Source organism: Mobula birostris, chromosome 6, assembly GCF_030028105.1.
Source record: "Mobula birostris isolate sMobBir1 chromosome 6, sMobBir1.hap1, whole genome shotgun sequence".
Classification (NCBI taxonomy): domain Eukaryota; kingdom Metazoa; phylum Chordata; class Chondrichthyes; order Myliobatiformes; family Myliobatidae; genus Mobula; species Mobula birostris.
The window spans coordinates 28,744,654-28,816,742 of NC_092375.1; the positions used below are offsets into that span (position 1 = coordinate 28,744,654).

The window sequence follows — 72,089 nt, forward strand, 5'->3', positions numbered from 1 at the left end:
GATTCTAACAAACTTGTAGCAGGTGCAGGCGACTCCATGGAATGTGTCAAACTACTTGTTCCGGGCTTTTCAAAGAGGGGCACAAAGAACTTGCTCAACTTCTTGGCTTCCTCTGCCTCCAACTTTCATCTCTTCCGTCCTTCAGCTCCACTTTCCTTCTTCTTCGTGAAGAAACATTTCATGGTCTTCATAAACAATGCTCTGAAATAAGGCCATTCTTGTGCTTCTCACCCATGATAATCAAAGACAGATCATACATCTGAAGAAAATTGTTTTTTCACTATCCGAGGATGGCTTGTCTGACTTTAATAGAAACTGCTCAGTGGTGTCCCCCCTTCAAGTGGCACCCAGGGCACGTGCCGTTCCTGCCATACCTTAGATATGCCACTGCCTTTTTCTCCATAGATGCTGCCTGACCTGCTAAGTCTTTCAGCATTTTGTGTGTGATACAATTTTAAAGCAGGTATGGACTGAGGAGAGGCAAGGATTCTTTGACCACAGCAGAGGATGCTACTAAAAAAAAGCAGACAAGTTCCTTGGTTAATAAATAGTCATGTTGGTTGGTAGTTATTTGTCCTCTGTAAATTACCCCAAGTGTAGGGTGTTTAGTGTGAGAACCTTAGAATGTTAAAGGGTGTGCATGATTGAATACATCGTTGGCACAGTTGTGTAGCTTCAGATCCAATTATCAAGGTTTAATACTGAGCTCCAGTGCTCTCTGTGTGATGCTTGTAAATTCTTCCTTCAACTGCAAGATCTCCTATGGGTAGAACCTAGAACATAGAGCATTACAGAACGTAGAGCAATGCAGCCCATGATATTGTGCTAATATTTTAACATACTTGAGGATCAATCTGGCCCTTCCCTCCTACATAGTGTTCCATTTTTCTATCATCCACTGTCTATCTAAGAGTTTCTTAAATGCTTCTAATGTATCTTCCTCTACCAAGTTTCAAGCTCTCTGTTTTTTCACACATTCCAAAGGCATGACGGTTGTTAGGTTAATTAGCCACTGTAAATTACTCCTTAAGTGGTGGATACAGCCCAGTCAATCATGGGTGAAGCCCTCTCCACCACTGAGCAACCTGCAAGGAGTGCTCTCACAGGAAAGCAGCATCCATCATCAAGGACCCTCACCAACCAGGCCATGCTCTCTTCTCACTGCTACCATCAGGAAAAAGTTATAGGAGTCTCAGCACCCATACCACCAGGTTCAGGGATGGTTATTACCCCTCAACCATCAGGTTCTTGAACCAGACGGGTTAACCACTCAACTTCACTCAACCTATCACTGAACTGATCCAACAACCTAGAAACCTACTTTCAAGGACTCTTCATCTCATGTTCTTGATATTTATTGCATATTTATTTACTTTCATTCATTTTGTTCTTTTTGTATTTGCACAGTTTATTGCCTTTTGAACATTGGTTGGTTGTCTTTGATGTGTGTGGTTTTTTCTTCATTGATACTATTGTGTTTCGTTGTACAGGTTGAGTATCTGAAATGCTTGAGGCTGGAAGTGTTTTGGATTTAGGAATTTATTGGACTTTGGAATATAGAATGAGACAACTTGGGATCACGTTCATTTCTGACTCTGAATTTATTTGTTACCAGTAAGCAGCCATTATTTTACACTTGTTCATCCCACATATGTACATGGTGCAGCTGTTCAGTGTGTTGGATTTGGTTTACAACCTTCTTGGAAAGCTCAACAAAGAATTTCTCTGCTGCTTCATGATCAGCAGATGCTTTATCACCACAAATCTTTTAAAATTTAATGCCGTGTCTTTTCTTAAATTTCTGCAACCAGCCAGCCGAATATTCACAATTATCTTCAATTTTCAGTTCATCATGATAGATCTTTGCTTGGCTTATGATCAGCATACTGTTAAGCAGCATATGTACACTCAGGCGCTAATGAATCCACTCTTTCAATATGCAGTCAGGATCTTCATCTTTCACTTTATGCAATGCTTTTCTATTTTCCATTAACTTGTGTTCATTACATATGTGAGGTTATTTCTCAAAACTGCCTGTGGTGTGCAGAAACCTGTGCCCATTGCCTGATAACCTTCCCAGCGCCTTGAGAAATTTTCCATTTGTGATATCTGTTACATACCTCAAGGAGATCTTGTGATTTTCTTGTGAGAATAATGTAATGGTCTTTTGGAGGTCACCTGATGTAATTTTCCCGCCGATGTGAGGTCACGTGATGACATGTTCACTACGGGTATAAAAGGGCAGACCTCTGGTGTCGCAGTTAGTTTTCCAACTAGAACGTTTGTCAGTATCTCTGTTCCATTGCGTATTTGTTTTATGATGCAGTTTCATTTTTACAACAGAGTTTTACATTCTATTGTAAGGTACAATAGTGCTGGACTGGCAATTTCTGCCAGGTTTGTCAATGTACCTATTCAGTAGTTTTGGAGAGTGAAGACTTTATCGAAGTACAGGACCTGAGGGATTAAGAGAAATTGGTATCGTTCAGAAGTTTAACAAAGGATCATCCTTACTGAGTCTTCGTTGAAGAAGCAGCAACCTGCATCGAAGATAACTCCTGCCAAAAGAACAAGGTAGTTCATGCAGGATTTGCTTGCCAGAAGAAAGGTCAGTTGTTTTAAGCCGTTTATTTCCTTCATTGTGAATCCTTTGGACAGAACCAACAGGAAAGTCACGTCTATGAAGAAATCCTTCTCCAGAGAAGTCTCTCCCAATTGAATGTATAAATCTGTTGGACTTTCAAATTTACCATTTTAAGAACTGTATTTGACTTTACCGCTTTAAGAACTGTTTTTGCATTTATCGCTTTAAGAACCAGTACCGAGTGGTGATTTGTTGAACGGCCGCATAGCGGTTAAATTCCAGTTAAGATTTTCGATTTTTGAATTGTTTATCCGTGTTTAATAAATGTTTGGTTGTTTTTATATAACTTGACTCAATTGATATTCATTGTGGCCGGTTACATAACACATCATGTTAGCGCTCCAAAATATTTAGAATTTCAGATGTTTTCAGATTTTTGAATTTTAGATAAGGGGTAAACAACCTGCATTTACTGTGAATGCCCACAAGGAAATGAATCTCAGGATAACGTATGGTAACACATACTAACTATATACTTTGATAATAAATTGACTTTGAACTTTGAATATGTCCATGAATGGTAGAATCTGGGGAGAGCTGATTAGAATGTGGTGAGTGTAAATGGCTGCTTGATGGTTGGTTTGGACATGATGGCTCTTAGGGTCTGTTTCTGTGCCATCTACGACTATATGAACAAACTGCAGGGCAGTAAAAGAGAGAAAGGGATTGAATTGATTTTTCTAAGAGGCAGTATTGACATGAAGAGAGAATGGCTTCCTTCTATGTAATGAGAAAATATGTGGTGGTAACTGGGGTATTATGCTCTGTTCTGGATATATGTCGGGAAGCATGTCAAGGCTAGAATGGTAGAGTCATAGAATATTACAGCACTGATACAGGCTCTTTGGCCCATCTATTCTGGGCCAAAATATTATTCTGCCTCGTCCTATCAAGCTGCACTTGGACCATTGCCCTCCATACCTATCCACATTTCTCTCAACATTGAAATCAAACCCACATCCACAACTTAAGTTGGTAGCTTGTTCCATATTCTCAACAGCTCATATTCCCTTTAAACATTTCACCTTTCACAAGTCAGTTCTAATGATTTGAATATAACAAGCCAGTGTTGTACTTATCCGATGCAGATAATACCAATCTAAGTAAATTTCAAGCTGGTAGCTATTGGGAAAGGTTTGGTTACTGCCAAAAATGACCTTGTAACAAAAAAGACTGATTATTTGCTTTATAATCAGGTCTCTGCTGTAGTAACTTAGTGGTTATGATCCTAGACATGTAGACTTGTCGCAATGAGTTTAGATCCCACCACAGAAAGTTAGAAAATTACCAATAAATAAAGTAGTTTTGAAAATTGGGGTGGTGATGAGTCAGCACCTAGGCATGAGCTAGAACATCTGGTTGATTGTGCTGCAATAACAACCTTGTACTTAACATCAACAAGACTAAGGAGCTAATTATTGATCAGTTAATCATCCAGAAAAGAGAACTCCGGAGACCACAAACCTGCTTTGATTGAAGACACACCGGTGACTCTGTCTCCTGTGATCCATCAGTTGAACTGATAGAGTTTGCACTGTCATTGGACTAATCAGAGACGACACATCCAAGTACCACCAGGAACCAAACAAGCTAATGCCCTGGTTCAATCACAACAACTTGGAGCTGAACGCTCTCAAAACCATGAAGGTTCCATATTGAATTCAGGAGAAATCTGTCTCCTTTTCACAACTAACCTCAGTTAGCACTACTTCAACATTCAGGTTTTTGGGCATCAATATTTTGTAGAACCTCTTATGGGAGAACCATATCTCCTTCATTGACTGAAAAGTTTGGCAGAGGATATATAGTACTCATTGCAGCAGTTGCTAAAATTCCATCTTCCTCAGAACATTTTGTGCTTTGGGGCTTTTTTGTTTGGCTGCTGGTGACTAATCATATTCTGCATGGGTTGGTGTTGGGACTGCTTCTTTTCATGTTCTATATCAATGATTTGGTTGATGTAATTGATGGCTTTGTGGCCAAGTTTGTGGACAACGTGAAGACAGATGGAGTGGGCGGGTAGCATTGAGGAAGCAGGGAGCCTGCAAAAAGACTTAGACAGTTTAGAAGAATGGGCAAAGAAGTGAGAGATGGAATATAGTGTGGGGAAGTGTATGGCCATGCACTTTGGTAGAAGGAATAAAGGCATAGACTATTTTCTAAACGGGAGGCAAATTTATAAAGCAGAGACGCAAAGGGACTTGGGTGTCCTCATGAAGGATTCCCTAAAGGTTAACTTGCAGGTTGAGTCGGTGGGGAGGAAGGTCAGTGCAATGTTAGCATTCGTTTTGAGAGGACTAAAATATAAACGCAAGGATGTAAGCTGAGGCTTTATAAGACATTGGCCAGACTGCACGGTGTATTATGAGCAGTTTTGGGCCCCTTATCTAAGAAAAGATGTGGTGGCATTGGAGAAGGTCTAGTGGGTTAATATATAAGGAGCATTTGATGGCTCTGGGCCTGTTCTTGCTGAAGTTTAGAAGATTAGTGGGGGATCTCATTGAAATATTGAAAGGCCTAGAGAGGATATTTCCAATAATGGGGAAATCTAGGACCAGAGAGCATAGCCTCAAAATAGCGGGACGTCCCTTTAAAACAGGTATTTCTTTAGCTGGAGGTTGGTGAATCTATGGAATTCATTGATTAGTAATGGTGTCAAAGGTTAGAGGATAAAAGTAGGACAATGGGATTGAGAGGGGATAATTAATCCATCATGATGGATTTGTGTTGTAGACTCAATGGGCCAAATGACCTATTTCTGCTTCTATATCTTGTGGTCTAACATACTGGTGCAATTCTATGCTGCCAGCCATCCTAGAGAGCATCTTGACATCAGCCATTACAGTTTGGTTTAGTGCAGCATCCTCTCACAGTTTATGAAAACTACAACAAACTCTCAGGTCAGCAGAAAAAGGTTATTGGTAGCAGTCTACCAGTGTTGTAGGCTTTGTATATGTCAAGGACAAAGAATTGGACAGGAAAAATCATTACGGACCCAACCCACCCAGCAAACTGCTTTTCACAAAAGCTCCTTTCTTGATAGCGCTTTTGGGGCTTCTAAAATGAACACTTCACAACATCTTAAAGGTTTTTATCCGGGCAGTTAATCTAATCAACCATTCTAGTTAGCCCCGCCCCCTTCTATCTATTATCCTCATCACTGCACTGCTCTATAAACACTCCTATAATGCAATTTACAATGAAATTACAGACTGGTAGTTATGTACATCTTACTCCACGTCTGTACTTTAACCTCTAAATTTATATTTGATATATTTTTTATTATTTATAATTTTTGAATGTTGTTGTTTTTGTTGCATGTCGTGCCAATACTCCACCTCAAATTCCTAATACATGTAAGTGGTTAATCCAGTTGATCCCTGAACCGTGATCCTTGATTGGTAGGTCAGAGGTAGAGAGAATAAGCAGCTTCAAATTCCTGATTGCTAACATCTCGGATGATATGTCCTGGGCCCAGAGCATTGATGCAGAAGGCAGGCAAATGTCTCTATTTTCTTAGAAGCTTCAAGAGCTCTGGTGTGTCACCAAAAGCACTAACCTGTACAGATATACTTTTGTAAGTATCCTGGCTGATTGTATGATGGCCTGGTATGGCAATTTCAACACACAGGAACTCAAGAGGTTGAGTGTGGTGGACACAGCCACATCCCTCCCTTCTACTGACAGCATCTGCAGGAGACGCTGCATCCAGAAGAGGGCATGACCCCACCATCTGAGTCATGCTCCCTACTTGCTGCCATTGTCAGAGCTCTGAAGGTCCACTCCACCAGGTCCAGAAACAGTTATTTTCCCATATCCATCAGATTCTTGAACCTCCTAAATCAACCCTCACCCTACCTCAAAAATAAACACTACAGGCCACTCTTGCACTACCATGGATGTGGTTTGATTGTATCTCTGTTAATTTTTTTTTGAGCACTCGTACAGTCTTTTTTTCCATTGTAGGTATAATTTTATATATAATTTTCATTTTATGTGTGCCTTTGCTGCAAGCAATTTTTCATTGTACTGGAACTCACTTGTGCACAGGACAATAAACTCAACTCGGCTTGACTTGGAAGTAGTCCTAAAAACTTGTAAAATATGAAATAATTCATAAACGTTATTCATAATTGAGAATATTTGCCATAATAAACTTTCAATGCCTTTTCATTCTTTACATTAATATACAATGCTATCTGTTGCATTCATACACATCAATAGCTCTCATTTGGCACACTGGGTCAACACACTGCTACAATAATAATTAAGAGGCTTCCTCCCATAAGCCAGCCTCTCCCTTTCCAGTAGGAGAAGAGCTCTACACAGTGGTCCTTCCCCACCGAGCCCTTGCAGTGACTGTACCAAGCTTCAATGCCTCCCTCATCAATGCTCCTGTAGCCTGGAGTGTGCTAGTTGGCAGCATTCTTCCACAGACATCTCGATGTGCCAGCAGACCAACAAGTTTTGAGCAGACCAAAGAGTTGACACAACAGCACTTGATGTTTGTGTGTGTCTGTGTGTGTGTTTGTTTGTTTGTTTATTCCTGGGGACTGCCCATATATCAGTTTATGTACTGTATATGCCATTTAGAGTTTTCTCACAGAATTGTTTTGAGGTGAAAACCCGCAAATGGACTCAACTGATGGGACTTTGTTGTTATTCACTGTGGAAATGGTAATTCTAATTTCATGCTCTCACCTTTTTTAATAGGCATACAGTATATTTTGTTTTTCCACAACTCTATATACTTTGGAGACACAATTGACTGCAGCTACAGGAATCCCAAGCAAAAATAAACTGCTGGATGAACTTAGCAGGTCAAGCAACATCTGTAGAGGTAAAGGGATGGTTGACATTTCAGTTTGAGCCCCTACATGAGGATTGACTCAGGCAGAGTCTTGACTCAAAGTGTCTCTATACATGCTGTTTGACCCTCTGAGTTCTTTCAGCAGTTTACTTTTTGCTACATGTATCTCTGTTGGATACAATCATATTGTTAATTTGATCAGATTACAAGATTTAGGAAACAAAACGATACCCCGGGAGAATAAAGCAGATTGTTTTATTTTCTATCCAGTGTAAAAAGGATGTTGGAATCTGGAGGTCTCGGTAGCAGCTACATGTTCCTGAGACTTCTGTCAAAGTACTCTTCAGCTTCTAGCTATGAGATCCTGTTGTATGTATGTCTAAAAACTGGATAATGCAGTATTGCCACGCAATGCAAAACATAGATCAATTTCCACAAAATATAAAAGGAAGTCCTCCATGTCTGTGATACATAATACATGGAAGAGTCCCTATATGTCCTGTGTCTCCCAATGTTTAGCATGACCTCTGTGGATTTTCATTGACTTTTGAGTGGCTATGTGACATATGCCTAAACAGACTTCTTTTGTTTTTGAAGCCTGATCTGGTTCTAAGCATATCTCAGGCCAGTTCTGGGAACCCATCTCTAAGCTACTTACCTGGCTCTCCTTCAGCAGGGCAAAATTTTACAAAGATGGCATATATGTAAATATTCTTAAGCAGGAAGGTGGCATAAGATGAATCAAAGAGTACAAATCATATACACAGCAGTCCCAGAGAAGTTACATTGTGTTTTCTAAGTATAAACTTGAAAGTGTTAACCTCCTCCCTCATCTCCATTCAGGACCCCAAATACTCCTTCCAGGTGATGTAACTCTTCACCTGTGAACCTGTTGGGGTTTCCAATATGGCCTCCTCGACATTGGTAAGGCCCATTGTAAATTGAAGGACTGCCTTATCAAACACCTCTGTTCTACCTGCCTGAAGCAGAATTTCCTGGTGGTCAAACATTTTAATTCCAATTCACATTCTTGTTCCAACATGTCAGTCCATGAACACCTCTTGTGCCACAACGTCCCTCAAGGTGGAGGAGCAACACCTTATATTCCATCTAGGGAGCCTCCTACATGATGGCATGAATATCAATTGCTCTTTCCGGTAAAAAATTTCCCTCTCCTACCTCTCTTCTTCTATTCCCCACTCTGGTCTCTTACCACTTCTCACCTGCCTATCACCTCCCCTTGGTGCCACTCCTCCTTCCCTTTCTTCTATGGTCCACTCTCCTCTCCCAACAAATTCCTTCAACTCCTGCTCTGCACTTCTCCTACCGGCCTTGCTTCATCTGTCACTTTCAAGCTATTCTCTTCCCCTCCACCTACTTTTTTTATTCTGGTGTCTTTCCCCTTACTTTTCAGTCCTAAAGAAGGATCTCAGCCTGAAACATCAACTATCTATTTATTCTATAGATGCTACCTGACCTGCTGAGTTCTTCCGGCACCTTGTGTTTGTGTTGCTTTGGATTTCCAGCATCTGCAAAATTTCTCGTGTTTAAACAGTTTTTATTGTTTAATATATCAACACAAAATATCTGGAGCATGCAGTTTAAAAAAACAGTAAAAAGATAAAAGGCAGTACATTTGTATGTAAATGTTGCTCCATTTTAAATATAAACACAAATTGTTCTACACAGTTGAATACTTTAGTGTGCAAAATGCATTCATTTTCAGCATTGAAACTTTTCATATTATTAGCCATTTTTCATCAATGATTATAAATAACAGCTGTTGTGTTATACATTAATGTTGTGTCAGAGAACTGATTGGTAATTCTTTTTATGAAGCATCAGCATTCAAAAAGAGAAAAGTTATTTTTGTCAACTGAATGGACATCAAAATCTAGACACTTTAATTTAATTGATATATAAATAACATACCTTTCATTTAACAAAAAATACAAAATCAACAGTACTAAAGAAGGAAAATCACAGGAATAGTTTGTATGCCATGGGGTCTTTCCGACATCGGTTAATTTGATACTGGAAGTAAAATATTCAGGACGTTTACTTAATGTCAAAATTGGTCCGTTTCATTGAAATAATTCAATAAAATGTGAACTATCTCTAACTAACTTGTGTTTTAACAATAAAGGGTATCACCTTCAATTCTTGAATTATGTTGCGGTAGAAAACTTACAGGAATCAGAACATCGGTTAATAGATTTGTTCCTTGAAATTGGAGCCTTAGTACTTAACTATGTGGAAGCTTAGTATGTTTATATGAAATTCCTTTGTCATCATCATTGACTGTTTAAGTAACAGGATTAATTGCTTCAGTAATAAAGTAGTTGTGTGTCATCCCATCTCTAGGCCAACCAAGGACTTCTTGGATAGTGTGACTTGAAAAATCTGTTTGAAGGAATAATTGACTAAGGTAGAAATTGAAAGCTGGCATCACCATGATCAACGATCATGGTCCAATTTAACAAATTACTGCACAAGTTAAAATAACGATCAGTAAACCTAATTGATAGAAATGTGTCCTTGATTGTTTGAGCTAAATATGCTGAAATGTTTGTTATACGATCACTTTTAGAGAAATGGAAATGAACCTGGCAATGGAGTACAAACTGCAGCCACTACTACCGTGAATGTTTAAGGCTTAGAGACTGAAGATGTATTTTCACATTCCAGTTAATAATGGATTATAATAATGAAACTCATATGCCTTAAATACTGTACATGCAATGCAGAAACCTTCTGTTACTAAAAATAATCTTTGAAATATTTGAAAATAACATTCACTTAGGATTCTATATGTTAATCACAGATTTGGATTTAAGATTTGCTATTTTTTTCTAAATTCAATGTTTCAATGGTTCCATTTAATAATCAGAGAATGTACTGTATACAGTATACAACTTGAAATTCTTACTCTTCACAGACATCCATGAAAACAGAAGAGAACCCCAAAGAATGAATGGCAGAAAAACTTTAGAAGCTGAAATTCTATCAGTGACCTCCACAAAAGCAACGTTCCTCATCACTTTGTAAGATTAACTGATAAGGTTACTAACCAATTCCCTGCACATCTATTTTCATAGTGAAAATAGATGGGGAAAATATATTGTCCAATGCTAATTCCAAGCCTCCCAACTACAGAGGTAGGCAAATAAGACTGAATGCCCTTGTGTCTGCACTCAACTCAGACGTGTGCAAAGGCAGCCTTCAAAAACTCAAGAGATTCTGCAGATGCTGTAAATCCAGAGTAACACACACACACACAATGGTGGAGGAACTCAGCAGGTCAGGCAGCATCTGTGGAAAGGAATAAAGAGTTGACATTTTGGGCCGATACCTTTCATCAATGCGCATGCTGCCTGCTTAAATGGATGCAAAGTGGTAAACGTGCTAAATTTAACCCCAACCATATCAGGAGATGTTAATTTCAACAGAAGGAACCACCATTTAAACATTCTGCGAGGTCATCCACTTTGGAAGGAAAAATGAAAGAGCAGTTTATTATTTAAATGGTAAAAAAATTGCTGCATACTGCTGTACAGAGGGATTTGGGGGTGCTTGTGCATGAATCACAAAAGATTGGTTTGCAGGTGCAACAGGCTATCAAGAAGGCAAATAGAATTATGGCCTTCATTGCTTAGAGGGATTGAACTTAAGAGTGGGGAGGTGATGCTGTAACCATACAGCGTACTGGTGAGGCCACACCTGGAGTACTGCAAGCGGTTCTGGTCTCCTTACTTGAGAAAGGATATACTGGTTTTGGAGATGGTGTAGAAGGGGTTCACCAGGTTGATTCTAGAGATGAGGGCGTTAGACTATGAGGAGAGATTGAGTCGCCTGGGACTGTACTCACTGGAATTCAGAAGAATGAGAGGAGATCTTATAGAAACATATAAAATTATGAAAGGGATAGGTAAGATAGAGGCAGGAAAGCTGTTTCCTCTGGTAGGTGTGACTAAAACTGAGGGAGTAGATTTAGGACAGAGATGAGGAGGAACTGCTTTTCCCAGAGAGTGGTGAATCTGTGGAATTCTCTGCCCAATGAAGAAGTAGAGGCTACCTTAGTAAATATATTTAAGACAAGGTTGGATAGATTTTTGCATAGTAGGGGAGTTAAAGGTTATGGGGAAAAGGTAGGTAGGTCCATGGCCAGATTAGCCATGATCTTATTGAATGGCAGAGCAGGTGTGACAGGCCAGTTGGCCTACTCCTGCTCCTATTTCTTATGTTTTTAAGTTCTTATTCTCACAGGCAAATTCCTACTATCAACTGCTTAGTCATTTTAACCACTGAATTCCACTTACCGTTGACTCCATGGCAGAATTCAAATTGGATCTGACTGACTCAGTTTCTGTTCTAGGTGGATTTAGGACCAGATTAATTAACCCCAACTGAGTGCGGTTTGATCAGCACCACAAAGGACCAGTTAAAAATGGGTCCATTCAAACAGGCAGCACGTATTACTCTCACAAGCATGGACATTGCTTGTGCAAGTGCTAAAGAGAGTGTGATCTTTTTAGCAGCTGCCTTCATGGCTTACGATGTTGCACACTTGAAAAATATTTTTAATTATGTCTCCTGAGGCCGTGCTGGATCCATGGGAGAGTACAGTGAGGAATGCTGAGCTCACATTTTAGTAGCTTCCATGGCACAGGCCTATGTGAATAACCATAAGAAGATGGATAATAGGAGTGCAGATTTTGGAAGTTCCTTTGTGCACTTTTAAATAACATCAACAAATTCATCAATGACATTTCACAGTAGCTTTCTTCTCAAGTTTGATCCAAAGATGCTGCTTGACATGACTTTCCGTAATTAGCATATGCACCTACGTAAGTTGAATAAACAATCTCTGGAACATTGCTACTTGAGTTCTCATTCCTCTTCACACCTGAACTCTCTGTAATATAAAAAATAACTTTTGTTAAAAAAAAACCATTGCAATCATTCTATTCACAATCTGCACATCTAGGTTATGAAGTAGAAAGCAAGTCAGAATCAGAATCAGAATCAAGTTTATTTTCATCGGCATATGATGTGAAATTTGTTAACTTAGCAGCAGTAGTTCATTGCAATGTATAATCTAGCAGAGAGAAAAAATAATAATAAATAAAATAAAACATAATAAATAAGCAAGTAAATCAATTATGTATATTGAATTGATTATTAAAAATGTGCAAAAACAGAAATACTGTATATTAAAAAAAGTGAGGCAGTGTCCAAAACTTCAATGTCCATTTAGGAATCAGATGGCAGAGGGGAAGAAGCTGTTCCTGAATCGCTGAGTGTGTGCCTTCAGCCTTCTGTACCTCCTACCTGATGGTAACAGTGAGAAAAGGGCATGCCCTGGGTGCTGGACGTCCTTAATAATGGACACCACCTTTCTGAGACACCACACCCTAAAGATTTGTAGGCTAGTACCCAAGGTGGAGCTGACTAGATTTACAACCCTCTGTAGCTTCTTTCGGTCCTGTGCAGTCGCCCCTCCATACCAGACAGTGATGCAGTGATTCACTGTAGAAAATTGGTAATAAAAAGACGGTTTTATAGGAATGGTTATTATCCTTCAACCAGCAGGCTCCTGAACCAATGTGGATAACTTCACTTATCTCTACACTGAACACAACCTATAGACTCATTTGCAAGAACTCTACAACACATATGCTCAGTATTATTTATTTACTTATTAATTAATTATTATTATGTGCTATTTTGTATTTGTACAGTTTGTCTTCTTCTGCACATTGGTTGCTTGTCAGTCTTTGTGTGTGGTTCTTCTTTGATTCTATTGTATTTCTTTATTTGATTGAATGCTTTCAAGAAAATGAATCTCAGGATATACACATACTTTGAGCTTTGAGCATCCATTCTCTTTTTTCAAAATCACATTCGGTACTCTCTGCACAGTGCACTGCACAGGTCACTGTACAGGACTGGAAAAAGCTGCAAAGGGTTGTAAACTCAGCTGGCTGCACCATTGGACATTTTCAAAAGGCAATGCTTCAAAAAGGTAGCACCCATTATAGGGACTCCCACCGTCCAGGACATGACCTCTTTTTATTACCACCATCAGAGAGCAGATACAGGACCCTGAAGATACATACTTTACACTTTAGGAAGAGATTCTTCCCCTCTGTCATCAGAATTCTGAATGGACAATGAACACTATCTCGCTATTTTTGCTATTTTTTGCACTACTTGTATAATTTTTTTTATTTACAGTATATTTCTTATTATAATTTATATAGGATATTTTATGTATTGCACTGTGCTGTTGCTGCAAGACAACAAATTTCACAACGTACTGTACGTCAGTGACAATAAACCTGATTCTGAATTGGATTCTGTCTCCCCGCAACCAAGCAATTGTTCTTTCACCCTCTTTCCATTAACCTTTTCATTGTTTTTTTTGGTAACCTATTCCACGCACCCATTATTATTGACTGTGTTTTCTATGTGTGTAAAGCATTAAGTGAAGCCCCATGTTATTGATCAAGGAAGTATTGCAAAGGTTCATGCATTGCGGCACAGTTTCTAATGTAAATGTTCACTAGATTAATTCCTGAGAGGTAGGCTTTATAGTTTGAGGAGAGATTTACTGAAATGAATTGAATTGACTTTATTACTTACGTCCTTCATAACATGAGGAGCAAAAATCTTTATGTTATGTTTCTGTCTAAATGTGCATTGAGCAATTAATAGTAATATATAATAAATAGTATGTACAACAAGACAGTCAATATAACACAGAAATATAGTTGTGTCAGCATGAATTAATCAGTCTGATGGCCTGGTGGAGCCTTTTGGTCCTGGCTTTTATGCTGCGGACTGAGCCAATGATCTTTAGATTTTACAAGAATGAGAGCTATTCTTACTGAAATATACAACCTCCTTAAGAGGCATGGTAGAATAGACGCAAGGATGGTGTTTCCCCTGGCTGGGCTGTCCAGAACCAGGAGGCACACTTTCAAAATAATAGGCCAGTCATTAAGGACTGAGATGAGAAGACATTTCTTCAGTCGGAGCCTTGCATCATGGTCTGGGATTGAGCCACCAATGCACAGTATCGCAGGAGTCTGTAGAAACTTATAGACTCCGCCAGTTCTATCATGGGCACAACCCTCCCTGTCACCGAGGACATTTTCAAGAGGTGGCATACATCATTAAGGACCCTCACTATCTGGGACACGCCTTCTTCATCTTTTTACTATCAGGGAGGAGGTACAGGTACCTGAAGACCCACACTCATCCTTTCAAGAACAGCTTCTTCTCCCTCCAACATCAGATTTCTGAACAACTCATGAATCCATGAACACTATCTCAACATTCGTCTTTTTCGCTACTTACTTATTTTTGGAACTTATATCAATTTTATATCTTGCATTGTATTGCTGCAGCAAAACAACCAACATTTCACAACATAGGTCAGTGACAATAAACCTGATTCTGATTCTGTGCTGAATCTTCAGAAGTCACTATGCAAGATGGCATGGAATATTCAAGGCAGAGAATGATAGATATTTAGATATTAAAGGATGAAAAGATTACAGAATTAGTGGAAGAAAGTGGTGATCTAGTTAAATAAGAGACAGAATGGTCCGCTCCTTCTTCTATTTCTTGTGTTATGTTGAATTATTTAGTCATGAGAATAGATTTATCAAACATATTCATCAGCATTGCCAAAAACTTGGTCGACGGTAACTCACAGATGGTTCTTCTGAGGAATCTCTGTTATTGTTACATGAGGTAGCATGTGGTGAAGAAAATCCTCCTCTGAGAAAACAGAAAGGACTGGTAAAATGAAATGGTCTGTGGGAACGATGAAGGAGGATGCTCAGATCAACTTGATGGCCAAAGTCAGAATCAGAATCAGAATCCTTTATTATCACCAAGTATGTGGACACAGACAGGGAATTTGATGCCGGTTTTCCTGAGCTCTCGCTGTACACGATCAAAAAGCAAACAAAACAATAGTGCAAATAATCGTGAACTATATACAATGAGGTATACCTGTGTATGTACAGGTGACTTGGTTTATAATAGACTAACATTCAAGTGTTCATAAGACCGATGGCATACGGAAAGAAACTGTTCTTGTACCTATTTGTCCTGGCATACAGTGATCTAAAGCGCCTACCAGAAGGAAGGAGTTGGAACAGGTGATGTCCAGGGTGTGATGGGTCTACAGTAATGCTGCTTGCTCGCTTCCTGACTCTAGATGCATATAAATCCTGGATCGAGGGCAGCTTCACACCAATAATCCTTCCAGCAGCCCTGATGGTTTTTTTTAACTGCTGTTCTAAGTGTCTTCGGTAATAGAGTACTGTGCACATACTGTACTTGGGCATATATACATATATAGCTAGGGTGCCTAGGACAGTACTGTATTTGTCAACATGGAGTGGTGAGTGAGTTTGTAAATCTGACGGGAGCAAAGGATGTTGAGAATGGCAAAGGTGGAACGCTGCAGGAGGTGTGTGGGCCAGGTGGCAGAGAAGGAGTGTGAGGGGCAGGGGGTGGCTCAGGTACAGATTCACCCAGCTCTGAGACACAAAGCAAGGATATTTGATTCCAAGCAATTGGTTTATTAATCATTACAGAGTATCTCTGGTTCTTCCTGTTCCTACCTCTCTCCCATCCCGTTTTCCCAACCATGATTCCTTTCTTCCTGTCCCCTTCCCACTCTGAGACCCATATCAGAATAAGGTTTATCATCACTCGCATATGGCATGATTTTTTTTGTGGCAGCAGTACAGTACAGTGCAATACATAAAATGACTACAGTACTGTTCAAATGTCTTAGGCACCCTAGCTATATTATGTGCCTAAAACAGTTGGCAAAGGCATAAATGTAAAAAATTAATATTATTAGAAACAGTTAATAGACAAATACAACTCAACAGAATTATAAGACCATAAGATATAGGAGCAGAAGTAGGCCATTTGGCCCATTGAGTCTGCTCCAACATTCAATCATGGGCTGATCCAATTCTTCCAGTCATCCCCACTCCCCTGCCTTCTCCCCATACCCTTTGATGCCTTGGCTAATCAAGAACGTATCTATCTCTGCCTTACATACACCCAGTGACTTGGCCTCCACAGCCGCTCACGGCAACAAATTCCACAGATTTACCACCCTTTGACTAAAGTAATCTCTCCGTATCTCTGCTCTAAATGGATGTCCTTCAATCCTGAAGTCGCGCCCTCTTGTCCTAGGCTCCCTTACATTGGGAAATAACTTTGCCATATCTAATCTGTTCAGGCCTTTTAACATTCAGAATGTTTCTATGGGATTCCCCCCTCATTCTCCTAAACTCCAGGGAACATAGCCCAAGAGCTGCCAGACTTTCCTCATAGAGAAACCCTTTCATTCCTGGAATGATTCTTGTGAATCTTCTCTGAACCCTCTCCAATGTCATTATATCCTTTCTAAAATAAGGAGCCCAAAACTTCACACAAGACTCCGAGTGTGGTCTCACGAGGGCCTTATAGAGCCTCAATATCACATTCCTGCTCTTATATTCTATACCTCTAGAAATGAATGCCAAAATTGCATTTGCCTTCTTCACCACCAACTCGACCTGGAGGCTAACCTTTAGGGTATCCTGCACAAAGACTCCCAAGCCCCTTTGCATCTCTGCATTTTGAATTCTCTCCCCACCTAAGTAATAGTCTGCCCCGTTTATTTCTTCCACGAAAGTGCATGACCATACACTTCCCAACATTATATTTCATTTGCCACTTCTTTGCCCATTCCCCTAAACTAACCAAGTCTCTCTGTAGGCTCTCTGTTTCCTCAGCACTACCCGCTCCTCCATCTATCTTTGTATCAGAGACAAATTTAGCCACAAATCCATTAATCCCATAGTCCAAATCATTGACATACATCATAAAAAGCAGTGGTCCCGACACTTAGAAACAAGAATACTTAATTAAAATAAAAAAGAATTCCCAGCTGCGAAATGCAATATGAAATTAGGGACATGCTGTGGGTTAGCAGATACCATCACCTCCACCTCCTGCAACCTTCTACTCTGCCACCAGCCTCACCAAGGTTCAACATGCTTGGCTGAACTTCAAGCTCCATACATTGGAATAGAGTATGCAGCCTGGATGTAAAATTGAATGAGGATAAGGAGTTTTTTCTCTGAGGTAATTTTAATGCTTTTGATTTAAATGTGTATTTTAAAGAGGCTTATTGTTAATTTTTAAATTAAATTTTATATATTACTTGCTTTTATTTTGACTATTTTAAAATGCTTTTGATTTTTTCAGGCCATCGGCTGCAGAGGTCATCTCAAGACCGTCAGGGTAATCTAGTGACCTACAGTTCACTCTGCCTCAGGGGATGGTCGGATGGTCATGCAGGCAAGGTTGTTGACTCAGCTGTAGCTAGAGCTGAGGATCAAGGGTAAGCTTCTGATCTTCAGCGCATTCTGTACTGCCATAGCAGGCATATAAGTCAGGGATGACCTTTTAGTAATTTTATTGGTTATCTAGGAATTACTGGCAACTTCCAATTGCCCATAAATTGAGCAGCTTGCTAAGACACTTAATAATACACCAATTCCGCTTGCCTTGAGTCACGTAAGGTCTAGAGTGGGTGAAGATGCCATATTTTCGGTCACCAAAGGATACTAGTGAACCATGTTCTTTTTTATGAGAATCTAATAACTTTGTGGTCATTACAAAAAAAAAAAATTATTTTCTTTTTAATTTGTTAACCTGTGATGTTAAAATTTAGGTCATTGGATTACTTCGGTAATTGTACTGCTATTGTAAGCTGACACCATGAAAAGGAGGGAATTGACATCTCTCCCCTGAACTATCAGAAGCACAATCCAGACCCATGTTCTAATGCTCATAGAGAAAAATAAGGTCGTCTCTTCCTCTTCTTCTTCTTCTTTTTTGTTTTAAGGCGGTTGGCAACCAGTTTTCAGTGCACTACCGCCACCTGCTAGACTTCTTGTGTTCCAACCAAATATGTCCTGGAGTTCTCTACTTTAGACAATCTAGTTCAGCCTGCAGTTCTCTATCAGCATCAATCTGTAGTTGCAATTCCTCATGAATGCTTAATGAGCTCATTAGATAATGCCGCAAACTGCTATTCTTCCCTAATTTTGTCACATGTTTTCGTGTAGTTGCATTACATCAATTATATTGATTTCATCTACATCACTTGTAAGATTAAAATTGTCTTGTTAAAGAATAGTAATTATTGCACGTTATACTTTTAAAATTCCTGTTTTTCCAAGTCTATCTGCTTTTTCAGGTTTTCCTTTTCTTGGAATAAGGTTGTCTCATGTAACAAATGGTTTCTGTTCCTGCAGATGACGATAAACTGATTTTGCCCAAAAGTCATAAAATGCAAGAAGATCATTTGGTATAGTACACATACCTTGACAATTTTATAATGAAATGAATCAAAAGCACAAAAGACAGCTAAGAACGAACAATTGGGGGGAAAAAGTGAAGTGAGAGAGATAGAGAGAGAGGGGGGAAACTAGTTCTGCCATCTGTATATGTTGGACTTTTATGTTATATGGGTTTGGTTGTGTGCAGGGATTGTCCATATGCTAGGTGTTCATAACCCAGGGATATGCGGTATGAAGTTGGATGAATTTGGAAATGTATATTCCACAAGAGCTTTTTGTAACCGATATCTAATATCGTTTGTAATTCAAAGGCACTTCCAGATTTGAATTTTTTATTGTTTTATTTCATGATTTATTAATCAGGATTGTATCATATATTGGCCACTAAATATTAGATAAGATAACAAAAAGCAACATGACATTTAGTTTTGTGTTACGTTGCCGGAGAACTTGTTCACTGTTTTGTGATTTAATTTGTCTGAAGCTCTGACTCTATTTGCCCACTAGTCTTTACACAGAATTTTCTGCTCATGACTCTGGATAGTAAAAGGCATTAGGATATTAGAGCCAGCTGAATGCTGTTCTAGCCTGAATGCTCCATTTGAGATTGGAGAGCTGGGTGGTGTCTACACCCGCTGCCTCCCTATTCAGCCCTAGTGCAAAGTGACCCAAACAGCAGCTCAACCACAATTCTGGCTAAACTCTCAGTAAACTGTCAGTCAAGATTGAGGGCTCACCTAATCTTCCTACCTTAGATTAACGGCTGAACAGTGGAAACAAAAATTAACATTAGAAAAAGTGAAAAAGAAGTTATGATTCATAAAACATAAGAGATTCTGCAGATGCTGGAAATCCAGAGTAACACATATAAAATTCTAGAGGAACTTAGTAGGTGAGGCAACGTTTATAGAGAGGAATAGACAGTTGGTGCTGAGTTCTGAATAGAGAGTTGATGTTTCAGGCCGAGACTCTTCATCAGGACCGGAAGTGGGGGTGAACCAAGTTATGATTCCTTCCTACTTTCACAAGATTTATTGGAATATGCATATGATAATTAAATGCTTCTGCATCATAATCACAACAGACTCTACAGACACTGGAAATCCAGAGCGACAAATAGAAAATGTTTGAGGAACTTAGTAGGTCAGCCAACACCTGTGGAGAAGAATGGACCATTGGCGCTCAGTCCTGATGAGGGCCTCAGCCCGAGGTGTCGACTGCGGATTCCTCTCCATAGATGCTGCCTGACCTGCTGAGTTCCTCCAGCATTTTGTGTTTAATTTGTTCTCATAATATATGCATAAAATCTTACATAAAAATGAATTTTTAAAAGTTTCTTGCACCATTGATGTGAGTAAATATATTGCCTAAAGAGCACATTATTATGTAATTATGGAAAGACTCACCAGCCTCTGTATTTCGACGCATTCTTCTCCATATGAAGTATATGAGTATAACACAGATTACAGTTATTCCAAGCGTACTGGCACCAATGACAATGGCTATGGGGAGAAATAAAAAGCAAGGTCAATGCGAAGAAAACTAATAAGTTGCCTCAAAGTCATTTAGAGGTATGTTTTATTACTAAATCTGAAACTTCTGCAATGCTTTTCCAGCAAATGATACAAAATTTAAGTATTTCAAGTTTCAGGGGTCCTATCAAATAACATCTAAGGAACTGAGTGATCTAAAGTGGGGCAGTTTTAAAATAGCATCCAACTGTCAAAATGAGAGTTATGTGTGAAGAGGGTTAGGAAATGTTTCTTCTCATTTAAAGACAGCAATGCGTTTTTGTATTTTCTGTAACAATAATAGACAAACGCTGGTGTTTTTTTTGTCCTTGAGAAATGTTGTGGTAAAGAAAATAAATTAAAATAATTTCACTGAAGCAATACTAATAGTACCCATGAATTTGTGAACCCTGAAACCATATTTTTAGATGGTTTTCATTAATTTGATCATGCCAAGACTAGAAAACCATAAGATACAAGAAAAGGGGAAGACAATTCAGCCTATTAAATCTCTGTTACAATTTTAAAAAGATTATTAATGGTCTGACATTCCATAAGTTCTTTTTCCTATCCTTTCCATAATCCTTGATTTTTTTTTACTGATTAAAAGACAATTTATCTCAGCCATAAATATACAAAGGATTCTGCCCCCATAGTTCTCTACGGTTAGAATTTCCAAAGAGTCACAGTATGCTGAGAGGAGCAATTCTTCCTCATCGCTCTTCAACGGACATCACCTTTTTCTGAGACCATGCCCTTTTTCTATATATACCCATGAGAAAAAAACATCCTCTCAACACTTATGTTGCCTGGCTCACTAAGAATCTTATTTTTCAATGTGATTGCATCAAATTCTTCTAAATTGCATTGGAGTCAAACCTATCTAATTTATAGGATAATTCCTCCATATCCTCAATTATCCAAGTGAACCATCTCTGAATTGCCCCCATTTAATAAAAATTTCCCCAGGAAGGGGAACAAAAATATTGCAGTGCTCTAAATCTGGGTTCATGAGGACACTGTACAGTTGCAATAGGACTTCACTATTTTATTCTCCAAATCCTTTTGGAAATGAAGGGCTACATTCCATTAGCCTTTCAATTAGCTCATTCCATTAACATCCCATTCCATTACCTGCTGTCCTTGTGCGGTAAATTTATTTGTTTCTTGCCCAAAGACCCCAAATCCCTTTTATGCTATAGTTTTTTGCAGTTTTTCTCCATAACCTGTTCTTCTTTTCATTTTTTCGCGGATTATGCTTAATTTGTCAATTTTTTTCTCACTTACTTATCAATATCTGTCTGTAAATATTGTATGTTTCTTGTAAATTACCTTCATATCTATTTCAGTGTTGTGTCCAAATTTAACCACCATAACTCTCTTCCTTCCTGCAAGCCGTTAATATATAAATGGTTAAGGTCCTAAAATGTTTCACTTTGAATCCTTAGTCGACACAGGTTGGAAACTGAAAATGATTCCTTTATCCTTACTCAATTTATTTACTAAATACATAGTCCTCTATCCATATTAATGTGTTACCTCCAACATAATCCTCTGACAGAACCTTTAGTAAGTCTCACATCAAATGCTTTCTTGAAATCCGAATATAATTACAAGTTCACACAAGTCCAAATGCTGTTCCCTTCCATCCACCCTGTCAAGATTTCTTCAGAAAGCTCAAATAAATTTGTGACACAACTTCCCCCTCAAGAAATGATGCTGATTAATTTGATTGATTTAATTATGATTTTCTAAATGTGCTGCTCTCAGTTTCTTTGTAATTGATTCTAACAATTTCCCAGTCATAGGTATTATGCCACTCAGCCTATTGTTAGCCTCCTTTTGGAATAGGGTTGTCACATTAGCAGTTTTCTAGTCCTCTGGCACTTTTTCAGAATCTAAGGATTTTTGGAAACATAGAAACATAGAAAACCTACAGCACAATACAGGCCCTTCGGCCTACAAAGCTGTACCAAACATGTCCTTACCTTAGAACTACGTAGGCTTACTCATAGCCCTCTATTTTTCTAAGCTCCATGTAGCCATCCAGGAGTCTCTTAAAAGGCCGTATCATTTCAGCCTTCACCACCGCCACTGGCAGCCCATTCCACGCACTCACCACTCTCTGAATATAGCAAATATATCTACCAACTCAATAGCCACTACTGTTAAGGATATTAGGATGTATGGGACCTGGTCCAGTAGACTTATAAGCTTTTGGTTCTTTAGTTTGCCTAATACTATTTCTCTTGTGACTCTTGTAATTCTTCTCTAGCATTATTCAGTATTAATGAGATGTTCATGGCATCAGATATGCAAAGGAGTTGCCAGTAAGTTTACATTGATATAAATATTAACACAAAAATGATAGTCCATTGAACATAGTACAGTATGTATGGCCCAGTATGTTGTGCCGACCTTTTAAACTTACCTAAAATCAATCGAACCCTTTCCATGTACTTGTCTAAAAATCTCTTAAATCACCCAAATGTATCTGCCTCTACCACCAGCTCTAACAATGTGTTGCCACTCTCTGTGTAAAAAAAAACTTACCTCTGACATCCCCCCCCACCCCATACTTTCCTCTAATCACCTTAAAATTATATCTCCCCTTATGAGCCATTGCTGCCCTAGGAAAAAGATGTTGACTGGCCATTTCGTCTTTCACTCCAAAGAGAAAAACCCTAACTAATTCCGTCTTACCTATAAGTCATGCTCTCTAATCCAGAGAGGTAAAACTCCTCTGCACCCTCTCTAAAGCTTTCACATCCTTCCTATAACGAAGTGACCAGAATTGAACACAATACTCCAAGAATAGTCTAACCAGAGTTTTATAGAACTGCAACATTACCTCATGGCTCTTGAACACAATCTCTCAACTAATAGTCTAATTATCCTTGACAGTATGAAAGCCCTTGCTGCAATCATTTGGAAGAATATTTTCTGTAATTTTAATGAGATCGTCTGCATGAATGTTTTGACATAAAAGGACCCTGCTCTTTTATTTAAACTGTTCAAAATTTACAATTTATAATTGCCTTTTGAGGTGCCTTCCTAGCTATTGAAACCAATTGCCTTTCTATGGCTCGCCATATGTTTCATATAAAGATATATTATATCTATATAGTTTATAAATTTAATTTTGAATGATACTTTTCAGTCATTAATGGGTTAGAATATCAAAAAAATGTGAACAACCTTTCCAAAATATCAAAAGAGCTTCTCAAAACACTGATAATTATAGTTATATAATCTTACAGGTAGGTTCTAGTTTTGTTCTGACGAAGGGTCTCGGCCTGAAACATCGACTCTTTATTCCTCTCCATAGATGCTGCCTGACCTGCTGAATTCCTCCAGAATTTTGTGTGTTACTTTCTATATAATTATCCTTAATTTTCTGTACTATTGGGGAATTCCTCTGCTATACTTCACCTGTTTACCTCAACAAAATGCTAAGGCGAACAGAAATAGAACAGAACATACCATCCCAATATGGTTCCGTATTGAAGGAAAGAATGGAGCAGTGATAAAATCCATTTTTACTTTGGATAAAAATTACATTCAAAAATTGTTGGATCAGAAGATTATTTGAAGCTACCTTCTATTACTTTTAATGGGGTTTCTAAAAGGATAGTTACAAGAACTGTCTACATTTTGACATTTACTTTCAACAGAGGATGAACATTATTTTATTTGCATATCTCTGTTGATACTGTATACACATAGATACGCTAGGGACCCCCAGAAGGGAAAAGACGTTTTATCAAACGTTGGCCGAACATTGTAAAATTCAGAACAATATCAAGATGAATTTTAAAATTTTGTATTATTATTTGGCTTAAAATAAAGACTTTCATCCAAATTTCTCCTAATGGAAATTTATTTCTAAGCTTATATTTATCTTATTTTTTTTAAGAGAGACAGCACAGAATAAACCCTTCTGGTCCTTCAAACCATGCCACCCAGCAAACCCCAACAACTCTGATTTAAGCCTAACCTAATCAGGGGGCAATTTACAAAAACCTACTCAGTACATCTTTGGACAGTGGGAGAAAACCTGAGCACCTGGAGAAAATCCATATATTGCACGGGGAGGACTTAATGACTCCTTACAGAGGACACGCGATTGAACTCTAAACGATTGACACCTCGAGCTGTAGTAGTGTCACTCCAACTTCTACGCTACTGTGGTGCCCCATGAATCACTTCTTGTCTGACTATGTTGACTTACCTTAAAATAATATTTGGGAGTTATATGAAAGCCAAGAGGGTCTTGACAGAGGAGTTATAAAGACAAAAACTGTGTTTCTGTCAGTGAGAATTCAAAGATATAGATTGCCTGGGCAGTTGTGCAGAAAAGTGGCAAATTGGATTTAATCTGGGAAATGAGTTAACCATTGTTGGAGGCTTTATGACACAAGGAAATTGACAATAAATGGGAAGACATTGAGTAATGTGGAGGAATCATCCTATCTTGGAGAAGTACCAGAGGATTTTGGAGTATATGTTCACAGATCTTTATAGGTAACAGGTTGGTTGGGCAAATAGGATACTTTATAGGCAGGAAAGGTGAAGAAGGAATAGGGGAAAGCACAATGGGTAGTAGAAGGAGGCGGAACCAAGAGGGAGGTGATAGGCAGCTGGGGGGGGGGGCAGAGTGAAACTGGGATGGGGGATGGGAGGGGGAGGGAATTACCGGAAGTTGGAAAATTCAATGTTCATGCCCAGGGGCTGGAGACTACCCAGCCTATCCCTTCCCTGCTTCTCCTCCCCCACCCCTTGATCTTTCCCCTTACTGGTTTTTCACCTGGCACCTACCTGCCTTCTCCTTCCCTCCCTTCCCCCCACCTTCTTTATAGTGCTCCTGCCCCCTCCCTCTTCAGTCTTGATGAAGGGTCTTGGCCCGAAACGTTGACTGTTCGTTTCCACGGATGCTGCCCCAACTGCTGAGTTCCTCCAGAGTTTTGTGAGTGTTGCTTTGACCCCAGCATTTGCAGAGTATCTTGTGCTTGAGAAGGAAGACTTAACCGATGTGCATATGATTATGAGAGGTCTTGGTGTGTTAGATGGGAAGTGTTCTGATAAGGGTCTTGGCCCAAAATGTTGACAATTTATTCATTTCCATGTGTTCCGCCAGCCTTTTGTGCATGTTGCTGTGGATTTCCAGCATCTGCACAATCTCTTGGGAAGGCTTATCCCATTAGCAGAAAGTTGAAAAAGTAGATATAGATTTTTAAGTTACTTGATGAAAGACAGGGAGGAAATAAGAAGTGAAAATGCAAGCAAAGGTTGGGCCTCATTGCTGAAAAAGTAGTAGGGGCAGAAACCCTCTCTGGTTTTAAAAATACTGGGATTTGCTCCTGAAAAGGCATGACCTGCAGACCTACAGATCTGATGCTGAAAGGTGGGATTAGACGGCATAGGCAAGATGACTGAATCGTCTCATGTGTTTTACATTTTCTATCATCTCTATCTTTGTTGTCAAAAACAGTTATTATAGAGGTTTAGCCTTCTCTAAATTGTCCACTACTGTCAATTTGTTTGTGTCAATATACCATATATATTTTTCAGGGTATGTAGCTCAGCTAATGTAACCAACATCTGTTTTTTAAATTTTAGAAATATTTTTAAAGATATTTCTATATTTTTAGTGGAATAATTATCAATTAAAAAACAATAATCATTTCCATTGAACTAACAGTGCTAATGTCAAAGCAAAACTTGGAATCATAACTAGCACCTACCAAATGATTTGAATCTTACATAGAGAAATCTTGCTTGTTCAATAGTATTTATTCAATAACAAATGCCACAAAATGCTGGCACTTATTTTACTACTTTATACAGAAAAAGCACACTGATATTAGAAATCAAACATGTGGTTACCAAATCATGTGATTTCATATACTGAGTTGCTAAAACATGTTGCCTGAATCACCAAAGTGCTATTTTCCATCCATACAATGACTGAGTGCACTTTCAAAAATAAATTAGTAATATTTTCCCTTGATATAATATTTGCAGCCATCATCCCACTCATCTAAACTTAATAAATTCAGTATTTGACAGAATAACACACACAAAATGCTGGAAGAACTTAGCAGGTCAGACAACATATATGGGACAGGAATAAAATCAGTTGCATTTTGGCTGAGACTTTATCAGGACTGGAAAGGAAGGGGAAAGAATCTAGAAGTGTGGGAGAATTATTTTGAGTTTATAATACAGATTAATCACTTAGAAAATGTGTAGCTCCTGTGGTTGCTTGTTGGGTTGAGTTGTTCTCCGATCTTGGCACTGCAGTTGCAAACGTTCTGTCCCCAAACAAGGAGATATCATCAATGTGCTGTTAATTAGCAGTGCACTGATGATATTTCCACATATGGTGATGAAACATTTGCAAGTGGTATGCCAAGATCAAGAACAACTCAACCCAGCAGATGAATCAGGCTGAACAAAATGAGGGGGAAAAGCTCGAGGAACTGAATGGCCAACTCCCATTCCAGAGCTCCTGCATCAGCTGTGTGAAGTTATTGTTGCTTCGGCCACGATTCTGTGTCTGTTAATATAGCACAAGTCAGAGGTGTCTATTTTACATAAAGTCAACAACTTTTAACTTTTCTGACATCATTAGCAGGAAGTATTATGCTGAAAATAATAAAAGCAGAAAATCCTGGAAACCATCAACAGCTCAGGCTTTTTTTTATTTATTTATTTATCTATCTATCTATCTATCTATCTATCTATCTATTTATTTATTTATTTATCTACCTACCTATTTATTTATTTATTTATTTATTTATGGAGATACAATGTGGAATAGGCCCTTCTGGTCCTTCAAGCTGCTTCAGCCAGCAATCACCCAATCACCCAATTTAATCCATCATGGGACAAGTTACAATGACCAATAAACCTACCAACTATTCTTTGGAATGTGGGAGGAAACTGGAGCACCTGGAGAAAACACACCTAGTCACGGGAAGAACGTACAAACTCTCTACAGACAGTGGCGGGAATTGAAGCTGGGTTGCCTGTACTGTAAAGTGTTGTGCTAACCTTTGTGTTACCATGCCACCCCGCTCATTTTACTTCATATTAGCAACATGTACAATTTTTTTGATTATCACAAAAGGTGTGTCACTTCAAACGTATCAGAAAGTCAATCTTACCACGGTGCCCCAAACTTTCTAGAAGCTAGCTGGTGGAAGTAAAATTAGTAGTTGATGTACTTTGAATTTATAACCTGACATGACAGGGAAGTTCATTAATAAAATATACATTGTTCAGATAAACACTTAAAATCTTAAACAGGCTTTCCTCATGAAATATTCATCTTTGTTTGTAGCTATTTAAGATTAATTGCTTTGTTTATTTATTTTTTGATGTTATTGCCACATTCTGTTTATTGATCTGAAATCTGATGTAAATTATAGGAAAGGCATTGATGTGTTGCTGTGAGAAAATTGTCTCACAATGGTGTTGACTCACAATGGCTGTAGCAGGAAAGCAGGTACAATAGAACTTTGTCCAAACAAATTTAACTGATTTTGTTAATCAGTACATTATCAATGAAAAAAATATATAAACATGTTATATACAATGTCTCATTTTATGTAATTTTTCTCATAGCTCCACAAATATTTCTTCAACTATATATTGAAATTCTTTTGAAAATTGCTTTAGGTTATGTTTCCACCATTCTTTCATGCTATGAATGCAATATCGACAATTATTAATGAAATGTATTAATATAAATATTGATATTAACAATAGTGATAATCTGGAATGCATAGAGTGAAATAAAAGCAGAAGCAGAACCTCAAGCAACTTTCAAAGGATTTTGATATGTACTTGAAAAAGAATTGTTCATAGTACTGTAAGAAAAGGGCAGATCAAAGGGGTGTCAATTAGCACAGGTATGTTGATATGAAGGCCCTTTTTTACATTATTTTCATTAAAACTGCACACCGCCAATACTGATTTCACTCTTCTTTGACCTAACTCTAACTGTAAAATTGTACACTCTTGTTGCTTTATCCTAACAAATAATATTTTCATAATTCTAAACCTTAATTAAACCATCTCTTAAATATATAAAACCTAAAAACCATAAGATAGAGGAGCAGAATTTGGCCATTTGGCCCATCGAGTCTGCTCTGCCATTTCATCATGGCCGTTTCATTTTCCCTCTGAGCCCCAAATCTCCTGCCTTCTCCCAGTATCCCTTTATGCCCTGACTGAGCAAGAATCTATCACCCCCTGCCTTAAATATACCCAATGACTTAGCCTGCACAGCCGCCTGTGGCAATGAATTCCACAAATTCACCAATCTCTGGCTAAAGAAATTCTTCCTCATCTTCATTCTAAAAGGTTGCCCCTCTATTCTGAGGCTGTGTCCTCTGGTCTTAGACTCTCCCACCATAGGAAACATCCTCGCCACATCCACTCTATAAAAGCCTTTCAACATTTGATAGGTTTCAATGAGGTCACCCGTCATTCTTACAAATTCCAGTGAGTAGAGGCCCGCAGCCGTCAAATGCTCTGCATATGACAATCCTTATGTACATATAATCTTAGTTCAGTGTCTTTCAAACTTTACCCCTGATCAGTTAGATTGAATAATTGGCGTTAAAAACTTACCAGTGAATTTCCAACCTTTTTTGACCTCAGTACTTGTTATATTTTCTTCATGGTTAATCTGTTCATCATTAGGATCATTTGTTTTGGCTTTTAAAATAGGATATAGAAGTCTGTTACTAGGAGTGTCCAGGTAAAACAGAATGTTTTAAAAATGTTATTCCCAACATATCCGAAGAACTTACCAATTACAAACAACCGTTTTTTTATTGTCACTTGCTTCCCTGTAGTGTTCTCTACCAATGTCAGAGTGTAGTATCCTGTATCATTCTGTCGAATGTTAGTTAATACAAAGGAACAGCCTTCAAAATTTTTCACTCGTCCTTTGTAACTTGGAAAGATAGTGTGCTCTCGTACGCCAAACGGAAACATTATGATACTATGTTCGCTTTTTCCACTTTTCTTCCATTCTATTGATTGATTCAGAAAAGGGGTACAGTTTACAAAAAATAGTGCTTCTCCTCCAATGGTGGCATTGATTATGTCTTCCGCTTCGGCGTTCTCTGATGGAGACACAATCTGACCTGCAAAGAAAACCAGAAATGCAAAGCACTGGCTGTGATTTAATCTGATTAAAGGGTCAGGGTGATTAATTATGCAAAAGATACAATCAAAAATACCAGACTTTGCCTTTGTCAATACCGAGTACAGTGTTTGTATCACATCAGATAGAATGTTAAAGCTAGGTAAAAGATTATGGCTGGACAAAACATATACAACATCCTTTCTAACAACAGAATTCAGATCATAACACTATGTTGTGAGAAGAGAATTCTCCCTAATTCCCCTTAGATTCTTTTGTCAATTATATTCAATTAGTATTCTTTCACTATCTGCAGTTTCTTCTTGTCTCGAAAATCCTTCATCATTTTCCCCCAAAATATCTTCTTTAATGAAAACAAATTCAGAGAAACAAATTGATAACTTACTTTTAACAAAAAAGATGCATAGCTTGAGCATTACAACGTTAATTATATAAGTCATGCTGCCGTGATCACACTGGTGTTCTGAAACAAAAAAAATCGATGCTAGTGATTTAGTAAAGCTGACGCGTGCACGTGTGGTTAGATGAGTTTTGTCAGTGAACACGGTCTCACCCACACATTAACATACTGAAATGAGTTCTTGCTATTGGTGTTCTCTGCAAGCGGAAGTGAATATGAAGTTCAACATGAATTCAACATTCTCAACAAAGCATGAGAAAACAAATGAGATAAATGATTATCTATATGCAGTGTTAAATAGGTTAGAATCTATGTTACCAACTACTCCATTGGCAGATAATGTCAGAAATCAAAGATTAGAATTTTGATCATCTTTTAAGAATATTACTTTCCAGAATATGTCATTTTGAAAGTTGGATTTAAGTCATCACAATGGAAAGAAAAACTAGTTCACAGTTTGAGACCTACATTTGATTTACATTAGAATTATGTAGAATTGACCTTCCAATCCAAGTTATCATTATTTTACACTCCACAACTTACTGTACAGAAACTATCGCTAATAAATGCACTGGAATGTTTGATCTACAAGCACCTTTAAGTCTTATTCCATCGACATGCTGCTGAGCTGGAACTATTCAATTTTAAAGCAGCTTCCCTTTCACCAAACGCAATTCCTAAAATTTTTAAATCATGTTATATGTCAGCGAAAAAGCAAGGTTGAAATGCAAGCTGTTTTTCCAAATTCTTACATGGATTAAAACTTATTAATACTGCATTATAAAACAGAGTTTTAAGTAAGTTTTTAATTTATCTGATTAAAAAAATTTAAAAAGATATTTTGTTAAAATCCTAAAATTATATAAGTAGAAAAAAAATAAGATCAGATTGGTATTATTAAATACACATAAAAATAAATAAAATAATTCTTTGGAACTCATACCGAATTAAAAATAAAATTAAGAAGTTTGTCCTTGATTTCCAACTTTTCGGCTGAGTTATTGCAAGAAGATTTAAATCAAAGTGATCTATTATTGACCTGAAACTTAAGATTACCCCTAATTTTACAATAAAGTTAGTCAGCTGAACATTACTGGAAATAGCACAGTTACCAGCGTTTACAATTATCCATTAATCTTATTTGACCAGGTCTTCCATTATTGTCTAAAGTATTCTCAACCTCCGTAAGACCATAATATATTGGAGTGGAATTAAGCCTTTTCGTCCATCGTGTCTGCTCTGCCATTTGATTATGGCTGAATTATTTTATGCCCTTAACTTCATTTTCCTGCCTTCTTCCCATAACTTTAGATACTCTTACTAATCAAGAACCTATCAACCTCTGCTTTAAATATGCAGCCTCCACAGCCATCTGTGGCAATGATCTTTCCTCTGGCCTGTAAGTGAGGTGGAACTTAATGCAATGGATGTGTGGACATACTGTTTAATACCCCAGTCACTGCAATCCGCTGAATGCTACCGAATTGTAAATATTTGTCAAAGTGTCATAGTACAATATTATTTCTGCTATTTTGTTCAAAAATGACTGGATGTGTAAAGTAATTTCACTTTTTTTAATATAATGCCTGTTTGCTTCAACAATTTGTGTGAGGTTTTAAGCAATAGTTTGCAAACTGTGGTTTACTGCTCTAGAAACTGCTATCGTCACACCTTGCATACACGTACACTGAAACTGCTGACTTTCTCCCCCATATATCATGTGCCTTCTCTTCAGTATGTTTATCGCCTACATACATTTAACCTCTTCCTACATCTCTCCCTCTCTCCCTCTCTCTCATTTGTGTCTCCGTCTTGACTATATATTTCCATTCAGCCTTTTCTGCTTGTTTCTTTACTAAACTTTCAGAAGTAACTTTAGAAGCGACTGAATACTCCGCATTTTAAAATGCCAGCAATTCTGCTGTTCCTGCTAATGACAGGAAATGTGTTGTATGATGTTGTTTGGCCTGCTGTGGAGCTATTGAATCTGTGTGCCCATTTAAAGCTGGAAGCAATCATTGAGGGGGAAGTCTTGAAAGTGACCGTGGGTTGTAAGCAGATAACTCTGTTCAGTTTTCAACCCTAGCTGACAAGAGAATCTGAGTTAATAATTGGTAATACAGTTCCCACACTCAATGCTCCCCTCACATCCGCTACAACACCACCGACTTACAGTTATGTCATGTAGGGCTATATTTAAGGTCTTCGCAAGGCCATAAGGACGCAAACCAAAGAAGAAAGAAGGAGAAGTAAAGGGGAAGATGGTGCAGTGGAGGGTTTTTCGAAAAGCTGAAGTCCTCCTGCCAGCGCTGGTGGTAGGGAAAAGAGATGACACATGCGGACAAGTTGAAAGTAGAACTTGTGGATGGATTTAAACACAAGGTTGTGAATTTGAAATGAAAGCTCAGAAGCAGGGGTTCCTCAGATGTTTTGCAGAAGTTAACTCCAAAGCTCATTTATTTGGAGTTGTCACTCACTTTCAGTTTGACTGAAAATCATTTCAAGTGAAAGCCTCCTTCGATAGATCATGGATGCAGATCATTAGGAATGGAAAATTCTGGAGGATGGGGTGGGGGAACTTTCATAGTTGTTTGACAAGGTACAGGGGAGAGTGAGAAATGCAGTTAATTTAGGCTTCTGAGGGGTGTTTCAAAAAGTACCCCAGGATAGGTTTGTCACCAAAATAACTAAAAGAGGCAGCAGCAACATGGGTAGAAAATTAGCTCAATGACAAGAAACAGTTTGTGGCAGCAAACGGTTGATTTTGGATTCACAGTGAAGTGAAAAGAAATCTCGGGGAGGCACGGTAGCACAGTGGTTGGCAATGATGGGTTCCACAGAGTGGGACACCCTAATGAAGGATGCAGAAGTTAGCTGCAGACACACATATTCGATCAGTATAGGCTCTGCTGGCTATGTTCCATTGCTGGAAGCATGGGTATGGAAGTGTCTGGTCACAATAGGTGGGTTGTGAATGTTGAGGCAGAGGTAAAGATGTGCCCATCAGCAAAGAAACTCTTCCAGAGAGCACAGAGTCACCGTATTCTGCAATAGATATTCACTTTTCAGGGCCCAAGAGAATTATTGCAAACTTCAGCTTTCTACTACAGCACAGGACCATAAGATATAGGAGCAGAATTAGGCCATTTGGCTCACTTAGTCTGCTCTGTCATTTCATCATGGCTGATCCATTTTCCCTCTTAGCCCCAGTCTTCTGCCTTCTCCCCATATCCCTTCATGCTCTGATTAATCAAGCATCTGTCATCCTCAGCCTTAAATATACATACAGACTTGATCTCCACAGCTGCTTGTGACAATGAATTCCACAGATTCACCACTCTCTGAATAAAGAAATTCCTGCTCATCTCCATTCTAAAAGAATGCCCCTCTATTCTGAGGCTGTGTCCCCTGGTCTTAGATTCCCTTCACCATATTAACATTCTCTCCACATCCACTCTACTGAGACCTTTCAACATTCAATAAGTTTCAATGAGGTTACCCCTCATTCTTTTGAATTCCAGTGAGTACAGGCCCAGAGCCTTCAAATGCTCCCCATATGACGGAATGGTTTTCATGAACCTCCTTTGAACCCTCTCCAATGCCAGCACATCCTTTTTTAGATAAGGGGCCCAAAACAGCTCACAATACTCCAAGTGAGACCTCACCAGTGTTTTATAAAACCTATTGTTTGTTTTTATATTGTAATCCTCTTGAAATGAATGCTAACATTGCAGTTGCCTTCCTCACTACCAACATAACCTGCAAATTAAACTATAGGGAATCCTACACAAGGATTCCCAAGTATCTTTGCACCTCAGATTTTTGTATTTTCTCTCCATTTAGAAAATAATCTACCCTTTTATTTCTTCTACCAAAGTGTATGGCCATACACTTCTCAACACTGTATCCCGTCTACCATTTCTTTGCCCATTCTCCTAATCTGTCTAAGACCTTCGGTATCCTCTCTACTTCCTAAAAATTATCTGCCCCTCCACCTATCATCATATCATCTGTAAGCTTTGCAAGAAAGCCATCAATTCCATCATCCAAACCATTGACATATTACGTAAAAAGAATCGGTCCCAACACGGACCACGATGGAACCTACAGTTAACCAGAAAAAGCTCCCTTTATTCCCACTCTATGACTCCAGCCAATCAGCCACTGCTTTATCCATGCTAATTTCTTTCCCATGATACCATGGGCTCTTACTAAGCAGCCTCAAGTGTAGCACCTTGTCAAATGCTTTCTGAAAAATCCAAGTACACAGCGTCCACTGATTCTCCTTTGTCTATCCTGCTTGTTATTTCTTCAAAGAATTCCAACAGATTTGTCAGGCAACATTTTCCCTTGAGGAAACCATGCTGACTATGTCCTATTTTAACATGTGCCTCCAAGGACCTCAAAATCACCTCCTTTATAATCAATCCCAACATCTGCCATTTCCTTGTCTCCTATCACTACCTCTCCAACATTGTTTTCCAGTGGTTCAATATCCAGTCTTGCCTCTCTTTTACACTTTATGTATCTGAAGAAAGTTTTGGTATCCTCTTTAATATTATTGGCTAGCTTATTTTTGTATTCCATCTTTTCCTTCTTAATGACACTTTCAGTGGCCTTCTGGTAGTTTTTAAAAGCTTCCCAATCCTCTTACTTCACACTAATTCTTACTCTTTTATATGCCCTCTCTTTGGGTTTTATATTGACCTTGACTTGTCTTGTAAGTCATCGTTGTATTATCTTGGCTTTAGAGTACTTCTTCTTCTTTGGGTTGTATATATCTTGTGTCTTCTGACTTGCTTCCAGAAATTAAAGCCATTGCTGCTCTGCTGTCATCTCTGGCAGTGGTCTTTTCCAATAAATTTTGGCCAGCTCCTCTCTCATGCCTCTGTTATTTCCTTTACTCCACTGTAATACTGATACATATGACTTTAGCTTCTCCTCAAATTTCAGGGTGAATTCTATCATATTAAGATCACTGTCCTCTAAGTGTTCCTTTACCTTAATCTATTAAAGCTTCCTTTACCTTAAGCTCTCCAATCAATTCCTATTCATTGCACAACACCCAATCCAGAATATCTGATCTCCTAGTGGGCTCAACCACAAGCTGCTCTAAATATTCATCTCATAGACATTCTAGAAATACACTGTCTTGGGATCCAGGACCAAACTGATTTTTCCAATCTACCTGCATATTGAAATCCCCCATGATTATTGTAATATTGCCCTTTTGGCATGCATTTTCTATCTTCCATTGTAATTTGTAAACTGCATTCTTACTGCTGTTTGAGGGTCTGTATGCATCTCCTATCAGGGTTTGTTTTTTTATCCTTGCAGTTTCTTAGCTTTGCCCACAATGTTTTAACATTGTCTGACCCTATGTCACCTCTTTCTAATAATTTTATTTTATTTTATTTTACCAACAGAACCAAATCATCCTTTTTACCTACTTGCCTGTCCTTTCAATACAAATTGTATCCTTGGACATCAAGCTCCCAGCTATAATTTTCTTTCAGCCATGATTCAGTGATGTCCACAATGCCATAAAGTATATGCCGATCTGTAACTGTGCTACAAATTTATCTGATTTATTCTGCACACTTGGTGTATACAAATACAACAACTTCAGTCTTGTATTCAGCCTTTTTGATTTTATCTGCCTTTTTATCGCAAACCCATCTCTTTGATTGCAATTTTGTCCTACCATCAGCCTCTCCTCGCTGTCAGTCTTACTACCCACTGCTTCTGTTTGTAAACTAACTACCTTATCCTCAGCGCTCTCACTCCAGTTCCCATCCCCTGCCAAACTAGGAAGCAGGAAGCAGGAAGCAGGAAGTTCCTCACAATCAACATTCACAAGGGACTGCTCCAGCATTATCGTCTCGTCTTTGGCGTCATATCAGCTCCTGCAATCAGATAAAAGAGCAATAACACCTTTAGGCCATAAGTTTCATAAGATATAGGAGCAGAATTAGGCCATTCAGACCACTGAATTTGCTCTGCCAATCTATCATGGCTAATACCAGATTCCACCCAACCCCATACACCTGCCTTCTCACCACATCTTTTGACACACTGACCAATCAGGAAACGATCAACTTCTGCCTTAAGTATACCCACAGCATTCCACAGATTCACTACTCTCTGGCTAAAAAAAATTCCTGCTTACCTCTGTTCGAAAAGATCACCCCTCAATTCTGAGGTTGTGCCCCCTAGTTCTGGAAACTCCCACCGTAGAAAATATTCTCTCCACATCCGTCCTGTTTAGTCCTTTCAATGTTCAGTAAGTTTCAATGAGTTCCCCATGCATTCTTCTAAATTCCAGTGAGTACAGGCTCAAAGCAGCCATACACCCCTCATATGTTAACCCCTTCTTTCCTGGAATCATCCTCATGAACCTCCTCTGGAATCTCTCCAATGGCAACACATCCTATCTGAGATATGGGGCCCATAACTGTTGGCAATAATCCAAGTGCAGCCCGACTAGTATCTGATAAAGTCTCAGTGTGATCTCCTTGCTTTTGTATTCTATTTCCCTTGAAATAAGACCATAAAGGAGCAGAAGTAGGCTATTTCAGCCCATCGGGTCTGCTCCGCCATTCAATCATGAGCTGATCCAATTCTTCCAGTCATCCCCACTCCCCTGCCTTTTCCCCATACTCTTTGATGCCCTGTCTAATCAAGAACCTATCTATCTCTGCCTTAAATACACCCAATAACTTGGCCTCCACAGCCGCTTGTGGCAACAAGTTCCACAGATTAATCACCCACTGACTAAAGTAATTTCTCCGCATCTCTGTTCTAAATGGACGTCCTTCAATCCTGAAGTCATGCCCTCTTGTCCTAAACTCTCCTACCATGGGAAAAAACTTTGCCATATTTAATCTGTTCAGGCCTTTTGACATTCGGAATGTTTTTATGGGATTCCCCCCTCATTCTCCTGAACTCCAGGGAACACAGCCCAAGGGCTGCCAGATGTTCCTCATACAGTAACCCTTTCATGCCTGTTATCATTCTTGTGAATCTTCTCTGAGCCCTCTCCAATGTCAGTATATCTTTTCTAAAATAAGGAGCCCAAAACTGCACACAATACTCCTAGTGTGGTCTCATGAGTGCATTATAGAGCCTCAACATCACATCCCTGCTCTTATATTCTATACCTCTAGAAATGAATGCCAATATTGCATTTGCCTTCTTCACCACCAACTCAACCTGGAGGTTAAGGTTTAGAGTATCTTGCACAAGGACTCCCAAGTCCCTTTGCATCTCTGCATTTTGAATTCTCTCCTCATCTAAATAATAGTTTGCCCATTTATTTCTTCCACCAAAGTGCATGACCGTATAGTTTCCAACATTGTACTTCATTTGCCATTTCTTTGCCCATTCCCCTAAACTATCTACGTCTCTCTGCAGGCCCTCTGTTTCCTCAACACTACCCGCTCCTCCACCGATCTTTGTATCATCGGCAAATTTAGCTATAAATGCATTAATACCGTAGTCCAAATCATTGACATACATCGTAAAAAGCAGCTGTCTAAACACTGACGCCTGTGGAACTCCACTGGTGACCGGCAGCCAGCCAGAATAGGGTCCCCTTATTCCCATTCTCTGTTTTCTGCTGACCAGCCAATTCTCCACCCACACTAGTAACTTCCCTATAATTCCATGGGCTCTTATCTTGCTAAGCAGCCTCAAGTGTGGCACCTTGTCAAAGGCCTTCTGAAAATCCAAGTACACCACGTCTACTGCACCTCCTTTACCCTGCTTGTAATTTCCTCAAAGAATTGCAATAGGTTAGTCAGGCAGGATTTTCTTTTCAGGAAACCATGCTGGCTTTGGCCTATCTTGTCGTGGGCCTCCAGATACTCCATAACCTCATCCCTAACAATTGATTTCAACAACTTCTCAACCACTGATGTCAGGCTAACAGGTCTATAGGTTTCTTTCTGCTACCTCCCACCCTTCTTAAATAGCGGAGTAACACCTGCAATTTTCCAATCATCTGGTAAAATGCCAGAATCTATCAATTCTTGAAAGATTATCGTTAATGCCTCCGCAATCTCTCCAGCTATTTCCTTCAGAACCCAAGGGTGCATTCCAACATTGCCAGCATTGCATTTACCTTCTTTACCACAGACTCAACTTGTAAATTAACCTCCTGGGAGTCTTGCACAAAGACTGCCCATTTAGATAATGGTCTGAGTTACTGTTCCTTTTACCAAAATGCATTATCATACATTTTGCAACAATGTATTCTACCTGCCACTTCTTTGCCCATTCTTCCAATTTGTCTAAGTCCTGCTGCTATCACATTGCTTCCTCAGCACTACCTACCCCTCCACCTATCTTTATATCATTTGCAAACTTTGCCACAAAACCATTAATTTTATTATCCAAATCATTGACAAACAATGTGAAAAGTAGCAGTCCCAATACTGTCACCTGAGGAACACCACTGGACACTGGCAGGCAACCAGAGAAGGCTCCTTTTATTCCAACTCATTGCCTCATGCCTATCAGCCATTCCTTTATCCATGCCAGTATCTTTCCTGTAATGCCATAGAATTTTATCTTATGAAGCAGCCTCATGTGTGGTGCCTTATCAAATGCGGTCTGAAAATCCAAGTAAGTGACATCTGCCTCTCCTTTGTCCACCCTGCTTGTTCTTCCTCAAAGAAATCTAACACATTTATCAGGCAAGATTTCCCTTGACAGAAACCATGCTGAATTTGACTTATTTTATGATTAGTCTCCAAGCATCCTGAAGCATCCTTAATAATAGACTCCAACACTTTCCTAACCTCTGAGGTCAGGCTAACTGGCCTATAATTTTCTTTCTTTTGCCTTCCTCCCTTTGAAAAGCATGGAATGACATTTGCTTTCTTCCAGTCCAGGACCATGCTAGAATCAAGTGATTCTTGAAGGATCATGACTAATGTATCCATTATCTCTTCAAACAATCTCTCTCTGGACTCTGGGATATAGTCCATCTGGTCCAAGTGACTTATCCACCTTAAGCCCTTTGAGTATGCCTAGTACCTTTTCCTTTGTAATAGCAAGGCACTCTGGCACACTGCTAGGGTCTTCTACAGTGAAGACAGATGCAAAGTACCCATTAAGTTCATCCGCCATTTCTTTGTCCCCAAGTACTGCCTCACCAGCATCATTTTCCAGTGCTCCAATATCAACTCTCACCTCCCTTTCACTTTTTACATACTGTAACTGAAAAAAAAACTTATGGTATTCTGCTTTATATTATTGGCTAGTCTACTCTAATATTTCATCTTTTTCCTTCTTATAGCTTTTTAAGTTGCTTTTTGTTGGATTTTAAAAGCTTCCCTGTCATCCAACTTCCTATTCACTTTTGCGACCTCATATGCCTCTTCCTTGGCTTTTATGCAGCCCTTAACATCCCTTGTCAGCCAGGGGACTTGAGCCAATTGATCAAGTGCTCTAAGATATCCCAGAAACACAGTGTTACCTTGATGACATTATTGTGACTGGCAAGATGATGAAAAGCACCTCCAGAACCCTGGTAAAATGCTTAGCAGGCTGAGTGAGTACGGTCTGTGTGCAAAGAGAGACAAATGTGAATTTTTCAAGAATGAAATCTCATATTGTGGACATGTCATTCACAAGCATGGCTTACGTAAGTCCCAAGAGAAGATTGGAGCAGTGCTGCAGGCACCCAAACCAGAAAATATGTCACAACACAGGTCATACTTGGGCCTTGAAAACTACTACCCTTAGTTTCTCCCAAATCTTGTTACAGTGCTGCACCTATTGAAAACCCTGTTGCAGTCAGGAGCAAAGTGGGAATGGTCAGAAAGATGTTGAAAGAGCATTCAATGAAACAAAGAGACTAATAGCATCAGATGAACTGCTCGCCCGTTATGACTCGTCTCTGCCCATCAGACTGGTATGCGATGTGTTTCCCTTATGGAACCGGTGCTGTTTTGTCACACATTATGAAAGGTGGATCTGAACATCTTAAAGTATTTGCTTTAAGATCACTGAAGGTGCAGAAAGCAACTATGCACAGATCGACTGAAAAGCCCATAGTTTAGCATGGGGAATACAGAAGTTTCACCACTACCTCTACGGACAAGAGTTTACACTAGTGACAGATCACCATCCCCTTGTGCCCATTTTCAATCCCAGGCAGGGAATTTCAGTGATGACTGCTACCCGGTTACAAGGTTGGGCGCTATTCCTGGAGCCCACTCTTATGACGTAGAGTTCACAGGTACCAAGCAACCCAGCAATGCTGATGGCTTGTCACATCTTCCGCTGTTGGCCATGGAAGAAGAAAAGTCTTCATACTACAATCTACCAGAAGTGTTCCACACAGCACTGGTGGACCAGTCGCCGGTAACAAATTCCAAAATGCAAAAGGAAACAAAGAATGACCCGACATTGTTAAAAGTCTATGACCTCACCATGCAGGAATGGCCAGCTCATGGTAACCCTGTGCTTCCAGAGTTCTCAGTGAGATGAGACCAACTGCTGGTATGTCAAAGAATGCTGATGTGTTGGCTCATGTTGTGGTTCCCTGTAAACTGTGCACCAGAGTGTTAGGAAATCTGCATGAAGGACACCTGGGTACAGTCAAAATGAAGAGTCTCACTGGACTTACATGTGGTGCTGGGAATAGATAGACATATTGAAGTCTTGACCAAAAGCTGTTCAGGATGCCACAAAGTTCAAAATGCACCCTCATAGGCACTTTTACACTGGTGGGAGTGCCTGTCTTCACCATGGCAAAAAGTGTATATTGACTTTGCTGGGCCATTCATGAACTCCTTATTTCTGATTGCTGTGGATGCTCATTCGAAGTGGCCTGAAGTCATACCAATGAAGTCAAACACATCAGAAAAGACTGTTTCTGCTCTGAGAATTATCTTCTCCAGAAACAGCTTACCAGAACAAATTGTGAGTGACAATAGACCACAATACATGTCAGAAGAGTTCAGACTATTCATGAAGAAAAATGTCATCAAATATTTCAAGTCAGCTCTTCACCACCTAGCAATGAATGGGTTAGCTTGAAGGTTTATCCAAACGTTCATGAAGTCCATTAAAGTTATGGACAAGGAGGACGTTCCTCTACAGCACAAGGTGGACAACTTCCTTTTTGTGTATCGGAACTCTGTTCATGCGACAACAAATCAAACACCTGCGATGCTGTTCATGAGCAGGAATCTGAGATCTCACATCTACCTCCTGAAACCAGGTTGAAAGAGGGAACTGCAGAATAAACAGTTCAGCCAGTTGCCACGTAAATCAGCAAGGAGCTTCCAGGTTGGACAGGAAGTCTGAGTGTGTGATTACTGAAAAGACAATTGGACACCCGGTAGGATAGCTACAAGAACTGGACCACTGATGTACACTGTGGATGTTGGAGATCAGACATGGAGATGTCATGTGGACCAGATACTGGAGGCTCAGCAGAAGAACACATGTGAGGTGACTGCATCCAACAAGACGGACACACTCAGCCACTGGACTTACCTGTCAGTGATGATCATGTCACTGACAGCAATATGAGGCCTGCAACAGAGACAGTTGTCTTTGACAAGACACCTGCTAAACCTGATGCTACTCCACAGGTCTAGAGGCGCTATCTTGAAAGCAACTGAGTGCCACCCAGAAGACTAGATCTTTAGTATAGTGAAGTTAGTTAAGGACTGTGACGGGATTCTGAATTATCCCTTATGAATTGTGCTTTTAAAAAGAGAGAGAGAGCTATACAGCACAAACAACTTGTTATCAAGAGAGAGAGAGGTGAAGACTGCTCACAGTTTGTTTGGAATTTTTGCAAGGACACTGCCTGCTTCTGAGTTCCTACAGAGAGAGAAGGGAGGAGTTACTTGATGGACAGCTGGTGTTCAGCACAACAGTATTTAAACCAGTGTAATTGCCTGTTTCACAGGCCACGCAGATGCACTAGGGTGTGGTGAAGTTACCACTATTCTGTTCAGGTGCCCACGAGTATGGGACTGAGGATCGATTGTAAGGGATCGATCTGTGGTTATTAGTGCATGAAAGAGCAACCCTGTGGAGTCTACTGGTGTGTCTACCCTTTCCCTGGGTTGGTAGAATATCACTTGAAGATGGTGCTCTTAAGTTGGTCAAGTTTGGCTGGCTTGGAAGTTTCAGAGGACAACGGGAAGATCGACAGCATCGGCTTACTTGCACAACCACAACACCTCTCTCTTTCCATCACTACTCAACTCAACACCACGAACTGAACTGATTCCCTTTACTCATCATCATAAGACTGTATCCATTTTACCCCTAGGCTTGAAGAAGCTTGGTTTTTATATTTCCACACTTATATATATAATCATTGCTAACCTGTTTGATATATCTGAATTTATATTACCGTATTGCGTAGTTACTAATAAATAGCGTTAGTTAACAGCAATACCAGACGCCAAGGTGTTTTCCATTTCTGCTGGTTCTTTAACCTGTCACGGGGTATGTGACAGGACTGTAAAAGCATGTTTATTTGAATATGGTTTGTTAAAGGGAAATTTAATGCTTTGTTACATATACAGTTTTATGTTACATTAATCTAAAGGGGAGGCAATGTAATGCATGGATCTATTTCTTTTAGCACTAATTATTGACTGATAATGTACACATGCACGTTGAGTTGTTGCTTTCTCGGCAAAGTGAATACACATGTTAACTTCTCCTCCAAGTGTATGTCTTTCCTTATTTGATATGTAGTTTTACAGAAAGACCACCTTCCATGATTCCCTTGTCGATTCATCCCTCCCCATTAATTTCCCTCTTAGTACATATCCCTTCAAGTTACCTGAAATGCTACATCTGCCCACTTACCTCCTCCCTTACCTCCCCCTCTGGCTATCCATCCCATAGGATGATGATGGTTTCTTTCAGTCAGTTATTGGGTTGGTACCCCACTCCTCAGAAAGGGACAGTGTGTACGTGAATGGATTTTAGGTGAGTAGGGGGTTGCACAGGTCCAGACCCATCCACTCGATATCCCCTCCCGGATCCAGCGGCACAGTGGGGAAAGTTCTGTTGCAGTGAATGGCCAGACCAAGCTTCAATGCAAGGGATGCCTTTTCTGCGCTTCACGGCACGTGTTTGCTAGATGGCCATTGATCCTACGAGAGGGTTCATCCGCCCTTTGACAGATCTTGTTTTGTGTCCTGCAAGGTGTCTAGCCACCCTCCTCACTAGGCAAGCCTGATGGGGGAGCCGGTTTAGTCACCGACCACCCAGCCATGCGACAGGTAGTACTGGGTTACATGGTACCAGTCGCACTCAGACGACTGACCTGACCTTACCTCCAGTCAGGTGCTAAACAGTCCTTCCGGATGAGAGAACATCACCTGTGAATCTGCTGGGGCTTGTCTATTCTGTCCAGTGCTCCTCTTGCAATCTCCTCTACATTGTTGCACCTCATTGTAAATTGGGGGAACTGCTTCATTGAGCACCTCTGCACCATCCACCAAAAGCAGAATTTCACGGTGGCCCAACATTTTAATCCTGGCTCCCGTTCCTATTCCGTCATGTCAGTCCATGGTCCCCTCTTGGGCCACGCTCAGGGTAGAGGAACAATACCTTATATTCAATCTGGGTAGCTTCCAGTCTGATGACATGAATATTGATTACTCTTTCCGGTACAAAAATTTGTTCCTTCCCCTCCCCTCCCCTCTTCTTCTATTCCCATTCTGGCCTCTTACCTCATCTCAGCTGCATATCACCTCCCCCTAGTGTTCCTCCTCCTTCTCTTTCTCCCATGGTCCACTTTTCTCTCCTGTCAGATTCCTTCATCTCCAGCCCTTAACCTTTTCCAACCACTTGGCTTCACCTATCACGTTCTAGCTATCCTTCTTCCCCTCCCCTCAACCTTTTTATTCTGGCGTCTTCTCCCTTCCTTTCCAGTTCTGAAGAAAGGTCTAAATGTCAACTATTTGTTAATTTCCCCAGATGTTGCCAGACCTGCTGAGCTTCTCTGGTAATTTGTGAATGTTGCTTTGGATTTCCAGCAGCCGTAGAATTTCTTGTGTTTACACAGGTTTGTGAGCTGGAATTATCTCCAACTTGTCAGAAGAGGAGGGACTCCACTACTTAGCAGTTGATATTGGCAGCTAGACTTTGCCACAGAGACTAGACAAAGAAGTAAGATAGTTCTTGAAGAGTAGGTGGATACAGTATCACCTTCCTATAATGAGGGTACCTGTAGATAATGTCTGTATATAATTGGGCTTAAAATCTTCTTTTTGAGTTTCTGGCTTTGTGGACAGGGAACCCTGTTGGACTTTTCTGTGGGAATATGTTTTCCAGGTCCAATGTTTTCAAGCTTATCATCACTGAGATCTGCAACTATATGTAATAAGACCATAATATTCAAGAGGAAAGCATCACTTTATCTAGACACAGTCAAGGCTTTGCACTATCTTCAGTATGCTCAATTGAAATTCATGACATTAGCAACATTTGTAGGGCATGCAGTGATGGCAGCAGCTGCTGCACCTGAGAAGTTTATCTTTGTGTTATTAAGTATTTATTGAACTAGATGAAAACACCCTGCAATAGTACTAGTGTCTTACAAATATTTTGTGATGACTCTAGAACAAATAGTACACAAGTATCCCCTGCTATCCGAAAGTAGAGTGTTCCTATGAAACCTTGATGTTCCAATTACTGAGCATGAAATTCAGAAAGCTATGTTGTCAATGCAATCAGGTAAATCTCCTGGACTTGATGGTTATTCGGTAGAATTTTAGAAAAAACATAAAAAATTACTTTCTCCATATTTTTTGGAAATATTTCATGAATCTTTTGAGAAGGGTAATTTACCTCCTTTTTATGAAGCTTTTGATTCGTTAATCTCTAAGAAAGATAAAGATCCTACTGAATGTTCATCATATAGACCTATTTCGTTATTAAATGTGGACACAAAAGCTCTTTCTAAGATAATGGCTAACCGTTCGGAAAATATTTTAACTAATATCATCTCTACAGATCAAACAGGCTTTATTAAAGGCCGTTACTCTTTCTCCAATGTTTGGAGATCGATGAACATTACATACTCATCACTATCCAAGATACCCCAATGTGTTATTTCTCTTGATGCAGAAAGGACATTTAATAGAGTTGAATGGACATATCTGTTTAATGTATTAGAAAAATTTGGCTTTGGTAATAATTTTAAGAAGTGGATTCAAATGATCTATAAGAATCCTATTGCTACTGTTATTACTAATAATTTCAGGTCTCTTTTTCACTCTCACGAGGTACTAGACAGGGATGTCCATTAAGTCCTTTAATATTTAATCTTGCACTGGAGCCTTTGGCTATAACACTCCGTGAAGCTCAAATATTCATGGTATCTCTATAAATGGGACCACACATAAGATTTCTCTTTACGCAGATGATCTTTTGGTTTATATTTTGAACCCTGAAGAATCTATTCCTAATCTTTTGGAAATATTAAATGATTTTGGAAAACTTTCAGGATATAAGCTTAACTTAAATAAAAGTGAATGGTTCCCATTAAATGCACCTGTTTTTATATATAACAATATTCCATTTAGAATTGTGAATTCTTTTAAATATTTAGGTATTATCATTACTAAAAAATATAAAGATCTTTAAAAAGCTAATGTAGTTCCTTTAATGGACTCTATGAAACAATTATTTTCTAGATGGAACCCACTTAGACTTTCTTTAATAGGTTGTATTTAGGTTGTATTCATGACGTGAAAATGAAGATTTTACCTAGATTTTTATATATTTTTTAAAATATACCTATCTTTTTAACTAAAAATTTTTTTTGATCAAGTTGATTCTATTATTTTGTTTTTTATTTGGAATAATAAAGATCCAAGAATTAATAAGTATCATTTAGAAAAATCTAAAAAAGATGGTGGACTTGCACTACCTAATTTAAGATTGTATTATTGGGAGGTTAATATTCGACAATTATGTTTTTGGCTATATTAGCTCGATAAGAGCCAAAAACCAGCTTGGATTGATTTGGAATTAAAAGCTATCAAACAATTTCATTTAACCTCATTATTAGGAGCTCCATTACCTTTGCAACTTGCTAAAACTCCAAATTTACATCTCTACTCTGTTATTAAACAGTCCTCACGGATTTGGTTTCAGTTTTGCAACTCTTTTAATTTTAAACAATTTAAACTGTCTAGCTCTTTATATCGAAATTTTCTATTTAAACTTTCAATAACCGATCCCATTTTTCTCTTATGGAGAAATAACGGGATCTGTTCTTTTGCAGATTTATCTTGTGATGGTCGATTGATGACTTTTGAAGAGTTAATTAGCAAATATTCTCTCTCAGGCACACTCCCTGCAATATCTTCAGGTTAGACATTTTTTACAAAAATACTTATCTAAGTTTCCATATATGCAAGAATCTGATTTGTTGGATATTATTTTGAATATGAATCCTTTAGTGAGAGGTTCCATTGGTAGAATTTATAATTTATTTTTACTACAAAAAGGTAACCTCTCACTAAAGATTAAACAAGATTGGGAGAGAAAACTTAATATGACCTTTGTTAATGAAGGTTGGTTGCAAGTTCTGAAAATGGTCCATTCTTCTTCGATATGTGCTAATCACTGTTTAATTCAATTTAAAATTGTTCACTGTTATTATTTAACAAAGGGGAGGCTATCCAAAATATTTCCTAACATAGACAACTATTGTGATAGGTGTAAAACTGAAGTAGCCATTTTGTTACATATGTTCTGGTCATGTTCTTCATTAAAATCTTTTTGGAAATCTTTATTTTCTATAATTTCTAAAGCTCTGAAAATTAATTTACAAACTAACGCATTGATTGGAATAGTTCTACATCATATTCAGGGTATTTCATCTTCAGACCAACATGTAATTGCATTTGTTACATTGTTGGCAAGAAGGGCTGGTTTATTGAAATGGAAATGGAAAGATACCTCTGTCCCTACATTAATTCAATGGTTTTCACAAGTAATGTTATGTCTTAGCTTGGAAAAAATTAGTAGAACTTTTGATCCTCGATTTGATTTTGAGAGAAGATGGGGCTCTTTTGCCAAATATTATCATTTAATTTGAGTTAATTTATATGGTTTCCTTCCAATTTTATGTTATATAAATGTGAATTGGTGGTTGATGAGCTTTTTGTTAAGCCTGGAGGGGATTATGGTGTTGAATGCTGAATTGTAGACGAAGAACAGCATTCTCACATGAGCATCCTTCCTCTCCAGATGCGTAAGGATGGTATGTAGAGCAGTAGGTAGAGCAGTAGGGATCTCAAGCAAATAGCAAACAGCTGGATGGACTCAACAAGCCAAACAGCATCTTTGGAGTCAAAACGATGGTTGATGTTTCAGGACTGGACCCTGCATCAGGACAGATGTAGGTGAGCTTCAATGTCCTGGCATTACAATACTCTGTGTGCTGGTAGCCAGACTGCTGGAAGGCTGCACTCCCTGCCTTCGACTTTTATGGAAATCATACAAGACTGACAACCAATGAGCAAAACAAGGCAAACTGGGCAAATAAAAATAATACCAAGAGCATGAGACCTTGAAAGTCAGTTTGTAGGTCATAGAATTAGTTCAGAGTTGTGGTGAATGAAGTTATCCATGCCAGTTCAGGATCCTGAACTGTAATAACTGCTCCTGAACCTGGTGTGTGGGACCTGAGGCTTTTTCACCTCCTGTCTGATGTTAATAGCGAGAAGAGGCCATGACCTGGATGGTGAGGATCTTGTGATGAAAGCAGCTTTCTCATGGTGCTCTGGGGCAGTTTGGGTGGGTGGGTATCACTTGAGTACCCCTTGCCCCTGAATGATTTAATTTTGTTAAATACTCTCTCCCAGAATACAGCCTACTGCTTGTTATAGCATTATGTACTTTAAGATGTAGAGTCTACCAACCTACACTTCTCTTAAGGTGATAGTCTTCTGAGCTGCAGCTGTGAGGTTTCAGGGTGATGATGAACTGTGGCCTACTTCATCCCCTCCCTCCACTCTCTTTCATGCTCTGAGCGATGGAGATTTGGGGAGGGGATAATGTGATTCTCTCCTCGTGTCCTGCACAGAGAAAATGGGAAGTTGATAAATTGGTGGGTTGCCACTAAATACTGTGGTGCTGCTGCAGCTACGCAGGTGGCATTCAGGATGTCTTCTGTAGATGAAAACAAAGTGGATAAGGTTATCAGAGTGATGCAAAGCAATGAGCTACCTGATAGATTTCTAATACTCTTTGCTCTTCAGATGATTTGGCTATTCTGCCCATCCAGCAGGAAGCCCCCTTCGGTCTGGTGAGGACTGAAACTGTGAGATATTTTCCATTGTGAATAGTTCCCCTTTGCCAACTTTTTAGTGCTATGGTTTGAAAAGAGCAAGCCTGATTTCCTGAGGTGTGAAGCTTAGTTTTTACTTGGATGAGGAGAGAAGACTGTCAATACTGGATTGAGGTTGGAGCTGATGTTTATTTATTTATTTAGCAATACAGAGTAGAATAGGCCCTTCAGCCCATCAAGCTGTGCCACCCATAAAACTACCTATGTTTAACCATAGCCTAATCACAGGACAATTTACAATGACCAATTAACCTACCAACCAATGTCTTTGGACTGCTGAAGGAAACTCATGGAAAGAACACAAAAATTCTTTACAGATGGCACTGCAATTGAACTCCAAACTATGATGTCCTGAGCTGCATGTATGAAAGTTTTGTCTGTGTGTGTGTGTGTGTCTGTTGGGAAAGGTAGGTCTTTGTGAGGCAATCGTATTTGTTGTGCAAAATAGCTCTCTATCAGAAACTTTGTCAGATCACAAACTTTCCTGTAACATACTCCATTATCACAAACTTTCTTTGGATGTACTCTATTCTACTAGGTTCTTGCTCCTGAAGAGATCATTTGGAATTGGTTTGTTTTTGCACATATAATGGATATAGTGAAAAGCTTTTCTTGCACAATGTACATACAGATCAAATCATTGCACAATGCATTGAGGCAGAACAAGGTAAGACAATAACAGCATGTAGAATGAAATGTAACAGCTACAAAGAAAGTGCAGTGCAGGTAAACCATAAGAAACAGGAGCAGAATTAGGCCATTCAGCCCATTTAAGTCTGCTCTGGCATTCCATCATGGCTGATTTATTATTTTTCTCAACTCCATTTTCTTACTTTCTCCCCATAACCTTTGATACCCTTGCTAATTATGAACCTATCAACCTCTGCTTTCAACATACCCAATGACTTGGCCTCCATAGTAGTCTGCGGGAATGAATTGCACAGGTCCACCACCCTATGGTTAAAGAAATTCCTCTTCGTCTCTGTTCTAAAGGGACATCTGAGCCTGTTCCTTTTGGTCGTAGACTCTTCCACTATTGGGAATCATCCTCTCCACAACCTTTCAATATTTGGTAGGTTTCAATGAGATTTTCTCCCCGTATTCTTCTGAATTTCAGCATGTACAGCCCAGTGCCATCAAATGTTTCTCATATGTCAGTCCTCTCATTCCCAGGATCATATCGTAAATCTCTTCTTGACCCTCTCCAATAACAGTACATCCTTCCTTAGATAAGGGGTCCAAAACTGCTCACAATACTCCAGATGTGGTCTGACCAATGCACTATAAAGCCTTAGAATTATACCCTTGCTTTTAATCTCTAGTCCTCTTGAAATGAATGTAAACATTGCATTTGTCTTCCTTACTAGTGACTCAACTTGGAGGTTAACTTTTGTAGAATCCTGCACTGGGACTCCCAAATCCTCTTGCAGTTCCAATTTCTGCAGTTGCTCCATGTGAAACAGCAAACTTCATGGTAAACCTGAGGCGCTGCCTTAAGAAGGCAACATCCATCATCAACAGTCCCTACCATCCAGGCCATATCATCTCTCGCAGTGACCATTGGGCAGAAGGTACAGAAGCTTGAAAGCCCCACACCACCAGGTTCAAAAGCAGCTACTTCCCTTCAATCTTTCAGTTCTTGAACCAACAGCCAAATTCCTAATCACTACAGTTCAGCAACAACATGAGTAATTTATACTAAAATTTATTTACAAATTTATTTATAAATTTACAAATTTATTTTTGATTTCTAAGTGTGTTCTTTCTTGTAAAAAATTGTTTCTATGACACAATTATGTTGAAAATTGCTTTCTTGTAAATTCTGCTTATATGTATATGCCTCATAAAAGGCAGAACATATATAAATATATAGTTTTATATACTTAAATATACTGTGCGAGAGTCTTAGGCAAACACACATGCACGCACACACACACACACACACACACACACACACACACACATATATATATATATGTGTGTGTGTGTGTGTGTGTATGTATATATATATAGGGTGCCCAAGACATTTGCACTGTACTGCTGCCACAAAAACAAAGTTCATGACATTTATGAGTGATGATAAAACTGATTCTGATATGAGTTTCTCTTGTGGACTGAGAGAGGGAAGGGAAGAGTGTGTGGGAAGCACCAGAGAGATGTTCTGTGATGATCAATGAACCAATTGTTTGGAATCAAATGACCTTGTGTGATATCTCTGGGCAGGATGTTTCTGTACAATGTGACGGAGTCCTGAATTATCCCTATAAACTGTGCTTGATTACCCCTATGAACTGTGCTTTTGAAAAGAGAGAGAGGAAGTTATTTAACACCGACATGTTGTTTTGAAAAGAGAGAGAGAAAGGAAGAGAGAGAGAGAGAGAGAGAGACAAAGACTAGCTTTTGGACTATCACTTTAAGGCACGAGAAAGAACTGGCTAACTTTTGGATTTCTACTGAGTTGGAAGCGGCACCGAGCAGCTCGTAAGTTGCCATGGTGACCGAGGATGGCGTTATTTGATGGACAATCGATATTATGATTTTCCAGCAGCGTGTTTATACTTCTCAAGGATATTCACCTGCTTGTGCGTTTCTTACACAGAGAAAGGAAGGAGGAGTTATTTGAATAACAGTTGATACTCAGTATGGTGAGATAAATAGGAGGTCAGATGATATAGACAGACTCATGTTTTGGACACTGAATGAGCTTGGGGGGCCCACAGAAAAAGTGGGTTTTTGGAGGATCGATCAGGCAGATCGATCAGTGGCTCTTGCAGTGAAAAGAAAAGGCCGTGATCGCTGGGGAGTTGTCCATGTGCCCACCCTTGCCTGGGTGATAGCCCCACCACAGAAAACCGGTCCCCTTTGTTGAAATCACAGTTGGTGACTTTTAAAAGATTTCGGAGGACAACGAGAAGATCAACGGGGTCAGTTCAACTGAAGACTCAAATCTCTCCCTCTCTCTCTTCACCACTACTCAACTCAATACCACGAACTGAACTGAACTGAACTTTACTCATCATCGTAAGACTGTATCTTTTTACCCCTAGACTTGAAGAAGCTTGTTTTTCATATATATTTCCACACTTACTGATTTACTTACTTATATATATAATCATTGCTAACTTGTTTGATTTATCTGCATTTATGTGACTGTATTGCGTAGTTACTAATAAATATTATTAGTTAATAGCAATACTGGACTCCAAAGTGTTTTCCATCTCTGCTGGTTCTTTATTCCCGTCACGGGGTATGTGTTAACCCATACTACCCCTGGCTCCTGGCACTCATAAGTAATAGGAGCAGAAGGCCATCTGGTCCGTCAAGCCCGCTCCACCATTCAATAAGATCATAGCTGATCTGACTATGGACTCATCTTCGCCTATCTGTCTTTTCCCCATAACCTTTAATTCCCCTACTACGCAAAAATCTATCCAACCTTGTCTTAAATATACTTACTGAAGTAGTCTCCATTGTTTCATTGGGCAGAGAATTCCACAGCTTCACCACTCTCTGGGAAAAGCAGTTCCTTCTCAACTCAGCCCTAAATCTACTCCCCCGAATCTTGAGGCTGTGTCCCCTAGTTCTAGTCTCATCTACCAGTGGAAGCAACTTTACTGCCTCTGTCTTACCTAACCCTTTCATTATTTTATATGTTTCTATAAGATCTCCTTGCGGCTGAGAATATAAGTGGCTTTGGGTTTGAGTGTGGATGCTGGTTTGTCTTGTCAGTATCCTGTCCTTGCCTCTGTGGGGTATGTCAGGCCGTCTTTGCCATTACCCTGTGGTTGGATCTGCCCCTTCCTGTCCTTGCCTCCATTAGGTAAGCCAGGCTGTCTTTGCTGTTACCCTGAGGCTGGACTGTTCTCTTCCCTTCCCCTTCCTTCTGGAGCCCTGCCCTGCAACCTGTGTCTGGAGCCTTGCCCCGCAACCTTGTCAAGTTCAATCACTGGAGTGAGACCGGAGCCTTGCTGTGTCAAGATAAGAAACTGTCTGCCGTTGAGTTGGAACTGTCTCTGTGGCCATGCCTTAGCTAGATAGGTCCGGCCGTTTGCCACTACCTAGTGTTGAGAACTGTCTCTGTGTCCATGCCTTCGCTAGGTAGGTCCGGCCGTTTGCCGCTACCTAGTGTTGGGAACTGTCTCATTGTGTTCAGCATTCTGTGTATGAGTCCCGGCCCTACGTCCTGTTCCCAAGGAGGGGTCCCGGCTCTGTGTTCTGCGTATGAGTCCCGGCCCTAAGTCCTGTTCCCAAGGAGGGGTCCTGGCTCTGTATTCCATGTTCCTGTCTCTCAAGTCCAAGGCTCCGTGTTCCTGTGCTCTAGACCAAGGCTCTGTGTTCCTGTCCTCCCCAAGACCAAGTCAAGGCTTCCGGCTTTGTGTTTCGAGGTTCCTGTCTCCCAAGAGAACGTTATGTCTTCGCTGAGTTATGGAGTCCGAGCCCGAGTCAAGACCCAGGTTCTGGGTCCTTGTCCAGTCTCTGGCTCAGGGTCCGAACCCAAGCCTCGAGGAACCCAAGTCATGTCCAGTCCTGTAGCCACGTCATGTCTTCGCCTAGTTCCGGGGTCCGAGCCTGAGTCGAGACCCAGGTTCAGGGTCCTTGTCCAGTCTCTGGCTCAGAGTCCAAGCCCAGGCTCCTAGTTCCCAGTTCCTTGTCCTGGCCCCGCTTTCCTAGCCAAAGTCTTAGCCCAAGTCTGTGTTCTTTCCCAGCTCCTAGTCTGCATCCAGTCACATCCCTAACTCTAGTCTCTAGTCCTGTCCTGTTCCTAGTACTTCAGTGTCGTGTCTTGCATTTGGGTCTGCTCACCAGCGCCCCCCTCTATGACAGTTGATTCAATCTGAGGCACGCGTATCTATGTTCTCCCAGTCTCTGTGTACAAAAAAGAAATGCCTGCCCCGCACATCTCCTTTAACCTTTTCCCCTCTCACGTTAAATGCATGTCCTCTTGTATTTGATAATTCTAATCTGGGTAAAAGATTCTGACCATCTTCCCATTCTATGTCTCATAATTTTATATCAGGTCTCCCCTCATCTTCCAGTGCTCAAGAGAAAACTTCTGTACTTTGTTCAATCTCTCCTTATCATTCATAATCTTTAATCCAGGCAGTTTCTTGGTAAATCTCTTCCATTACCTCTCCAAAGCTTTCACATCCTTCCTATAAAGGGGCAACAAGAACTGCACACAATACTCCAAGCTGTTGTGGCTTTATTTAAGAAAGGCTGCAAGGACGAACCAAGGAACAACTGGTTGGTGAACCTGATAAAGATACTGGAGGGAATTCTGAGAGGAATTACCTACAAAGTTACCTATATTTGGAAAGAGGAAGACTGATTAGGGATAGACAGTGTGGCTTTGTGTGGGAAATTGAGTCCCACAAGATGATTTAGTTTTTTGAAGAGACAACCATGAGTATTGATGAGGGAAGGGCATTAGATTGTCTACACGGTCTTCGCTCGGCCTTTGACTTGATCATGCATGGTAGGCTAATCCAGAAGGTGGACCTCATGGAAACCAGGGATAGTTTACTAATTAGATGCCATACTGGCTTGGTACTAGGTGTTGGAGGGTTGTTTTTCAAATTGGAGGCCTGTGTCCAGTGGCGCTATGTCCTCTGTTGCATGTCAAATCAATATTTTGGATGAGGATGTAGTCATCAAAATTGTTGGTGTAGCGGACAGTGAAGAAGGTTATTGAAGGTTAAAATGCGACCTAGATCACCTTAAATGGCAGATGGAAGATTTGTCTTGGACAAGTGTGAGGTGCTGCATGTTGGGAAATTATACCAGAACAGGAATTACACAGTAAATGTTAGGGGCCCTAGAGAGTTTAGAAAGCAGTGAGCCACAGTGGTACTAATACATGGATCTATGAAAGTAGTGACAGAACCAGGCATGGTGATGAAGGTATTTGACATGCTTGCTATCTTCAGTCAAGAGTTGAGATATTATTAAGATGGAAAAGGTGCAGAAAAGGCTCATTAGGATGTTACTGGGACTGGAGACTGGTGGTTTTCTTCCTGGAGTGTAGGATGGCAAGATGTGATCATATAGAGGTATGAGACATAAGTTGGATGAATGATTATATCTTCTTTTTCCAGGGTAGGGTAATCTATAACTGGAGGGCATGATTTTATGATTAAAGAAGAAAGAGGACAACTTTTTTTTACCTAGAAGATGTTGAGAATGTGAAATGAACTGCTAGAGGAAGTGGTAGAGGCCATTACAATTATAACACTTAAAAACATTTAAACAGATACATGGATAAGAAAGATATGGAGGGATAAGAGCCAAATGAAACTTCTGAAATGCCTGCTTCGCTGCCGCTGCTACTGTGTGATCCAGAATCTCCAGAGGGGAAAGCTCTGAGCCCTCGGCTTTGCTTGTTGCTCGGCGGCCGGGGCGGGGTCGAAGCACTAGACAAGAGGATGGTGCTCGGTGCTCGGTGTCGGAGGACTGGTCAGAGGCTCGAAGTTTTCGCATGGACTCAGAGTCCGCTGTGGTCGGGTGCTTCCAAATGGTGCTGCATCAGCAAGTTTGCAGCGCTGGAGGTTCATGGCAGGGAGAGTTTCTCCCTTCTACCATCTGCTTGGGATGATGAGGCTATCGGAACTTTGAGACTTTTTTTTTACAGTGCCCATAGTCTGCTCTTTATCAAATTATGGTATTGCTTTGCACTGTTGTAACTACATGTTATGATTATGTGCTTTTGTCAGTTTTAGTCTTGGTTTGTCTTGTGTTTCTGTGATATCACTCTGGAGGAACATTGTATCATTTTTTAATGCATGCATTTCTAAATGACAATAAACGAGGATTGAGTGTCGTCATAATCTAATCTAATCTAAATGGGATTAGCTCCATAAAACCGTAAAACATAGAAGCAGCATTAGGCCATTGGGCCCATCGTGTCTGCTCCGCCATTCAATCATGGCTGATCCCTTTTTTCCTCCTCCTCAACCCCATTTCCCAGCCTTCTCCCCTGTATCCTTTGATGCCATGTCCAATCAAGAACCTATCAATACTACCTTAAATACACCCAACAACCTGGCCTCCACAGCTGCACAGCCACACATCTAGAAATTTGCCGATGACACCGGTGTTTGTAGTACAATCTCAGATGGTGCTGAGGTGATGTACAGGAGTGAAATAGATCAGCTGGTTGAATGGTGTTGCAGTGACAACTCTACAATGAAGGTCAGCATGACCAAAGAATTGATTGTGGACTTCAGGAAAGGGAAGTTGGGGGAACATGCATCAATCCGCTTTGAAAAGGGTAAGCAGCTTCAAGTTTCTGTGCATCAGCATCTCAGAAGATTTATCCTGGGCTGCATATATTGGTGCAATCATGATGAAGGAACACAAGTGACTCTACTTCCTCAGGACTTTGAGAAGATCTAGTTCGTCCCCAAAGACTCTAACAAGTTTCTACAGATGCACCGTGGAGAACATTCTGACTGATCATATTATCATCTAGTTGCTATTTGAATGTAATGCCAGATTGCTGAGTGCCCAGGGGTCTTGAAACTTTATTAAGAGTTTAAGGAGGTTTTGTATGCTACCAAAAACTTCAGGAAGTTTCTACAGATGTATGGTGGAGAGTATACTGACTGGTTGTATCACTGTCTAGTATGGAGACTCCAATGTGCAGGATTGAAACAGGCACAAACCTACACAACATTGAGAACGTCTTCAGAAGACGGTGCCTCAAGAGGCTGCATCCATCGTGAAAGACTCTCGTCTTTCAGGACATACCCTTTTCTCATTACTACCATCAGGGAGGAAGTACAGGAACCTGAAGATAAACACTCAATACTTAAAAATCAGTTTATTTCCCTCCGCCATCAGATTTCTGGATGGTCCATGAACTTGCGAAGACCACCTCTCTTTTCCTCTTACACACTATTTATTTCAAAGTTCAAAGCTTGAAGTAAACTTGTGATCAAAATTGATATGTCACCATATAAAACCTGAGATACAGTTTCTTGCGGACATGTACAGTAAACACAAGAAACACAATGGAATCAATGTAAGTCCACATCCAACAGGACGATAAACAAATAAAGTACAACAGACGACAAACTGTGCAAATACAAAATGAGAAAAGAAGAAATAATAATAATAAGTAAATAAGCGAAGAAAATCTATGATGGGTTGAGTGAAGTTATCTGTTTTGGTTCAAGAGTCTGATGGTTGAGGATGAACCCTTCCTGAACCTAGTGGTGTCGATCCTGAGATTCCCGTACTCTCTCCCTGATGGGAGCAGTGAGAAGAGAGCATGGTCTAGATGGTGGGGGCCCTTGATGAAGGATATGGCTTTCTGGCAATGGTGTTCCTTGTAGATATGCTCAATGGAGGGGAGGGCTTTACCCCTGATGGACTGGACTGTATCCACTACTATTTATAAGCTCTTCTGTTCAAGGGCATTGGCGTTTCCATGTCAGGCTGTGAGGCAACCAGTCAATACACTCTCAATCACACACCTATAGAAGTTCTTCAAAGTCTTAGATGACATGTCGATTCTTCACAAATTTCTAAGAAAGTAGAGGCGCTGCTGTGCTTTCTTCGTAATGGCACTCGTGTGTCGGACCCAAGACAAGTCCTCTGGAATGCTAACACTGAGAAATTTCAAGTTGCTAACCCTCTCCTCCTCTGATCCCCCAATGAGGACTGGCTCATGGTCTGTCAGTTTTCTCCTCCTGAAGTCAAAAATCAGCTCCTTGGTCTTGCTGATATTGAGTGAGAGTTTGATACTGTGGCACCACTCAGCCAGATTTTCAATCTCCCTCAAATATACTAATTCGTCTCTGCCTTTGCTTTGGCCAATGACAATGACATTAGCAAACTTAAATATGTAATTGGAGCAGTGCTTAGCCTCCCAGTCATAAGTATAAAATGAGTAGGGCAGAGGGCTAAGCACACAGCCTTGTGGCGCACCTGTGATGATAGAGATCGTGGAGGCGATGTTGTTGTCAGTTTGACCTAACTGAGGTCTGAAAGTGAGGAAATCAAAGATCCAGTTGCACAAGGAAGTATTGAGACCAAAGCCTTGAAGCTTATTGATCAGTTTTGAGGGGAAGATAGTAGCAAATGTTGAGCTGTAGTCAATGAAAGGCATCCTGATGTATGCACCTTTGTTGTTCAGATGTCCCAGGGTTGAGCAAAGAGCCAATGAGATAGAATTTGCTATTGTCCTTTTGTGCCGGTAGACAAATTGAAGCAGATCCAAGTTGCCTCTCAGGCAGGAGTTGATATGTTTCATCACCAACCTCTCAAAGCATTTCATCACATTGGATGTTATTGCTACTGGATGATAGTATTTATGTATGTATGTATGTTTGTATTTATTTATTTGTTTACTCATTGTAATTTATAGTAACTTGTTACGCTGTTCTGCACCCACAAAACAAGAATCCTTTTTATTTTTTGACATGGACAAAAAACTTGATTCTCATCCAAAATATGCAATAGAACTACCAGGGATCTGCAAATTCGCAGCATTTAGCTAATATGCTTCTTTTTGCTTCTCCCTGTCAAAATAGAATATTTTCCATTTTTCTGCATAATGCTCTATTTTCCATGTATTTGCCTACTCTGGTTCCCTTTTTATTTGGCTATTTTAAAAAAATGCTTGCGATCAGGGAAAATTGTAAATGGTAACACTCACATACATAGGAAAGCAAGATGCAAATTGAGAATCTGTGAAATGATATAGATAAAATGAGTGGGAAATAACTGTTGATCTACTTTATTTATAAAGGATTTATCCATGAAACCTTTGCAGGAGGATGCTATTCTGGAAATTAAATGTTGTTACTCGAACATAGATGTTCTACGCCACATAGAACATATGAACTTAAGGCACAACTTAACATATGAACATATGAACTTAAGGCACGCCAAACAAAGCATATCTTCAGATTGCAGTCACACTGATAGGTATAGATTCTTTAGTTCCCAAGCAGCTTTGTGTCATTCATACTAAATTGCAAAGTTGTCATACTCTAAAGCAGCCAGGTGACTGATCTGTGTATCACATGTATGTCGAAACATACAATGAAATGCATCCTTTGTGTTAACAACCAACACACCCAAGGTTGTATTGGAGCGAGTCTGCAAGTGTCAATACACACTCTGGCACCAACATAGCATGCCTAAAATGTTTGGTAAAACAGCACAAACAACAACAACAGCAATAAAACCCCTCTCCGCCCCACCCCACCCTACAGAGACAAAGCAGACCATCATCCCAAAGACAGGCAGCCTCCAAGCCTTGGTCCCATTCTCTCAGGCTTGCACACATCAGGTCTTCAGTTTTAGACTTTGCCTCAAGACTTATCAATCATGCCCTTGAACTTTGGGCTTCGACTTCCGGACTTGCACAGACCTCCGACCCAGGAGTTTCATGGCATTAAAAACATCATTCTCCAATCATAAAATGTTAATCTACACCTTGAAACAAAACTTTTGTAATTTTCTCAGAGTGAAAGAGAAAATACCTGTGCAGAGCATGGCTTTCTGCTTCTACAGTTCACAACTCCTACATTCTTTTGTCTATATTTGACTCTATTCTCAGTTTCTAACTGCTCTCATTCACTGATTGACCAGACTCATCCCATTCACCACCCTCCCTCTATAGTCCTTTCAATAAAAATATTTTTTTTCATCATAAACAAGCATCTTATAAACATAAGAGATTCTCCAGCATTTTGTGTGTCTTTTGTCACCTTCCCAGTTCTGGCGAAGGATATTGGTCCTGAAATGTTAGCTCTATTTCTCTTCCCACAGGTTCAGACAGACCAGCCCAGTATTTCCAGCATTTTTAAATTTTTATTTCAGATTTTCAGCTTCTGTAGTTTTATTTTGACTATTCACTTACAAGGGGAAAAAGCCATAGTTGCAATGGTGGTACTGAAACATTCATGCAGGACTTTTGAGAGAGAGTGGATGAGAAATAAATTACTGTAGGACAGTGAGAAGGGGAGACCATCCTCTCTTCCCCCCAGCAACGCACACACACAAAATACTGAAGGAACTCAGCAAGTCAGGCAGCATCAATGGAGGAAATCAGCACTTGACATTCTAGGCCAAGACCCTTCATCAGCTCTGACTGCTGAGTTCCTCCAGCATTGTGTGTTATACTCCAGATTTCCAGCACCTACAGTATCTTGTGTCTCTCCTTCTTCCATTGAGTGTGAGAGAGAACTGGCATAGAAGCAGGCTCTCAGGCTCTTTGCAACCGTCAACAATATATCCACGCTAATCCTGCATTAATCCACAAACAAGAGAAAATCTGCAGATGCTGGAAATCTGAGCAACATACACAAAATGCTGGAGGAACTCAGCAGGCCAGGCAGCATCTATGGAAAAAAGTACAGTCGGCATTTCCGGCTGAAACCCTCCAGTAGGACTGAGTCTATTTGTGTGTGTGTTGTCTACATTAATCCATTTCCTTTATTACTCTTACATTCTCATCAATATATTTCGACATATTCCTACCAAATTTGTTTATGATGTTGAGCACTTCTACTCACTGAGTGATAAGCAGCTCACAGAATTATCTCACCCCCCCACTGTTTTCCTATTTAGCACATCCTCAGCATAGGCCTATCAACAGCCCCTAAGATTCTACCACTCACCTGCACGCTAGAGGTTACTTCTAATGACAAATCAATCTTGCAACCTGTGTGTCTCGGGGATGTGGGAGAAAACCGCAGCCCCCAGGGAAACCCGTGCAGTCACACGGAGAAAGCTCACACTGCAGGGAGAGCACCACCGCAGATAAGGACAGAAACCATATCACCAGAGCTGTGAGTCTCCACTGCCACGACGCTGTTCACAAATATTAACAAGTCATTTATCTCATAGTTTTAGATGCTCACAGTCTGTTTTTTGTACTCTGCTCGATTCTCTGCACTGGAAAAGGCATGGTGACAGTCAGGAAGGAGCAAAGGTGTTTTGGGAACCTGATTGCAAACCTAATCCTTTCTTACTTCACTGCTGAATCCAAATCAGGTTTATTATCACTGATATATGTCATAAAATTTGTTGTTTTGTGGCAGCAGTACTTCACAAGACATAAAAAAAGTTACAAAAATGAGTAAATATCATATACGAGGAATAACAAGGTAGTGTTCATGAGTTCGTGGACCATCCAGAAATCAACAGATCTTCAGTCTCCTGAACCTCCTCAATGGTAGGAATGCAAAAAGGGCTTAACTGAGATGGTGACGAAATTCAATGATGGAAGCTGCCTTTTTAAGATGATGTCCTTGATGGAGAAGCTTGTTGTGCCTTGATGGTGCTGGCTGAGTGTATAGCACACTGCAGCCTCTTGCTTTCACTGCCAGTGCAACAATCCAGCTCTGATACTGCTTCTCTTTAAACTGCATTTCCAACTCCCACAATTGATCCATTTTAAAATGACCGATTCATTCAGAAACATCTGCCTCTGAGCAGATTGCTCTCATTAGTTTCAACTCTAATGCACCTACCTGTACATTAGTTTCTCATTTATTGCTTCTTTTGCTGAACTTCAGACAGTCTTCATTTTTTTAGATTATCCACTTTGATCTCACTTCTGCTCCAAGAACTGAAGTGCTAATTAGCTTATTTTCGATCCCTGAGCTCTTTACCAGCACCTTTTCTAAATCCTCTTAATGCCATGACTTTGCAACAACACCTCCTCTGCACGCCGTCAGCAACAGAGCGCCACAGAGCTGTGTGCTTAGCACACAGCCCCACCCCCGCTCTGCTCACTTTATACTTACAGTCCTGAGGCTACGTACAGCTCCAATGCCATATTTAAGTTTGCTGATGACACCACTGCCGTTGGCGATGAATTGGTATGTTTGGTAAGATGAATTGGTAAGATTTGGTTGAGTGGTACAACAATCTCTCACTCCCCATCAACAAAGCCAAAGAGCTGATTATTGACTACAGGAGGAAGAAGCCAGCCCTGATTAGGGGAACGGAGGTCAGCAGCTTTGAATTCCTCAGCATCAGCATAACAGAGGGACATGCACATAAGTATTGGTTTAACCAATTTCCCCCGGGATCAATAAAGTATGACTATGACTATGACTATGTATCATCATAAAGAAGGGACGACAGCGTCTCTACATTTTTAGATGTTTGCTTAGATTCAGCATATCATGAAACATTTTGACATACTTCTATAGATGCACAGTGGAGAGTATCCTAAATGGTTGCATCATGGCTTGGTATGGAAACATCAATGCCCATGAATATACAAAGCTTCAGAAAGTGGTGGATTCAGCCCAGTTTATCACATGGGAAGCCCTCCCCACTATTGAGCACATTTACATTGAGCATAGGCACGAGAAAGCAGTTCACTATTATCAAGCAGGAGGTACAGAAGCATTTAGTCCCTCACCACCAGGTTTAGGAACAGTTATTACCCACCAACCATCAGGCTCTTGATGTGTTTTGGCAACAGCACATGACGAACCTCGAGCTCTCTGACGACCTGCTGGTGCTCTCCACTAAAGTCGAGGCGAGAAGACTGCAACTAGCGGGGCACTGTCTACGCCACCCCGAGCAACCTGCCAGCCGAGTCATCATATGGGAGCCCAAGCATGGGAGGGTGAACCCTGGGCGCCCTCCCAAGACTATGGTCAACACACTGCTAGAAGACAGCGGCGCGGCTAATGTAGATGAACTGAACACACTGATGAGGGAGAGGGAGAAGTGGAGAGTCCGTCATCGTGCCCAACGCCGGACCCCTAGGCCCGAGTCAACGTAGTAGTAGTAGTAATAACCATCAGGCTCCTGAACTGGTGTGGTTAATTTCATTCACTATTCATAAACACAAAAGATTCTGCAGATGCTGGAAATCCAGAGCAACATACTCAAAATGCTGGAGGAACTCAGCAGCTCAGGCAGCATCTATGGAAATGAATAAATGGGACTCTTCATTGGGACTGGAAAGGAAGGAGCAAAGAGCCAGAATAAGAAAGTGGTGGAGGTGGGGGGGGGTGCGGGTGTGTAGGGAAGGAGTACAAGCTGGCAAGTGATAGGCGAAATGAGGTGAAGAGTAATTAAAAAATTCAGAAGAGTCACTGATGCTGGAGCCTGGAATGTCATATGACATAAGACTCAAAGGGTCATAGCCAAAGGTGTTGCTGTCCACCTTCAGGTTTGGGGCTCTGCTCGTGACTCCAGCAGGGAACATTGTACTGAGGCAGTGCAAGTTTGGGTAAAAGTGTTCCCATAACCCATTAGGATGCAGCACCCTGTTCTTCTGCTCTTTCTCTGCAGCACTTGCTCCCTTCCACCATCCCGTCGTTCTCCAGTCCCCAATGTCCAACCCCAACTGAATAAATTCTTATGAAAGTGAACAAGCACAGTCCAGCGCCAGCATGAACTTTTCCCCAGATGTCATGTTTAACATTGGATGAGAAAATAGAGGTAAAAGATAGGCCCAGCAGTAAACCCACAGCATAAACCAATAAACTAGCAACTAAGTTAAATGGATCAAGCCTTCAATGTTTCACTCCTGCGGAATGTCTGCTGAATTCATGAGTGTAGATTTCGTGGTGAGTCAGGAGATAAGAGAAATGGATTTCACCACTGAACCCTACAAGAAATATGGAAGTAACACTCACAACACGCTGGAGGAACTCAGTAGGTCGGGCAGCATCCGTGGAAACAATGAGTCGACGTTTTGGGCTGGAACTCTTCGTCAGGACTGAAGAGGGAAGGGACAGAGGCCCTATAAAGAAGGTGGGGGAGGGTGGGAAATATGGAACCTTTTCCCAAGTGTATAATGGTCTATAATAATGTGCATCATGTTTAATAATGGTTTCAGGATGCGCCAGGAGCGTTAGCAGAATACTCTGCTCAACATGGAAGATGGCACACTTCTGAGTCCCAAAAACCTTGAAGATCAACAAGATAAATAGAACCTAGTTATCCTGGTGAAGAGTCCTGGTGAAGGGTCTTGGTCTGAAACAACAGCTGCTAATTTCTCTCCTTAGATGCTGCCTGACCTGCTGAGTTCATTCAGCATTGTGTATGTGTTACATGATATCTAACAGTTGCCACAGTGTTTAATCTCCATTTTTTGACTGCAACGTGGAAAATTGTAGGTTAGTAGAAAGCCTTATTTGGGCAGTGGTTCCCATTCTCCAATACAAGTTCAGTATGGTGGTTGACAGTGCTGAACCTATTATGGGTGGGTGGATCCAATTAATTCTTTGTTTCCATTTATGTGGTCTGTCTACTCAGAATTGGACTAAGTGCTAATCGTGAATGATTTGCTCAACGCTGACAAGTAGGCTCAATGAATGAAATGCTTCTTTCTCTATTTTTTTAATGAGTCAATGAATTAACAAAGGTCACAAATGAAGCAAAGGACAATTATCAAAAATTAAATGTCTCTTTCCTACTACTGCTTACTTTTTGCAAGATATGACTTTAGGATTAATATCGGCATCTGTAAGACTTAGTATCATTGCAGTGGTGAAAATAACACCTTATAAATGTACCAATGTTCAATTGGGTTTTCAGAGAAAGAAAATTGTTGCTAGAAAAATATCGAAGCCTGTGAAGTTGATATGGCACCTGTGTTGTTCCCAGCCACTCTTCTGACTTTCATTAATGCATCAGCGACTATCAATATGAAAATAGTATAAAACATAAATGTATTTCAAAGCATCAGTTGATCAATTCTTAAAATTAGCTCATTGATTGTTAACATGAGGAAATCTGCAGATGCTGGAATTTCAAGCAACACATACAAAAGTTGCTGGTGAACGCAGCAGACCAGGCAGCATCTATAGGAAAAGGTACAGTCGACGTTTCGGGCCGAGACCTTTCGTCAGGACTAACTGAAAGAAGAGTTAGTAAGAGATTTGAAAGTGGGAGGGGGAGGGGGAGAGCCGAAATGATAGGAGAAGACAAGAGGGGGAGGGATAGAGCCAAGTGCTGGACAGTTGATTGGCAAAAGGGATATGAGAGGATCATGGGACAGGAGGCCTAGGGAGAAAGAAAAGGGAGACCAGAAGATGGGCAAGGGGTATACTGAAGGGGACAGAGGGAGAAATAGGAGAGAGAGAAAAAGAATGTGTGAATATAAATAAATAATGGATGGGGTACGAGGGGGAGGTGGGGCATTAGCAGAAGTTTGAGAAGTCAATGTTCATGCCATCAGGCTGGAGGCTACCCAGATGGAACATAAGGTGTTGTTCCTCCAACCTGAGTGTGGCTTCATCTTTATAGTAGAGGAGGCCGTGGATAGACATATCAGAATGGGAATGGGACGTGGAATTAAAATGTGTGGCCACTGGGAGATCCTGCTTTCTCTGGCAGACAGAGCGTAGGTGTTCAGCGAAATGATCTCAAAGTCTGCGTCGGGTCTCGCCAATATATAGAAGGCCACATCAGGAGCACTGGATGCCGTATATCACCCCAGCCGACTCACAGGTGAAGTGTCGCCTCACCTGGAAGGACTGTTTGGGGCCCTGAATGGTAGTGAGGGAGGAAGTGTAAGGGCATGTGTAGCACTTGTTCTGCTTACAAGGATAAGTGCCAGGAGGGAGATCGGTGGGAAGGGATGGGGGGGGATGAGTGGACAAGGGAGTCGTGTAGGGAGCGATCCCTGTGGAAAGCGGGTGGGGGAGGAAAAGATGTGCTTAGTGGTGGGATCCCGTTGGAGGTGGCGGAAGTTACGGAGAACTATATGTTGGACCCGGAGGCTGGTGGGATGGTAGGTGAGGACAAGGGGAACCCTATTTCCATCTCCCCCATTTCACGCACATCTGCTCTCACTCCATCCTCCAGCCATCCCACTAGGAATATGGTATAAAGTCAAAGAGGATGCTGGATAATTGAATGAGGGGCTTAATAATACACAGTGCTCCTGATAAATGACCCTGACTGATGATTGGGAGACATCTATGATCCTCTCAGCAGTGTTCTCAGTCCTTTGCAGGGATTTCTGGTCTGAAGCTCAGCCAGATAGAGATGCAACTTGTCGCTCTTCTAACTTCTTCCAACCAAGTCAGGGGTAGGGGAGCAGGTGCACGGGGACACTGACGGTTACAAGTCAGGGGTAGGGGAGCAGGTTCACGGGGACACTGACGGTTACAAGCCAGGGGTAGGGGAGCAGGTGCACGGGGACACTGACGGTTACAAGTCAGGGGTAGGGGAGCAGGTGCACGGGGACACTGACGGTTACAAGTCAGGGGTAGGGGAGCAGGTGCACGGGGACACTGACGGTTACAAGTCAGGGGTAGGGGAGCAGGTGCACGGGGACACTGACGGTTACAATTCAGGGGTAGGGGAGCAGGTGCACGGGGACACTGACAGTTACAAGTGCTTTTCCAGTCTGTATACTATTCTGATTTGGAATTGTGTTGTTGGTCCTCCAACATCATAGTCATAGAGTCATAGTGTACCAGAGCACAGAAACAGGTGTTTCAGCCCATGTAGTCTGTGTCAACCTGGCGTCCTGCTTAGTATCATCTCCTGCTCCTAGACCATGGTCCTCCATATCCCTCTCATCCATAAACCTATCCAACTTTCTTTTAGATGTTGCAGATGAAACCGCACCAACCACTTCCGCTGGCAGCTCGTTCCACACTCACACTACCCTATGTGCGAAAAAGTTTCTCCCTCAGATTTCCCTTAAATATTTCACCTTTCACCCTAAACCTGTGAGCTCCAATTCTTGTTACACCAATAAGAGGGAAATATTCATGCATTCCTCCTATCTGTACCCCTCATAATTTTGTATACCATTACAAGATCTCCCTTCATTTCCCTTCACTCCAGGGAATAAAGTCCTAACCTCTTCAACTTTTCTCTATTTCGCAGGCTGTCAAATGCTGGCAATATCCTTGTAAATTTTCTCTGCACTCTTTCAAGCTTAATGACATCTCTCCTGCAGATAGTTGGCCAGATCTGCACACAATACTCCTAATTAGGCCTCAACAATGTCTTGTACACCTTCAGCATAATATCCCAACTCCTGTACTCTGTGCAGGCCAACGTGCTAAAAGCTCTCTTTATGACCCTGTCTATCTGTGATGCCACTTTCAAAGAATTATGGATCTTCATTCAAAGGCCTCTTTGCTCTACCACACACTCAGAGCCCTACAATTTTCCTCCTTAACATGGAGCTTAATTAGATGCAGATCTGGCAGGAAGAGCTTGTATCTGAAAACTGTCATGTGCCCTCATAGCGCAGTTAAACAGGGATGAGCTGAAGCTGGAGTGATTGAAGGCTGGGATTTTCCCCAACATTGACACAATTAATTTGCATGAGGAGTCATGATAATTGAATGTAAATGTACTTTCCCCATCACTTCCTTCCATCATTTACAGGATTGCATTTATAATTCATTTTGATTCTCTTCAACAGCAAAATAAAATTGATTATTTTGCATCATTTTTTGAAATGACATCCGATATTCAAAAGGAACCAATGCAATTCAGAAATGTCCACTGAGAAGGGTTTCAAACGAAGTTCACAGCGGATATTATGTATTTCTTAACTGTTAATTATTTTCCATATTTCTTCGAGGCTTTATGACTACAAACACTTTTAAATCCTTAAGGCGGCCTTTTTCCAAATGTAATTGAGAGCTGATTTTCTTCTTCTCTCTCATGCTTCTGGGAAAAAGACCACAAGGAAGAGGAGTACTGGTACTAAGACAGGAAGAATGATTACTCAGAACTCGAATCAGAATCAGAATTGGGGAAAGTACACTAGCGATTGTGCAGTGGAAAACTGAAGAACTAGGAGCTTTATCTTTTGAGCATTCATCTCAAGAACATTTTTGTGTGACATGCTCTTTGAGGAGAGTAGTACAGCTACTAGGACTTGATGTTTCAACCCCTATGGTAAGTTGGCACTCTTGATGTTGGCAGTGGGCTTGGAGTGGTGACAAGGAAGGTAGGTTTGTCATCGGGGTCATCAGGTGGGCACCTTCCTTCTTAGACATTTCGTTGATAAGCCCACAACGTCTCCAGAGGGCTCAGCAGTGCTACTTGGCATCCCAGATACACTCCTCTCAGTTCTATACCCTCCTGTCTTCATCTTGCAGCCTAGTTGTTGTCTTTCCTTTTAATCCAAGTCCAGTTGCTGCTTTCTTCTGCTGTATTTGACAAGGACTTGATTGCTTGTTGGACGGAGTGACAGCTCACCCCCATCTTCTTCAATAGACTGGTTGTAGATGTAGCAACGAATCCCCTGCATCCCACGTCTACAGGGAAAATCTTGGTCTTCCAGCCATTCTGGGCAGCTTCAGTTGCCAGTTCAGAGTACTTGGTCTTTTTCCTGGAATTCAGTGAATCCAAAAAGTTGACTATTCCTCTCTATAGATGCTGTCTGGTCCATTGAGTTTCTCCAGCTTTGTGTGTGTGCTCCAGATTGCAGTCTCTTATGTCTCCATGGAATTTAAGTTCATTACTACTTTTATAACTCAGATGCACTACAATCAGTTCTGGGACACAGCTCATGCCATGTAAAACAAACCGGAAGTGCTCATCAAGGTGCCAATTGATGCTGTTCATACTTTTTTTCTTGTTTCCTGATGAAAATGCAAATTTTTTGACACTATTCCTCTGCTGAAAATGTATGCTGCAAAACTGTGAGATGCTTTGGGTGTGGCATTTTTCAAAAACAGCAAAATCTAGAGTTAAAAGTTGGCTTAAAACAATTGCCAGGTAACAAACTCATATAGGAATAAATAATTTATAGCATTGGGTGGTTATTGTAATTGTAACGTTTATGACACAAATGGAAATGTTTGTGAAAATGTTTGCAGAAACATCAGCACTTTTTTGCTGACCTCAAAAACAAATTCTAAGCTTAATGCATATGTTAATAATAGTAGAGGACATTTTAATAAATACCATTTCATTTCTGAAGGAAGTAGCTTCAATCACATATGGGTCTATTTTAAACATCTGCGGATCTATGTATTTCTACCAACTATTGATAAGAACAATTCTCCTTTCCCTTGAACAAAGTGTCTGTAGCTGGACTCTCAACGCTTTATGCAGAAATGGAAAATGCCAGATATACATGCTGGGGGTGATCAGCATCTCCTAGCAAAACAACACCTGAAATGATTACCATCTAGTCCCCTCACCAGTCTGCATTTTAGACCATAAAACCATAAGATATAGGAGCACAGTTAGGCCATTTGGCCCATCAAGTCTGCTCTGCCAATTCATCATGGCTGATGCAACTTTCCTCTCAGCACCAATCTCCTGCCTTCTCCCCGTATCCCTTCATGCCCTGACCAAACAAAAATCTATCAGCCTCTGCCTTAAATATAGATAAGGACTTGGCTCTGCAGCTGCCTGTGGCAACAAATTCCATAAATTCACCAACCTCTGGCTAAAGAAATTCTTCCTCATCTCTGTTCTAAAATGACACCCCTCTATTCTGAGGCTGTGTTCTCTGGTTTTAGACTTTCCCACCATAGGAAACATCCTCTCCACACCTACTTTTTCAAGATCTTTCAGCCCTTATGTTTCCTATTTCCAGCATTTAAGACCATAAGCAGAATTAGGCCATTCAGCCCATCAAGTCTTCGCTGCCATTTAACCAAGGCTGATTTATTATCCCTTGTAATAGACATGTGCCTATTTATTGTCTGTATAGTATTTGTGTTGCACGTCCTCACTCTAGGTTAAGGTAATATGTCACACGGGTTTGGGTAATGGTTAAGGGAAGGCACGCTGGATTGGGTGGCATTAGAAATAAGTGAATATAGTCACCTGTTCACCCGCATGGCGGCAAGGAGAGGAGGTCAGTAGGGAGCGTATATTTTTTTTTGACCACTCGTCTTTGTTTGAGTTTGATCCAATTATGCTCGTTTTTGTTTGGCATGAATCACAGAAGAGTCAAAAGATTTTTATTGTTGGTTTGTAATAAAGGATTTTATTGAGGAGGGAGGAGAAGATGCCAGCGCAATGCAGCACAAACGGCCGTTCCGAATGATATTGATATGTATTAACTAGGGGGCCATGCATAATCCTGATTTGATGGAGGCAGCCGTGAGAAGCACGGAGGAATACCTGGAGAAATTTCTGAAATGCCTGCTTTGCTGCTGCTGCTACTGTGCAATCGAGAACCTCCGGAGGGGAAGGCCCCAAATCCTCAGCTTTGCCTATTGCCTGTTGCTGGAGCCGGGGTCGAAGCGCTCGGCAGAGGTGGTGCTCGGTGCTCAGTATCGGAGAGCTGGTCGGAGGCTTGAAGTTTTTGGATGGACTCGGAGTCGGACTGTGGTCGGATGCTTCCAGTATGCTGCATCGGCAAGTTTGCAGCGCTGGAGGTTCACTGTCTGCGTGAGATGATGGGACTTTGAGACTTTTACCATGCCCATGGTCTGTTCTTATCAAATTATGGTATTGCTTTGCACTGTTGTAACTGTATGTTATAATTATGTGGTTTTTGTCAGTTTTTAAGTCGGTTTGTCATGTGTTTCTGTGATATCATTCTGGAAAAACATTGTATCATTTCTTAATGCATACATTACTAAATGACAATAAAAGAGGACTGCATGTCCTCATAATCTAATCTAAAGGATTAAACGTGCTTTTTGGCTTGGAATTCAGTGCATCATACAGTGCAGTACTCCCTCGCTTAGCATTTTCAGCAACATTTAGTTTGCTTTCAGGTAGTTGCTACACCCCTCTCAACCCCATTCTCCAGCCTTCTCCTCGTAACCTTTGACATCCTTGCCAATCAAGAACCTATCAACCTCTGCGTTAAATATACCCAGTGACTTGACTGCCACAGCTGTCTATGGCATTCACAGCTTTTCCTGCTCGTTCATTGTTTGCTAGTGTGGTGTTTTGCCTGAGTAATAGCAAATTGATCAATAATTTGTGGGCTGATTTCTCATCTTTTCTTCTCCAGTTCTGATGAAGGGCCTCGGACTGAAACATTGACTGTTTACTTTTTTCCATAGATGCTACCTGGCTTGCGAGTTCCTTTAGCATTTTGTGTGTGTTGCAATAATTTGTTGGGATCTGGGTAAAGAACAAGAGTCTGGAATCTCTTACAAAGAGTCATTACAGACACAGTCAGTGCCCTGATATCCCTGGAGTTCATAATGCTTTGTTATCTCCTCTGTTCCCTTGAACGGAATCTCTTAATGGCAGGTTGGTGACAGTACAGTGGAAATATTACCATCACTAAATCCCCCAGTATCAATATCCCTGAGGATTACCATAGATTAAGAACAGAAGTTGCTGTAAAATCAATAGCAGATTAGAGGCTAGGAATCCTGTAGCAAGTAACTCACTTCCTAACTCCCCGAAGCCTGTATGCCATCTTAAAAGCTCATCAGGTGTGCGATGGAATATTTTCTTTTTTTTTGCGTGCATGCGAGTCTGTGTGCGCGTGCGTGCGTCCGTGATGATGTCTTTTTCATGGCTTTTTACAAGGCACAGAGCGAGAGAGAGAGAGACTGTGTGGCGCGCCACTCCTCACACAGACATTTTTGCAATATTTTTCCCTTTTTCTTTTACGAGGTTGAGTTGCGATCTTGGCACTCAACCCGGCATGGATGGAAAACATACTCGGGAGCAGCCCCGACTGGATTCGAACCCGGGAACCTCCGCTCCTGGGTCCAGCACAGATGTCATTGTGCCACCAGTCGGCCCACGATGGAATATTTTCAACTTCCCTGAGTTAGTGCAGCTTCAACAGCACTCAAGAAGCTGAATACCATGCAGGTTGCTTCATAACAAGCTGGGTGCAGAAGCAGATGAGCAAATTTGGGATGCTTTGAGTTGGTGGACTGGACCATGTTCAAGGATCTACATGAATATGCCACAGTTGCCAATTATTTTATAAGGAGATGCGTGGATGAGCGTGTACCTACAAAAACATTCTGCATTTTCCCCAACCAGAATCCTTAGATTCTCTGACACAGGAAACAGTTGAGGCCAGTTCATTGGCTATATTTAAGAGGGAGTTAGATATGGCCCTTGTGGCTAAAGGGATCAGGGGGTATGGAGGGAAGGCTGATGCAGGGTTCTGAGTTGGATGATCAGCCATGATCGTACTGAATGGTGATGCAGGCTCGAAGGGCCGAATGGCCTACTCCTGCACCTGTTTTCTATGTTCCTATGTTTCTAGATGAACCGGGAGATTCATAATCTGCTGAGGGCTGGATCTGTTGTGTTTAGGACTGGCGACCCAGAATAACTTAAGAAGTCCAGTTACAACCCCCAGAAGGCCATTATGTGTGCAAGGAGGTAACTCCAGACTAAACTAGATTCACAGATGGACGCTCAGCAGGTCTGGCAGGGGTTACACAGAGGAACTTCATATAGGGTGAGATGTGATAGTGTAAGCGACAATGATCTAGCGCTTCAGTTGAGATGAATGCCTTTTCTGTACACTTTGATAGGGAGAAGTGTGACACCCACACATAAACCCCACATCTCCAGATGACCCTGTAATTTCAGTGCCTGAGGCTGATATCTGGGCATCCTCTAGGGTGTGAATTCAGGAAATGTGTGTGATTCAGATGGCTGAGTATAAAACATCCATGTGGACCAACTGGTTGGAGTATTTACAGACATATCCAACTTCTTGCTTCTGCAGTCTAAGTTTCCCATCTGCTTTAAAAAGATACCAGTGCCCAAGAAGAGAATTTCAACTTGCATCAATGATTTCTGTCCAGTAGCATTTATATCAACTGTAAAGATGAGCTTCGAGAGGTTGGTTATAGCACGAATCAACTGCTGTCTTTAAGAAGACCTGGATTTGCTCCAATTTGCCTGTCACCACAATAGGTCAACAGCTGATGTGATTT

The 72,089-nt window shown here is 40.5% G+C and overlaps 1 protein-coding gene across 1 annotated transcript; it reads right to left on the reverse strand.

The window, feature by feature from the left end:
* Window positions 1-9,052: 9,052 nt before the first annotated feature.
* LOC140199744 (uncharacterized) lies at window positions 9,053-29,989 on the reverse strand. The gene is made up of 5 exons (XM_072262219.1): window positions 29,922-29,989; window positions 29,178-29,516; window positions 28,996-29,082; window positions 20,251-20,346; window positions 9,053-12,369 (listed from the first exon to the last, which is right to left on the reverse strand). The coding sequence occupies exons 1-5, from the start codon at window positions 29,974-29,976 to the stop codon at window positions 12,242-12,244; spliced, it is 705 nt and encodes a 234-aa protein (XP_072118320.1). The 5' UTR covers window positions 29,977-29,989; the 3' UTR covers window positions 9,053-12,241.
* Window positions 29,990-72,089: the final 42,100 nt, after the last annotated feature.

Excerpts from the sequence above, each read along its gene's own strand:
- LOC140199744 (XM_072262219.1), bottom strand. The coding sequence starts at position 29,976 with ATGACTTATATAATTAACGTTGTAATGCTCAAGCTATGCATCTTTTTT. Across the intron at positions 29,083-29,177 it reads AAAACGGTTGTTTGTAATTG|CCAAAACAAATGATCCTAAT; the intron begins GTAAGTTCTTCG and ends CTATTTTAAAAG. Across the intron at positions 20,347-28,995 it reads AAAAGGTTGGAAATTCACTG|CCATTGTCATTGGTGCCAGT; the intron begins GTAAGTTTTTAA and ends TTCTCCCCATAG.